At 42.3% G+C, this 72089-nt stretch overlaps 1 protein-coding gene across 1 annotated transcript; it reads right to left on the reverse strand.

Annotated features, from left to right (window-relative positions):
- Positions 1-16366: 16366 nt before the first annotated feature.
- LOC147901005 (cell division protein FtsZ homolog 1, chloroplastic-like) lies at positions 16367-35508 on the reverse strand. Its single transcript, XM_087375676.1, has 6 exons — positions 34809-35508; positions 28941-29040; positions 28579-28808; positions 28164-28331; positions 27823-28056; positions 16367-17099 (listed from the first exon to the last, which is right to left on the reverse strand). The coding sequence occupies exons 1-6, from the start codon at positions 35157-35159 to the stop codon at positions 16869-16871; spliced, it is 1314 nt and encodes a 437-aa protein (XP_087231802.1). The 5' UTR covers positions 35160-35508; the 3' UTR covers positions 16367-16868.
- Positions 35509-72089: the final 36581 nt, after the last annotated feature.

The raw sequence follows: 72089 nt of genomic DNA on the forward strand, positions 1-72089 counted from the left end.
GATATGTTTTACCTTTTCCCACCCCTCAAGTTAGAAACAAGTGTATTTTTTCTTGTGGATGCAAATGTTTTTGCAACATGACATCATCAAATAGCTCCCGCTGCTCCTTATTAAGTGATATTATCTTCTAAAAGTACTCGACGTTGTCCATGAGAACCTACTCTTTGGCGGTGACCATAAATTGGTCACTCTTAATGGCTTTTGATACTGCAAGCATCTCTAATGATATATCATACAAGTTTTCATTTTGGGGTTCATTGTCAAAAGCTAGGCTTCCGTTGTTTTCGTGGACACATGCGCTATCAGTAGGACGACTTTCTACATCGTTATTGTTGTCATAGTACTGATTGTTGTATTTCTCTTTGTTCATGCATATTATATCTTCTCTTGCATAATAGGCTTCTTTTCAAGTCCTGTGACCTCTCAATTATTCTTTCTCATCCTCTCTGAAGGGGCAATACAGAAGAAGCTGCTCGCGGTAGTGATTGTCAAGGTCTTTAAATTTGTTGACTTGACAAACCTCAAGATTTTTTGTTTCTTTCTTTTCTTGGACGTATTGTTATTGTGGTTGTATTCAATAGCGAATGTCGCTAGACGTATGTCATCCATGTGTTTGTTAATGATGCTCTGACAAGAAATGTCTGTGGATTCATTGTCAAGAGCTTGCAATTTGTCTTTACATTTCAGAATGAATGCTCTTTTCCCCTTCTTGTTTGTGTTAATGAACTGGAAGTCTCTATTGCATCTGTGCAAAGGAAGTGACAAAGTGATGAACGCTGCGAGTTGTGAGCTCATTTGTTAAGCATGTAAAAAAGTATTTCCCATTTTCCTTAATCTCTCTTATGTGGGGTTGTTTTCTTGCAAGCATGTCGTCAATGTGTCACGCATTGATTGTGTGAGCATGTTGTCCATTTTTGTGTTGTAGGAAGTGTAGTACGATGCAGTAGCGTATGGGTCCAAGATGAATTGTATGTCCATGTTAGATTGCCAGAGGAAGCTAATCTTTTTGTTGAAAGCATTCATGACGATGTCCTTTGGTTCACGTTTTAGGAATAATGTTGGTTTTGATATTGTAGCCCTTAATGACAGGATGTATGTTTGTAGGTCTATTGCAGAGTGTCCATCCACTGGGGGAACTTAACATCCTCCATTGTTTTGATTCTTTGGATTCCTTTCCGAATTCGAGTGCAGGCAAGTTCTTTGAATTTAATATCCCTTTCCCCATGCTCAAGTGGACCCAGTATCATTGTTGCATGCAACAGGGGATTGGGATAGTGAAATTTGCAAACTTTGTGCTGACCCTTTGTGCATGTCTTCCTATGAGTCTGTATTTCAGTCATTTTTTCACCTAGCAACTTCTTGTCACACGTGATGTGCTCGTCTATGAAGGCTATCACCTCAACATCACTGTCAACTTTGTATTTTGGTGCTTGTTCGACCCACAAAATCCCATGCTCACGCTGGCTACCTCTACTTTGGAACTCTATGACAAAGAAGTAATCAGCTACACCACCTATTATCAAGTCATCCTTGCATAGTAGCCGGACCATATTTTGTAATTTGCATATAATATCGGGCGCATAATGAGGGGTTTTTCCTAATGAGTTGCATGATTTTTGGTTCATGGAGTGTTGTATTTTGTGGGAGTCCCTACACTATACTTTGTTTTGAAAGCACTCACCAAAGGTTCCCACATCCGTTTGGCACATGAGAAAGTAACAAAGACACATGGTGGTCCCAATTGATGCATCATTGCAAACACTTCTTTGCGTAGTCTTTCCTTATGGTTGGGCGAGGTATGAAGGTTCTCAAAGTCCCTATATCATATCCCTAATTTCATTATCCGCTCAATGTTGGTGTTATTTTTGACATGTCTCGCACATAGCAATTTATTTTTTAGCACTCCATTTCTGAAGCACACCATATGGATTGCATTACTTGATGTATTAAAACCTTTATAGCTTTTAAAAAAAGATTTGTAATATTATGAGCAAATTTCAATGACTTGTGCATTATTTCCCATTTTACTATGTCCAAATATGTTAGCTTGTGATTGCGAACCATTCTAGGGAAGCCAAAATATAGCGTTGGGAATTCAACTCCCCGCTATGCTCGTCTTTGAAAACACCTAACGGTTTTTGATTCTCTAAAGGCGCAACATAAATCGCTTGCATTTCAAAATCTATGACTTCCTCTGTGCTAACTAAGTTGTGTATCTATCCATTTCTATCTCATCCTCTTCCATGGTGCTGTCATTATTTGCTTGGTCCTCTTCAAAGGAATTTATTGGGGATGAAATCAGGGAGAGCACATCTTTGTAGCAGTCATTGTTGATAGCAATGTTGTTAGCTCTATACAATGGTGTTGCGACAAGTGTTTTCAATGCTTTCATAAGAGTGTATGGCCTAACCTTGACTATTGCAAATGTCGATTTGTATTGCAATCTCCTTTTAATCCCAAAAATTATAGCATGATCATCATCTACAAAGTGTGGTAGAACTTGTTGTATCTTATTTGTGTCTGCCAATACGGTCTGCCAATACGTTGACAATACTTCCAGTAATTGCCATTTGTCCGTTGTTGAAAGTCGTCTCTCTAATTTGTGCAAAGGCAAGTTTGTGTGCTACTAGGTGCTCCCCGACATCATTTACCATGCACATGTCAGGCAAAGTCATATTTAGTGATATATTCAACGGAGTGAAAAATTTAGGGACGACGTTTCTTTTTATTGCTTTGTTGCAATTATGACAAATTCTGTGGTGATTTTCTATAAATCTAGTGTTCGGATCTATTTTTTATTTTGCCCACTCAAATGTTGTGTTGCTAATGCACTACAGTCTTCATTGCCTCAGCCCAAAAACCACCAGAAAGACTTGCATTGGAAAGCATGCATTGCAACCTTTCTTGAATGGTACGGTTCATCTTTTCTACAACTGGATTTCGCTCTGGAGTACGAGGGGATGTGAGCTCCCTCTTAATCCCATGTGTATCACAGAAATGCTGAAAGTGATGAGAGAGATACTCTCCACCATTTTCAGTCCGTAGGCATTTCAGCGTTCTACCTGATTGATTCTCAACCAAGGCCAGCCATTTCTGAAATACCTGGAACACATCACTCTTCCGAGCTATAGCATAAGCCCACACTTTCCTAGTTGCATCATCAATGAATGTCACATAGTATTCAGCCCCGCCAAATGGCCATGTAGGCATGGGACCACATATGTCTGAATGCACCAAATCAAGCTTTTCAAACTCTTTCTTTCCCCTTCTTTTATGGGCTGATTTAGTCTGCTTCCCATAGAGACAGTGCTCACAAAATTCAAAATCAGAGAAACTCAAATGCGGTACATAACCCAAATAGCATAAGAGTTTCATTTCATTCTGGCTCATGTTTCCCAACCTGCAATGCCACAAAGAAGTGCTTGGCTGCTCGGTTATTGCAACAACATGATCAAATACCCCTGATACATGTAAGGGATACAAAGTCCCACACTTGGCACCCTTGGCCAAAAGCATAGAGCCCTTCTGAATTTTACAACTCTAAAAGCCAAAAGTGGTGTGAAAACCAGCATCATCTAGCTAACCCAATGAAATAAGACTCTAGGCACATGTCTCACATGTTTCAAAATAAATGCAGACCCATTTGCAAAAGAAAACTTTATGTCACCTACTCCCACTATGTCACATGCATAGTCATTTCCAAGATGCACACAACCTGTCTTTCCACTGTCATAAATGGAGAACCATTCCCTATGGGGAGTAACATGGAATGAAGTACCAGAATCCAAAATCCAATCCTGGGAATATGCATCATCTGAAGTAGATATCAAATCTGCAGATAAACTAGACATGAAGAGAATGTCATTGTCACTATCATGTGTAACTGCATTGATCTCCTCGATCTTCACTTTTCCTTTGTCCTCCCTTGGACTCTCTTCCTTTTGATTTGCACCCCAATTTGCATTCTTTTTCTTATCCTTTTGCTCTCTTTTCATCTTGTAGCAATCCTGGCCCTTCTTGCCACAGTGGTAACACTCAATGTTCCATGCCCTGGATTTGCTATGAGACTTCCCTCTTTCTTGGGACTTCCCCCTGAACTGTGATCTGCCCCTTTGCACATTTAAGGCTGCATCCTACTTGTTGCAGTCCATAGACTTCGATCTAATCTCCTCGACCAACAAGCTACCCACAACATCATCAAATTTCAATACTCCACCAAGTGCAGAGTTACTGACAGCTGTACGGAAGGTATCCCATGAGGATGGCAATGAACATCCTTAGTCTCCGCATCAAAATTCATCTTCTGAGCCTGAAGCTGGCTGAAAATAATATTGAATTCATTCAAGTGAGAAGCAATGGAGACCCCTTCCTTCATTTGCAGCTCAAACAAGCTCTTCATGAGGTAAACTTTATTAGAGGCAGTTTCCTTTTCATAAGTGGCACACAGTTTCTTCCACAAATCTTCTGTAGTCTGCTCATTTACTACTGTGAAATAAACTGACTCTGCAAGATGAAGTCTAATAGTAGATTTTGCTAATGCATCCAACTCATTCCAATCATCCTCAGACATATTTGCAGGCTTAGCTTCAATCCCTGCCAAGGGTTTAATCTGCTTCTTTTGAATAAGCACATCACTTATTTGTTCTTTCCACAAAGAAAAGTTTGTCCCATCAAACTTTTTAATGCTAAAAAACTCCTTTTCAGACATGGAAGAGGATGCCATGATGCAAATGAAGCAAAAATCCCAAATGCTAGTGCCTACAAGAGAGAATCACACCAAATACCAGGTGCACCCAAATGTGTATGCCACAATAGAGTGAAATATCACCAAAACTCACGTCTCAAAGCATCTGACTCATATGCATATACTATGCATCCATATGAGCAAATCTGGCCCAAAAGAAAATGCCAACTGCAATGGCAATCCTAAATGCCAATAAGTGCCAAATGACTCAAGCATAAACACCGTCCACTGGCATATGCATTAATAATAGAGGGAGCGAGAGAAACAGAGAGCCACACAAGTTTTGGTGGGTGCAGAACCACCCTAATCTTCTTTTTCATTCATTTATATATGTGTTTGAGTATGGTACATAACCGGGGTAAAGGCACAGTGACCTTTAACCCCCACATATGGGATCCACATTATAAGAGCTTCCAAATATCTTGTACATGAGGTTGTATGTATTTGTCTACTTGTGTCAATTTGCTGCCCACTCCTCAACTTGGCATACTCCAACAGGAAACCCGTCCAGAGGATATGTTTTTCTCATAGTCATGGATGGCTGTGAATGCAGACCCAATCCACCCGTACCTATTTTTTAATTGTTACACATGACATGTAGGCCTCTCTTGACACATATCTTAACTATGAGCATCCATTTATCCTGGGCAAACCATGACTTTCTCATCACACCAACATCGTGGCAATCTTTCCATATTGTTTTCACAATTCAATGAGGATTCTTGTGGACTTCAGGTTGCATTGTGAGGTTCGCTTGGGTTGTGGTGGACTTAAGCCATGAGAAGTTAGCCCCATAAAAGTGACAAAGCTCAAGGCATATGTTCAGGTCAGGCATGCAAGGAGTATTTAGAAGAGGAGAAGATTAGAGAAGAGTAGCTTAGGAAATTCAAAGGAGACAATGAGCCCATGGACCTTGTCGAGGTACCTGTATGGCCTCCACCAAGAGTCAAGAAGCCATAAAGAGTAGGACCAAGAGTAAGATCCCTCAAAGAAATCAGACAACTATAGAAGAGGACTAACAACCTGATCCCGCCTGCTCCTTTCCAATGTGTTGTATGAGAGATTGCACAAGGATACAAGGATGATGTGTGCTTCAATACAGGAGCCATGGAGGCACCCTAAGAGGCTACGAAGCAAGTTACAACAAGATTGTTTGAGATGCAAACTTCTATGCCATCCATGCAAAGTGTGTCATCGTGATGGACAAAGATATGGCTCTGGCAAGGCGGCTATGGATGGGGATCCCAGCCTTAGGCCATAGAATATCATGGAGCCCGATTATCCCCTTGCCCTTGGAGGCACAACTTTGTATCTGATGCCCACACGGCAAACTCTTTTAATAAAATATATTTTGATTTTCTACATTATCACATTATTGAGTACCTTTTCCATGTTTATGATGCATTATGCTTTTCATTTTCAATGTTTAAAGGGTAAATAATGTAATCATTATTTGCACTTTCATTTTTGTCAAATCTAGGTGGAATGTCACCGTGCCGCAGAGATGTTAAAAGGAACCCAAAAACCTGCCATGGCATGAATTTGGGCATCTGGACTGCCTCCAAATGCCCAATTCATGCCATGGTGGGTTTTAGGGTTTCTAGACTCCTTGTGACATTCTAGAGACATTTTTCCTTTTGTGGCATGGTGGAATTCCTCCTAGATTTGAAGCTGATGACTATAGTGCCCAGAATAGTCCAACAGCATAAAATTGGCTTTAATTTTACTTTAGAAAGTGATGAACAAAGAAATGAGATCAAAATTAATCTATAGGATTTGACATGAAAGACCTTGGTATTATGCATTATTTTCTTACATTCTAACAGGTTAAATATGTGATTTCATGATGGAAGTGCAATTTCTATCAAATCCAAGAGGATTTTCACCATGCCGTAGAAGGCAAAGTTGTCCGAGATGTCGCAAGGAGCCCAAAGAGCACAAAACCCACCACAGCATGAAATTTGGCCATTTGGTGAGGCCCCAAATGGCCAAATTCGTGTCATGGCAAGCTTTTTACTTTCTAGGGTCCTTGCAACATGCCAAATAACTTTGCCTTCTGTAGCACAATGAAATTCCTCTTGGCCCAGAACTAGTTAAGAGAATATAAAACTAGCTAGAAATGCAGCCTGATGCAATTTTTCACAATTAATAGGATGGAATAAATATATTAAACCGTGAAAGAATATATCAACAACATCAATGACTTTAAACAAATACAACAATAAAGAAGGAAACAAATGCAACTTTTACACAATTAATTGTATGGAATAAATATGTTGAACCCTAGAGGAATTTATCAAGAATAGCGATGATGACTGAAAACAAATAAGAAAGATATATATCCATCAAAGACATGTATCTATTAAAATAGATGTTTGTATTCAAGAATGTATTACAAGAGACATCATAGGCTCTCTTTCTTCTTATCTACATCTAATACATTGACAATAGGGGCCTTTGAATCCCCGAGTGTACTCCTAGATTTAAACCTAATTGTAACAACACTAAGCTCATCCTCTCCTACTGCCAACGTCATAGTTGTTGTCGTCAATGCCCTATCGTGAATGTTCGATCCAAATGCATTGATGACAGCCAAGTGGTGGACCAAAATGACCTTGTTGACATTTTGAGTGATGTTGGAATACCCGATAGCACATGATAATGTCTTGCATTTCAGCAGCTCCATAGGCTCTCAAGGAGAAAGTTTGGTGTGGAAGACCACGATGTGGTGTGCCACTTCATTGAGGTAATGGGATAAAGAATGATCTTGCCCAAATGCATTGCGAAAATTTCCCCATCAAGGTGAGAACTCGTTGACCTCAAATTCCTCCAACAACAATTTCAATGAAATTAGAACACCAACAAAACAAGCTATACTAGAAGACCATCAAAACACAAAACATTGTTCAAATTTACCACTATAGCATCGTCGTCTTCTATTCCCTCCTCTCTTGCAATGTTGATGGATCCATGTGGTGTATACTATTCCAACTTCCATACTGAGAGTTTCTCTTGTTATATCTTGGAAGTGAAAGCTTATACATCAGAGGGTTGCACATCATATATTGACATGTCTGTATCTCTCAATGTAACCAGTGTTGTCTGTAGAAATTCTTCCATCGTTTGGTCTTCTATACCTAAAATCCTAGGATCTTTGACACGTGTGTCAACATCAAACCCAAATAGGACTCCGAGTGCCTCGCCCTCTCTTAGTCCAAATAGCACCTTGATGTCATGGAGGAACACATGTTCTTCTCCATCAATGAGGATGGGGGATAGTGAACATAAGTCTAATGTTGGGTCAGCAGTCTCCGATGCATATTCTTGCTTTGGAATTGCAAAGGGCTCTTGGAGTAGGCCCAATGCTTCAGCTACTTCCATCTCCTCCCTTGCATGGTCAATACTCTCTCCCAAGTACACGTCAAAGTTTGATCTAGGGATGAGGATATCATCAATTTTGGTAGGGGGGGTGCTTCAGTTGCTTTCATCTCCTCCCTTGCATGGTCAATACTCTCTTCCATATACACATTAGAGTCCGATCTAGGGATGAGGATATCAGTAGTTCTAGTAGAGGGGGTGCTTGATGATGAGGCTTCTTCCTCTAAATTTCCTTCTTGGAGAAGAAAGATGAATGTCATCTCCCATGAAAGGAACCCAATGCTTGTATTTCATGTGATCCTCGCTTCTAGGTGGTCATTCACTTATAGCTCCTAAACCCTTCCTCTGTAAGATTATCACAAAAGCAAGCCAAGTGCTTCACAAACTTAGGTTCATCTAGGAGATACTTGATTTAATCTACCAGAACGCATCTTTTCAAAGACACATCAACTTGATATGCAAAATCAATGAAATTCTCTTGCATGTAGTTCATGAGATCTTTCAAGTCATCCTTGGCTCGCATATATGTGCCTAGGACATCTAGGTGCCTATCAAACACTAAATAAATCTCTTCCTTGCGATCTTCTACAAATGCAGTTTGCGAGATGAAATCATGGAACATAGCTCTTGCTAAATCCATGGAATATGTGCTCAAATAGCAACAACTGAGGGAGTGAGATAGTTTTGAGGGTGGGAGCTTTTACAGCTCTTTAGAAGTGAAAGTAAGAATTTAATGTAAAAATGGCTCTTACCTCTATATATATCAAAACCCTAAAATTTAAAATAAATCATAAAATCCCCAAAAATTTTGGAAAAAAATTAACATGAAATCACAAGAAAAAAACATCAAAAGAAATTACACCTCATTTTTTAATGTCCATTTCTTGAAACAAGAACTAGGACATGGCAAAAAAGTTAATGTTGCACTAGTTAAACACATTGTTAACTATCTTCAAAGTTGCAAGAGGAATGAAATTGGCACTATGCATGCACTTCTCTACACATCGGCCAATCTTTTCACCATTTAAGGTAAAGTTGAAGGACTCTAACATGCCATCCTCCATGACCAATAGGTGTTCTCACACGTCCCTTAGGGTCCATTTGCGATGTGATAGTCACATTCTTGACATCTCCCTGATCAACATAATAGACAAACTTACCCATGTATTGTTTTCATCATTAAGTCAAGGGGAAGCCACCAACCATTTGTTTTCTTCAAGTGCCTATACAAAAAATCTAAGACAACGTTTGGTGTGATACATGGTATCTAATAACCACATTTCCCTTGCATGTTGACATTGAAACACGTCACCCTTTTGTTCACCTAACCTAGTACCCCCAATTCATCCCAAGTAAATCTTCAAGAGAATTTTCATCTACATGCGAGACAACGTAGTTTTTGTTCTATGCATATGTATATTTTGAAAACAAGCAGCAAAAATGTGCAAAGGCATCTGAGAGAGGCATAAACCAAGATAACCTTGCCCATTTGGATCCAAATGTGAACTTCATGGCCATGCCCATATCCTTTGCAATATTGTCCTTGTATGATGGCAATGTTCTTGATCCCACCATCCTGCAATCCATGTCTTGAATTTTTGGTGGTGCAATGCTTTTCAGCCATAGGTTCTAGAGTGATGTATGTTGCATTATACTAATATAGATTCTTCTTTCACAAGGAGGCTCTCCCCAGCATGCATTTTCTTACCTAAATCCTCATGAATTGCAGTGAACTTGCCTATGAATTACTCAATTGGTTCCCACTCCTCGAAGTACAAAGGGAAAACATCTACCATGAATAAGAGCTCATATAAACCAGCACAAATTTTCCAAATGCACTCATTTAACTTACAAGTGAAAAAGGTACATAGATAGAAAGACTAATAGAGTGATGGTATCCTAGATTTATTGAGTAATGGAGGAAGCCACATATATTTTTCCATGTAGACGTGTTACACCTTCGTAAGCCATCCTTTCTTCCCAAACTTGAACTTCAAGATGCAACCTTCCACTCATGCAAGATATCACCTCTCTTTCTCTTGGGAAGGTTATGTGGACCTTTGGCCAATCCTTCATGGTTATCTAGTCATTCAAGCTATAGATGCAAGGGATCCACTCATCTAATGCATTTTTGGTGATGTAGAAATCACAGCAGTCACATCATTGCATGGTCTTGTAGCCCTATTCCTTGCCATACTTGCAATGGTCACAACAGCAAGAATGGGAGTCCTACCTAGGGCAGTGTAGCCCGGAGGGAGAGAGCACCTCCAACAGAGGTAGAGAGAGAGGGGGGGTAGGTAGGAAAGAGGAGCTGCTATATATATTCAAAAAATGGAGAGAGAGAGAGAGAGGAGCTTCTACAGCCAAAATGAGTAGAGGAGGAGGGGCCAAAATGAGTAGAGGAGGAGGGGCCAGAGCAAGAGGAGGCATACAGGGGGCAGTTGCAAGAGAGGAAAACCCAATATTCAAAAAATGGAGGGAGAAACAAGTTGGACTAGAACAATGAAGCAAAGAAAGAGGGACAGACCACCTAGAGAGAGAGGGGGGAATCGAAACTCAACCAAGAGGTCCCACCTCTTCTTGAATGCCATTTGGGGCATTTGGGGAAGGTGCATTCTCATTTTAGTACACCTTAAATCCCTCCCTAATCCCTTGAAATTAGGAAACACTAATTGGAGGCCCTTTTGAGACCCCATTTCTCCCCTAATGATAAAAATGTTTTAATGAAGAGAGGAGGTGAGCATGCAAGAGAGAGTAGGAAATATAGGCATAGACCACATCAAAAAAGAAGTTGCACACTGCTTGACTATTTTGTACACTACCATATATGTTGTGTGAAAACTTGGAGTAAAGAATATACATTTAATTTCATTTAGATTAGGATATGTGCTATGTCCCATGACCCCTTAAATGCCTTTTTATAAATCTCGTATTTCTAATTTTCTATAATCCAAATACTCCATTGGACTTAATCTCCTATAGCAAATTTGGGAGGCCTAACCTCCTCGGAACATCAGTCCAATATGTAGAAATCTCAATGTATCAAACCGTAACTAAGATTAAGTCTTAGGGTGACATCTCACTTATTCATGTGTATGGAAATTTTGGCTTTCTCATAAGTTATAGGACTATAGTTATCTTAACTTAATTGATGCTATATTGAATGAGACACCTTGACATAGAGCTATGCTAACTTGAACACTAGCTACATAAGTGTCTATTATAATCACACCAAAGTAGATAGGCTCGGAATAACATTTGAGCTAGAAGGCAACCATGCTATAACATAGGCTTATAAAAGGAAGAGAGCACAATATGGAAGCTAGTGTTGAGTACCCTTGGAAGCTAGGAGAGCCACTTAGTGAGAAACCAACCAAGAAATGCCAAGCCATGAAACTCTAGAGTGGGGTAGCTATAACAGTCAATTGCACTATTATTTATTATTTCTATATTGTTTTGGTATTTGTATATTTTGGATGCTATCTTTTTTTAATTGTGATGGTATTGTGTTGAGATTTCTTCATTGATAGGACTCTACATGCGCTCAATCTATACCTTTAGTTCGGAGAGCTCTTCCTTTTAAATGCTAGGCTGGCTAGTATAGAGAATAGATATTCCATTAGGGTTGAATTTTTCAAGCTTGAAAATTTACTTTGTTGATAAAATGTGGTTAAACCCAAAAGAACGTGATTACAGTATCTGCACATGGCAAGCAACATTGAATTTTCCCATACATTTTATTTTCATTGATGCAATATGTGTAAATCAAGAAAGACCATGATTAGACTTATTATCTACAACATACAATACTCAAAATGTATAGCTAAAAGGATGGACCGATTACTTTATTTTAAAAGTACTTGGCTCAAATAAGTTGTTAAATGCTTTTGGAAAATTTGATGGAGAAAATTCAAATTAATTTAAGTTTAAAAATCAAACCCAAAAATAGTTGATTTAAAGTTCATGTCACGTTTGTATAGTAAATTTCGCATGTATACTATATTGCCTACATGAGACTAGTTTGGCTTTGTATGCTTTAATAGTTTAATCTATTTTTTACTTTAGTGTGTATACCCATTATATTACTCTATCATGTTTTGAGAAATCTCAAATTTTTATGTTTCATATGGAATATATGGCTTCATCCATAGCTATTTTCCATTTGGCTATCTAATAGCACCTAGAGAGAGAGAGAGAGAGAGGGAGATATATATATATATATATATATTATTTATAAATCATACAAAACTAATGTGGCTCGTATTGTCCACATTGTTCAAATCTCATTTTTTCTTGCTTGGTTCTCAAAAAATTCTGAGTTCCTTGACAGTTTTGAGTATCCTTAAATTTCCTTTGATGGAGTATACCCTTATCTCTTCTATAATCGTTGATGAAGCTCACCTACCAAAATTAATAGTTTATCTTTTCCAATTATGCATACCCACATATATCTGAACATATTAAATCAAAACTCTATAGTGAATTTGGTTTTACTATTGCATAGTTTGCAAAATGATATGCTTCACACAAAGAAACTTTGACTTTTGTAATAACCAATGACCATGTTATTATTCTAGAAAGGTGTGAAGTTAAATATGTCCATATCTTTCATGCCATAGTTTTTAAGGTGGCATAGACTCAAATCATGTAGCCATAACATGCAATTCGATACAAAATGCAAGCAGTTCAAATATTATTCTTAATGCCTTTTCAAATTCTTGATATCCTTTTCACTTGTGTTTGACTAAGCATCAATTGCCATGAAATTGTACTTTCTAGTTCCTCTTTGTCATTTTTCCAATTGATTAAAACCTATGTTCAATTTTGAAACCTAGAAATATCATTCTTGCATTACTCTTACATTTATTTCTTACATGTGTACATATCCATGGGCATAGATTCTCTTACCAAAAATGAGTAAGCGCATGGTAAGCTCCTTGATTAAGAGGGTGGACTATGAGATAAAACGTAAAGGTAGGGGATCCCCAAAAACTCTCAAATGAGTGATACACCTTTGAAAGCTTCTTCTAGAGCTACATTTGTAAAATAAGTGTTGGACTTCTATTCCTTTGTGTGATGTTACATATAGCAATTTACCATTGTCAACCTAGCATGGGGCTTAAATTTCATAGCCTATAACATGACATTTGCAATGTAATTTGAATTGTCTCTTGAATTTTATCTTATTCTTCTTCTTCCATGCTTTCAATGCTGATGTTAATATTTTCCCTATGATTGTTATGCTAGCCTAGTCCTTATTAGCATAATGTTCATGGCCTTACCTCTATAATTTCATCTATTATGTCTTAATTTCCTTAATCATATTGTGTTTCCTTGCAATCTCTTTCATAGGATCCTTACATATCAAAATACTTGCACAAAATATGCAAGGATGATTCTACATTTATCACAACTTCATCCTCCATATGGTTAATTTCTTATGTATACCTACTTTCCTCCATTTTATTGATTTGAATTTTAATGGTTTTAGTAGCATGCATTTACATTTAGTGACCTCCTCTATTTATTTGTCTCCCTAACATGTTAAAAATTCCTATTTATTCATATTGCAGTTTTTCACTTAGGTTGCTCGAGTTGGCAGTTCTTAACTTAGCAATGTTGATTTCAATGCTAGCCTAGCATCTTAATGGAAACACTGCATGCTGAATTCCCATGTCCTTCATCTAAATCTCTTAATATGACTTTGATCCACACAATATATGCATGATAGGCTTCTTTGTTGTATTTAAAATATTTGAACTATTGGAATTTTTAAATGCCAAGATTGAAGTATTTTAGGTTTCGAAAATACATGGTTGCTAACATATCACATGTTTGTTTTAAACAATTCACTGTATTTGCTAACCAGCTATAAAGTCTTACACATTATCTAATCATATGAAATGCATATTTGTCATGTTTATCCCATTTTGCTTGTTCCTCATAATTTGCTACATTGTTTAGAATCTCTCAAGGTTCCCTTCATTGTTCCATGGACACGTCATGGTCTTACATGAAAACTATTTCCATAATATACTTGTAGGGACTTGATTATTATGCTCAATGTGGCTAATAGTTTCAGTTGATTTTGGTTGATGATATAATTGATCTAGTAGTGTCTCTAATTAATATGTTTTAAAGATGCTTGAATTTTTTTTTTAACTGTTTAGAAATCTTACCTTTTAGCATGTTGAAATTTTCATAAAATCAAATCCAAAATGACTTCAAATGCTTGGAACTTTCATTGTAAATTGCGAAAAACTAGTGCTTGAATTGACCTTTGTACTTATTACTCTGAGAAACAGACCCTGAGAGTATGGTGCTTGGAGGACTTCAAGCTGTTCACCCATCATGAGAGGAACAGTTAGAAGACGTTGGTACCTAGAGTGCTCGAGTTCAAAGGTGAGTACGTGACACAAAGGTGGTGCTATTTGGTGCTACCAGAGATGGACCTGTATACCAGGGTGGTGTGCTTATGCGGAACTGAACCTGGTGGAGCAGCAGCCATTGGATGAAAAGGTAGGAAGCGACATCAACACCTAAGTGTTCCACACGCCTACAACATGGGAACTACTGGAGCATATCAACGGGTTGGCATCAGGCCAAGATGTGTCAGTGAGAGGGGGTGTTGGAATAGGGTTGGTCACCTCCCCATCTGTAAGCCACCATGTGAGGAGAGCAAAGTGGGGGTGGACCATAGGGTGATGTGGTTGCCACATGGGCAGCAATTTTGTTGCCATGCTCACAGGAAAACAACAAAAGAAAGGGCTACCACATGGGCAACACTTGGGCTACCAAAGAGTTACCCAACAGTTGGGGGCCACCATGGTGGACAACAACTATACAAAGGTGCCACGTGGCTATTTGCAAGTGGAGAAAGCTTGATTGCACAAGGCCTACATGGCAGATGACGACAACAGCAATACAGGATAGATGTGATGACATCAACAGGTCTACGAAGTTGTACGACAAGCTATACGAAAGGATTCAAAGGCTAGAACCTAGATGAAACAGAGGCGAATCTATAGGAAGATTATGCAAGATAGCGTGTGGGCCTCAATCACGCCTAAATCAAGTCCAGATAGAGGTTGTGGGGCTTGGCCCAATGGTTGCCTACCGTGTGGCCAAGCAAGCCCAACCCTACCTCAGTTTGTGTGCCCCCATCACAAAGGGATCTACAGATTAATAGTTCGGTTTGGGGGGGGGGGCTGTTTGGGTCAACCCAGTTCCCCCTACCAAGTCAATTTTATGGGGGGCATCTAGTCCCTATGAAGGGGCCATTGGGGTGTCACTTCTCATCATTTGTAGTAGCAATCCAAGAGTAGATTGGAGCAAGAGAGGGCCATCCAAAAGGGCTTCCACAAGTCCAAGGGAGGTGGCATAGGACCTACAAATATAGCTGACAAGAAGCTACTCAACTAGGTTGACATCTAGGGCAACAAGGTGAAGAGATCACCGTACGAAGACAGTCTACAAGAGCTCGGTGAGATGCAAGCAAGCTTGAAGATCTAGAGGTGCAAAGGAGTAAGTAGTACGACTTTTGGTAAGATTTAAGTACCATGGCTTAGTGGGACTCTCAATCTCTCTTTTGTAGTGTCTCCATTTGAGGACATAATATCTTTTGTCGGTGTTGTATCTCTATCATTTTCTATTTACTGGCTTGCACACTCATGTTTGTAGAGTACACATAAGGAAAGAAGTATTGGACTTTGTAGTTAGACACTTCCGTGTGTAGTTCCTCTGCTCTATCAATCTACCGTTGCGGGATACCCTCTATCGGGATCATTTCTACCATTGTCCCCAACCTTTTACTACTTTACTATATGCTATAAGGGCAACTTCTTGGTACAATTTTTCCTATAGATGATGTTATGCCTTTGCAAGTTATTGAGACTACATTTCCGAATTTCCCCCTGATTTTTATTTTGTATGCTTCTGCTTCCAAGCTGCATTGTTTTTGGGACTAAAGTTGAAAGATGAAAACGTTAGTTTTGAGGGATCTCGGTTTAAATTTTAATGTGAGCAGTTCATTTGACTTTAAAATTTCAGCTTCAAAGTCAACGTTTTGAGCATACAAAGCCAAGTCAAAATGTTAAGCGCACAATAGAATTCCAACAACTGGATTACAAAATTTGGGACTGAATGTTAGAAATCTCAATTTGTGAAAATATATATATAGAATTTCAGTCTTTAACAGTGTAACCTGAAGACTCCGTGTGCTGATCTAGGGACAAAGGGGTAGCGGGTACATGGGGAGTGGGTACATGGGGGAAGAAATGAAGAAAAGATTGAAAAAGACCTCCACCCGATGGAATTGAAATGCATCTCCATGTTCATTCACTGTACCATAATCTTGAGTGTGTATTTGCAAATCATCGGAAGATTTAAAAATGCACAGATTTCATCCTTCTCAGAAATAGAAGCCGCCATCCCTCTCCTGCTGTTTACAATATTCATATGAGATGGATAAGGCTTCCCAAAAATAAAACGCAGCAGATAAAGTCATTGTGATCCAGCTTTTGAAGCATGCTTATGAAATGAAGCTGCAATATCAATGTTGTTCAGAGAATCATCATAATGGCTCACCATTGGGATAAATTATCAAAAAATTGAACAGCCGCAGAAACCCAAACTTAGTCCAAACAACCTCTATTTCCACAATGGCCATCTAGAAATGAGCATCAAAGAATAAAAGAACCATAAATCTGGATGCAGCTCTGGAAACACTCATCAAGGAGCAGCTCTACTAGAAACCCTTTCTGCCAAGGCCTTGAGTAGATCTTGCTGGGGAATTGGATTCAGCAGGCTTCAGTGCCTCGACATCTTGCCTTGCAGCTTTGGGATCTATTATGCTTTTTTGGAATGTTTGAGAAAACCCTGTTGCAACAATGGTCACGTGGATCTCGCCTGCATATTTATCATCCACGACTGCTCCAAAGATAATATTTGCTGATGGATCTGCCAGACTGCTAACCACCTACAAAGAGAGCACCATAATAATGATGAGTGTCGTTTGAAAAAGTTTGTACAGCCTGAACCCATGGTTTTGTCGGGCCATACGATAACACAGGGGAAATCAGGGTAGCATAAAAGAGACAACTGATGCAATTTTCATCTCTACACCGTGTATAGGAATCACAGCAGCTCTACTAAGTTCGTTGGGCCATATGGTAACAGAGAGAGAAACTAACTCTGGCAGCATAAAAGGAACACAACTGATGCAATCATCATCACCTACACCACATGTAAAAGAATAAAAGAAGCTCTGCGAAGATACCATATCCCTGAACAGGGGGACAGGAAAACACATCCTCCCCATCCTGCCCCCACCACCCTCTCCAAGCATCAAGTTCTCAAAAAATTCCAGTATTGTTATCTACTCAGCAGATACAACAATCAAATTTTGACCAGAAAATGCAAATGAGGGGCAATCAAGGCCTGTGGTACAACAGCAGTATACAGTATTACTCTCCGTCTGAAGAAGACTTATGAAACTCAACATACAAGACTTAACGTTACCAGACATTTCTTAAAGAAACGTGAGATGGGAGGAATGAGTTCAGGAAACTGAAGAAACATAACAGAAATAATACTTTCAGATATTTTATATTGTACTCAGGTGATAAAAGGATGGAATCTGACAGGTTGAGATGGCTTTGGATGGTAGATGAGCTGCAACCTTACAAATATCTCGTTCGCAAGATCCCCAGTCCCTGGATCCTGCACCTCAATCCGGAAGAACCCCCTGTCCCTAGATTCTGTAAGCTGGAGTAACATGTTAACAGAGAAGGCATGACCCCTGTAAGAAATACGGGAGCAAGAAAGCAAGGGAATGAGTACACAAGTGGGAGTGAAGCTCTCACTGCTGGAGTGTGTTGCAATAGAATTAAAAAATGTGCAAGTACAAAGGAAAGATATGCACACAACCCAAAGGATAGGTTTGTGCCTACTAAGCACACCTCTAAGCACAAAGTGCTAACTAGGCTAAAAACAGAGTGCCCCTAGCCTCAGAATGAGGTCACATGGGCTATTATTAGCCTGGGGAAAAAAACCTTCCATAAGGGAAGTAAAAAGTGCCCCGGCCCACCTACCAACCACCAGCACTCCCATAGAAGGTACAAGTATGAAGATAAAAACCCAACAAACCCCCCTGGAGTGATGTGTGGTGTATGTACATATACAGGGATGTAGCCTCAATCACCGAAAGGAAGTAAGTTCAAAAGCTGTCGAAAGCTCTCAAACTTATCACGAGGTAATGCCTTGGTGAAGATGTCTGCTACATTGTCGTGTGTCGACACATGAGACATGCTGATCTCCCCTGCTAAGAGTCTCTCTCTGACATAATGATAATGCACCTCTATATGCTTCGTGCGAGCATGAAAGACGGGATTCTTGGCAACAGCCAAGGCACTCATACTGTCAGTGTAGAGGGATGTGGGAGCATGCTGCGCCATACCCAGATCTGCAAATAATCTCCTGAGCCATACACACTCAAGAGTAGCTGTGAAAGCAGCCCTGTACTCTGCTTCACAACTAGAGGTGGCCACTGTTGGTTGCTTCTTGCTAAGCCATGAAACACATGCATCCCCAATGTAGAAGCAATAACCTGTCGTGGACACCCTGGTGTCATAATCACCTGCCCAGTCTAATTCACTGAAACCATGCAAGCATGATATTCCCCCCCTGGGATAGAACAATCCAAGATGCATAGTACCTTTCAAGTACCTAAACACCCGTTTCACTGCTTGCCAATGCTTTGTTCCTGGGCAGTGCATATATCTGCTTGATAAAGAGACCCCATATTGTATGTCAGGCCTAGTGTTGCACACATAAAGTAATGATCCCACAGCCTGCATGTAAAGAGTGCCATCAAACGGCTCCCCACTATCTTCAAGACTCAACCTTGCACCTAGCTCCACAGGAGTAGCCACGGGCTTGCTGTCCTGAAGGGAAAACCGCTGCAGCAAATTCTGAATATACATACTTTGCTGCAAAAATATGCCCCTCTCTGTCTGCATAAACTGTATCCCAAGATAGTAGTGCAAAGGACCAAGGTCTGACATCTCAAATGTTAGCTGTAATTCAGCCTTAAAGGCTGCAATATGATCCTCTCGAGGTCCAGTAAGCAGCATGTCATCGACATAAAGTACGATGACGAGAAACACCTCAATAGTACTCTTAATGTATAGAGTACTCTCTGCTGAACTGCGTACAAAGCCCTGTGAAAGCAAATGGGAATCAATCTCGGCATACCAAGCTCTAGGTGATTGCTTAAGACCATACAGGGCCTTCTGCAACCTGCACACTTTAGCTTCCTGTCCCTTCACTTTAAAACCTGGGGGCTGAAGTACATAGACCTCCTCTGTAATATCTCCATTGAGAAATGCGGTCTTTATGTCCAGCTGGTGTATAACCCATGCATGATGGCCAGCCAATGCTATCAAACTCCTGACAGTAGTCATCCTGGAAGTGGGGGCAAAGGTTTCATCATAATCAATGCCCTTCTGCTGTGCATACCCTATGGCTACAAGACGAGCCTTGTATCTCTCCACTGAGCCATCTGCATGCCTCTTAATCTTATAAACCCACTTCACACCAATTGCTTTCTTGCCCACTGGCAAGTCTGTCAGAAACCACGTATCATTCTTCATGATTGCATCAAATTCTGATTTCATGGCTGCCATCCAATGCGGATCTTCTTCTGCCTCTTCAAAAGAGACAGGCTCTTCCTCATGACTTGTGCTCTCCAAAGCATACTCAGTACAAAGACCCTGAGCTCTGTGTGCACCCAATCTTGTCCTGCTTGACAAAGGCATATCAAGAGGGCTGTCCTTTAGTGTCTCTGTGAGCCACCTAGGTACCCTTCTGGAAGATTCAGGCACATCAAAATTAGTTGGCTGCAAACCAACTGTAATTTCCTGTTCATTGATTTCCTGCACATTAGTGGGCTGCGTTGTTGTTGTCACAGGCTCCTCCACAGGCACCAAATGTGGGGCTGTGTTTTCCTCCCTTTGAGGCAATAAAAACTCAAAGATGTCACGTGAATAAACTGCAGGCTGCTGCCTAATGGACTGCATTGGCAGGATTGAATCCTCCGCAAATACTACATCTCTGCTCACAATAATCTTCCGTGTACCTGGGTGGTACAGCCGGTAGCCTTTGCTCTCAGAGCTATAGCCAACAAAAATGCATTTTACAGCCTTGTCATCAAGCTTCCCCCGCTTGTGCTCAGGGATAAGTGTATATGCCATGCATCCAAACACCCTCAAATGCTGAACTGAAGGTTTCCTGCCTGTCCATGCCTCATAAGGTGTGATGTTCTGAAGAGCTTTGGTTGGACACCTGTTCAACACATAATTGCTGCAAATGATTGCTTCCAACCAAAAACTTGGGGGCAGGCCCTTAGCCTTGATCATACACCGTGCCATTTCCATCTTAGTACGGTTCTTGCGTTCCGCCTTCCCATTCTGCTGGGGGGTGTATGGCACTGTACATTGATGAATAATCCCCTTTTCTGCCAAAAAACCATGAAAGGCATCTGACATATATTCTCCACCTCTATCGGTACACAAAGTACCCACCCTCTCTGAGGTTTGATTTTCCTGCATGACAATGAAATCCTTAAACCTGTCACACACCTCTGACTTATGCCTCAAAGGATACACCCACGTAAAGCATGTGAAATCATCAATGAAGGTGATAAAATATGAGTAACCACCAAGACTGCGTGTCCTCATGGGACCACACACATCACTGTGTATAAGCTGTAATTTCCGGACAGCCCTTACAGTGGCATCTTTCGGGAATGGAGCCCGATGCATCTTTCCCAATATACACCCCTCACAAACATGTCTACTAGGGGCATGTATATGTGGCATGTCTACCACCATGTCATGTGTATGGAGTCTCTGCAAGCTCTTGAAGTTCAAGTGACCAAACCGTGCATGCCATAATTCAGCATTGGCCCTTTCTTCCGTGCTTACCACTACCATAGCATCATGAGAACCTGCTGCATAATGATCCAGCCTGTACAACCCTCTGCGGAGTGTCCCTGATGCCACTATGGTACCTGCATCCTCAAGATCATGCACTGTGCATTTGGGTCTTGAGAATCTCACATCTAATCCTCCCAAGGCAACTGCAGGGACGGATATTAGATTCTTCCTGATACCTGGCACATACAACACGTGACTCAATGTGAAGGAGCCACCGTGGGCTGAATGCAATACAACCTTGCCAACTCCCTGCACCGGATAGCTGGAGTTATTGGCACATGTGACCATACCTCCCTGTGAGGTAGTCACAAGATCTGAAAATAACTCTCTCTGCGCTGTAACGTGCTTACTAGCACCACTGTCAAAGTACCACTCCTGAGTACTAGCCACAGAGAGACAAACATCATCATGCATGGAAGGATCATAGCTGCAAATTACCATGAATGCCCACTCCTCATCATAGTCATCATGAGTAATGTGAGTATAATTTGCAACTTCTTGCTTCTCACATGCATGTGTATCCATGACTGCAACATTAGCTTCAGATTTAGTGCCCTTTTCCTTCTCCTTTGCAAGCCTCTTGCGACATTCACTGATGTAATGCCCTGGCTTCCTGCAATAGTGACACTTGCCCTTTTTCTTACCCTTTGCATACTCTTTCTCCACACTGGGAGAGGGCTGATTATGTGCTGTTTTGCCCTTTCCAGCCCATTTATTTTCAGCCTTTTCCTTCCCCTTTTGCCCTACATAAAAGGCTTGATCCCCTTCCTTCAAGATACTCCTGTTCTCCCTTGATTGCTCTTCTTGCAACAACACCTGCACCAAGTCATCAAGCTTGAAAGAGTCTGGATTCCCTTTCATGATAAGACGCAGCGTGGACGCAAGGCGTGGACGCAAGAGACTGATAAGAATCAGGAATACCATTAAGGAGAATGGTGACCAAGGAGCCATCTGACATCTCCTCCCCAAGAGAGATCAACTGTTCACGCAAGTCCTTGAACTTGGTGAGAAAATCATCCATAGCATCTCCCTCATGCATAACAAGATGCTCTAGTTGCCTTTTGAGATAGGCAACTTTGGCCTCATTTCGTACCTGGTACAAATTAGCCAAACAATCCCATGCATCCTTTGCCGTCTGGCAAGACCGTATATGTGGAATAATACCAATCTTCACCGACAATGCAATCATCGCATGTGCTTTTGCATCTTTCTCATCCCACTTTTGTTGAGCCTCAGTGGATGGTACCGGTGGTGGAGGAGGTATCCTTCTACCAGATGTGATAGTAGAAGTAGTAGCAGAGTCATCATCCTGTGATGTAGCACGTGTACCAGGTCTAACCTCAGTACCTTCGACAATCTTGCTCAGCCCATTGGCTACAAGTATGTGCTTCATCATGTATGACCACAAAGGGTAGTTGTTACTGCCATCAAGTTTGTTCTCGGCTGAAAGTAAATCAAGCACACCATCTTTCCCCATGGCAATATGTGTCACTGCAAAGATCACCTGCAAGGAAATAAAATAGAGACCTCAAATAAAAATCTCTTCCGAGATGGGCACAACCTCAGTACTTCACCCTTCCACTGCACAAGAGCAATGTCACTGCATTAACTTGCTGTCCCAAATCTGTAAATCCCTTCTCAGTGTCAAAACTGAGATCAAAGCATCCCCTTTTTGTTCCAAATGCACCTCAAAAATTCTGAACTGAATTAGGCATAAAATCCCCCAATTTCGCACTCAATTCCTGAGTGGACGGGCACTTTTCTTGCTGTACCAAGCATAAACCGGGCATACAACAAAGAAAATACAGAAAGCCCCTTGACTGGAAGGCAATGTCTCAACAAATAGAGTGCATGTAAGCTGTCCACACGCTGATTTCTGTTACAGCACCTCACGGGAGTCGACATCCCCAATTTCCAAGCCTGAAATGGACACCTGCAGGTACCCACAAGCTTCGGGAAGGAAGGAAACGACTGAAAAGAGAGTTTGCTGTTACCCACGGGCTGTAGAAGACTAGTGCGCAGCAGTTTTGGGCAGTAGCGACCTCGAACAGGGCTGGAACAGGCCGGCTGCAGCAAGAAAAACAGTGCGCACCAACTTTGGAGCCTCCGGGTGGCTGAAACAGGGCGGGATCTCGCTGTTTTTGCTGCGCACCAGCAATAGAAGGCTGCGCACCAGTTCTAGAAGGCCCCCCGAAGAAGTTTTCGGCGACGGAAGTGCGAGAGCAAGCTCCCGGCCAACTGTTTTGCAGCTGCTGCAGCGAAAAATCAGAACTTCGATGTCGTCTCTGAGTGTTCCTCGCGTGGGGAATGCAGTGGGGGAGCTCACGGGAGTGTGGAGCCTGAGCTCTGATACCAAATGTAAGAAATACGGGAGCAAGAAAGCAAGGGAATGAGTACACAAGTGGGAGTGAAGCTCTCACTGCTGGAGTGTGTTGCAATAGAATTAAAAAATGTGCAAGTACAAAGGAAAGATATGCACACAACCCAAAGGATAGGTTTGTGCCTACTAAGCACACCTCTAAGCACAAAGTGCTAACTAGGCTAAAAACAGAGTGCCCCTAGCCTCAGAATGAGGTCACATGGGCTATTATTAGCCTGGGGAAAAAAACCTTCCATAAGGGAAGTAAAAAGTGCCCCGGCCCACCTACCAAAACCACCAGCACTCCCATAGAAGGTACAAGTATGAAGATAAAAACCCAACAACCCCCCTCCGTCAACAAAGCTTCCATGCCCCAAGTGAAGTCCCATTGCATCGTCTGCGTCCTAGCCACAATCCAGAGGGTCCCCTACCAAATCCTCTGCACTATGGGGCCACTCCACAGATAGTATGGGATCGTTTCAAGGTCGATATCGTGGAACTCCCATCCACATGCATCTACTCTAGCCATGGGCTGATGGGCAATCCCTCATGAGCCACCATCCAAAAGAAATAGTCCACAATCACGACCAAAATCTAAAAATGGCCTCCAAGGACACTTGCTGCTCAATCCAATGTCGCTCTCTCAAAGGGATCCAAGGAACGACCTCAAGCTAAAGACGACAACCAATGGGTTTCATGTACAAAAAGGACACCTCTGTAATCCTCTCCGAGCTACTCTGGGAGGCCAAAACCACTCACCTGAATCCCATAACTTCTCAAAGGAGGCGGCCCTCCCACAACCAAAGCTGCCAACACTCGCTCCTGTCCTAAAATGACTAGTGTTAGGTCGATGCAGCCCCTTGCCCAGACGGCCCACTACTCTGATCCTATGCCACTCAAGCGACTCCAGGGCCCCACCTAGCTCTCGGAATCCCTCTGTCTCTAGCTGAAGAAGACACGCAAGCCCCACTCTGTAATGAATACGACGGAAGAAGGCGATGGATCGGCACATATAATGTATCTCAAGGGCACCCGTCCTAGAAAACTACCCATATCAATGCAGGGGAGCCTATCCCTAGCATCCACGTGCTAGTCCTCCTCACGTAAGAGAGGGCTCTCACACGTGCCTCTGTCTCATGTGAATGACGACTGTAACAGGGAAAAAGCCTAACTCCCTCTCTCTCCTCCTTACTACTACTTGAACTGAGAGTCAAAAACACAAGTGGGACTGTGAAGTGAGTGTGAGAGTTTGAGGGACGAATATAAATGGACCTCTGAAGAGGGAAAATAAAAAACTAAATATATGTCTGCCCAACAGTGCTAAAGGACTAGAGAAGTACTCTATCAAGGGACTAAACCCTCACTGCAAAGGCCTGAAGAAGTCATGCATGGAGGAACGGTGAACTGAAGGAATGAAGGGCTGCTCTGATGCAGACCCTTGCTGTTGCTGGAGCCCGGACTGAACTGGAACCTGTACGTGCCAAGGTTGGGGCAAATCTGCTGCTCCCTGGACCTGGCCTGAACTGATGCTATATGCTGCTGATCCTGCTCTGTTGGCTCAAGGTACACTGCCCTGCAGAAGCCTTGAATAGAGGATGCTATGAATGGCCAAGGGGGCTGTCTTATCTAGACCCCCCTTGGGCATAAAATTGACCAACCGGTGGTGGAATAGACTGACCAGACCTTCACACCTGTCAGATTGGCTCAACCAACCACTGACTGCCATATGGCAGTCTGCCACGTGGCTGATGATGTGGCACTATATGGCGGATGACGTGGTTATTTTGCTAACGTGGCTGTCCTATGCAATGCTGCTTATGTGGCAGATGACATGGCTACCTACATGGCAGCCTACGTGGTTGATGGATGACGTGGCTGCCACCATCATGTCCCTAAGATGATATCCGTTGCCTGAGTAGGTGCAACCCTGAGTGACCGACCGTCTACCACCCTGAGATCTTCAGAGTGGCTGAGGTGACTTCCATGTTGCTCTCCCCTATTATCCTGGAAATGCGCCACTCAAGGCAATGGTATCAGTAGGCAGAAGAGTCAACTGGGCCTACTTGGCAGCTTTGGTGGAAATTATATCCTTGGAACTCCCCGAACCGACTAGGATGAGGACATTCTCACCACCAATCTGGTCATAAATTGAAACATTGTGGGTAGCTTACGAGGATCCCCCTTCTATGATCTTCAAGGGATGACCATTGATGTTGTTCCCGTAAGAGTTGAGGCTGTGAATGAACCGGCTCCTCCTGCTTGAAGCTTTTGGAAGTGCCGGCAATCTTGGTTCTTGTGGCCCTGCAATGACAATGGAAGCATCGGTTCTCTTTGGCATAGGTTGCTCGCATTGCTGCATCCAAGTACCCGCCATAGCCGTTGCTATCCTTCGTCATCCAACACTTCTTCTGCTTCCCATTCCCACCATCACCTAGCGTGGAGTCCTCAGACTTCTTACTGTTGACCTGCTTGAATCCTTGACCCTTGTGCATAAGCTCAAAATTTTGAGCAAGCTTGTATGCGCTCTCATAATCCCGCGGCCTAAAACAACGAACATACCACTGGATGTTTCTATGCATCCAATGGAGAAACTTGCTCAGCATCTAGTTTTCCTCCAATTGCAACTGTATGAACACCTGGCGTAATGATTCACCATCTCTGTGTCCTCCTCGCACAGCTCATAGAATGGAATACTGAGGTGGCAAGAACCGTGTCTTGATATCTTTTATGAATTCCGTCCACCCATAATGAGGTGTCTCTTTGTCTACATCATAGTGGTCCGTTTCCATTTGTGCCACCAGGTGACCGCCTCACCTGTGAGGTGCATCGATGCAAGAATACAACTCTCGTTGTCATTCTTCTGGACAAGCGAGCTAACTCCATTGTGCATAGCAAACATTAGCTACTATGGCATCCCCACCATCATCAACACCGTAGACCATAGTATCAACATATGCCCTCACACATACATATCGACTTGAGCATCCATTTACACAAAGGTCTTCATATTGAGTTTATGTCAACACTGTAGAGGTGAAGGGTAGACTCCACTGTAACAAAGGCTAGCACTAAAGGAGAAGGCTACGCCTACAACTGCAAGTGGAGATATATTTATCCGGTTTGTTCATTTTGCAAGAGTGCTTTGGAGTCCCATTTTCATCTCTTCTGGCAATGTTTGGTGGTGAGGAGGATTTGGTGGGGCATACAGAGTTGGCTACGAAAGGCACAGATCTGTATTGGCCTGAGATGGAAGGTGGTGTTGCAAGGTGACCATGGTAACCTTAATCCCTACCTCTGCGTGTATGGAATTCAGTACGAGCAGTCTCCTTGCAGTATATTTGGAGAATGCGAAATGCCCTCATTTGCGAGGGGTACCCATTAGTGACAATTTTATCAGGGATGTAAAATGTGAAATTTTAGAGGTGTTGTGTTTTCATAGTCCTAGATGGAGGGAGGCGTGTGTGGCTTATAGAGTGCTGTTGCCTCTGTAATTTTTTTCTTTCTTTCTTTTAATATAAATCTCTTTTTAACGCAAAAAAAATATACAACTACTTGTGAAGATTATACAATTTCATTTTAGTCTCTCCAAACTAAAATGCTTAGACAATCTAAATGATAGACTTAAGATAGAAAGAATTTATCGCAATCAGCCAGCCACAACATGGACGAAAACTTCACAAGTGAAATTTGCATGTCCAAACACCTTCCTTGACATTGGAAAGTTTTCTTTTATTGGAAATTGTGACTGAATTCTAGCCTGCTCTTGGAAGCTTCCAATGGACGAAATCAACACCTCTAGCCTCCTCCCACTTGCTCCTGCCCAAATCATCTCCTACATCCTGTCCCCTTGCTGTTGCCAAGCCTTTAACCTAGACATTGCCAAGTTTTATCAGGCCAAGCAATCTCTGCAACTTCCCATTTTTTGCTCTACCTGGACAACTCCTTGATGATTTCATCTGCAACTCCGTGACACAAATTTTCTAGCTTCTAACGATGAAGTTAATGAGATTTGTCTAAATATGAAATCGGATCTCCACAAAGTCCTTAGGCATGGCATCATTATCTTTGCAACCACAAGGGTTACTACTACTGGTCCAAATATCTGAGATTTCAGCCCATTGTAGTCAGCCACTGATACCTTACAAAGCACTGCCAACATTTCCAAACTTTGTATGCTTGCTTGTATTTTATTAAAAACATTCACTAACCCTCAGAACATCCTCCTCAAGAAAATCCCAAAAAGATTCCTGCAACCTTTTGTTAGCATTGAAACTCCTCAAAATTGTAGAAGTGTAATACATGCAGAATTTTACAAAGAGATGAAAAAAGCTGAAGGCCTTCCATACCTGGGAAACTTTGTTGACTTCCTGCAATGTGAGATCTTTGCCTCCAGTGATGTTGTACACCACCCCAGTGGCCCTCTCAATAGATCGCTCTATCAAAGGAGCAGAGGCAGCCTGTTGAGCCGCTTCCTCAGCTCGATTTTTGCCCGTGGACATACCTACTCCCAGCATGGCAGTACCAGAATTTGACATTACAGCCTTCACATCTGCAAAGTCCACATTTACAAGACCTGGGATCTGCACAGTGAAGAAAACAAAATCAGCATCACAGAAGTTCAAGTCTGGCATCATCAACTGAAGACGGAAAACAAATATTCTTCAGAGAGTGAGGTAAGAGTCCACACTGTAATGATATCAGAAATCCCCTGCACGCCTTGACGAAGCACATCATCAGCCAAGAGGAAAGCCTCCTGTAAAAGTGTCTGCTCTTGTGCAATATCAAGCAGCCTGTCATTGGGTATAACAATTAACGTGTCCACTGACTTTTGAAGCCGTTCAATAGCCTCCAGTGCCTACAAAGTGTTGAGAATTGCATAGAAATAGTTGGTCACTTCTCGGAGGTGAGATGAAGCCTTCCTAACAAGCTACCAGGCTGAGGACTGTTCTACCATGTGAGTCAACTATGTTTGTTTATAAAAGGTATGTTACAAGCCTTGGTAAAGAGATAAAGAATGTGACAATTGCTCCCAAAAAACAGCTCCTGGATCACAATTTTAAAACGACAGTGAGTTGCAGTTATTTTGACTGTAAGGAGTGTACCTGGACAGCCCTCCGACGGCCCTCAAAACTAAATGGATAAGTAACAACCCCTACGGTGAGGTGACCCGCTTCCTTCGACATCCGAGCCACTACTGGAGCTGCACCAGATCCTGTTCCCCCTCCCATTCCAGCAGTTATAAACACAAGGTCCGCATTTGCAACAGCATCTTGAATAGCATCTTTAGACTCCTCTGCCGCCTGTTCACCAAGCTCTGGTTTGCCACCAGTACCTGCCCTTCAAAGACCACACAATGTTACCACAATCTGAAAAATTATTAATGGTGATACTGATGAACAGGATTAAAAAGACAACTTGAAATCAAATGCGTTCATTTAAAAAGTTGCAAAGAATGTGAACCTACCCAACCCTCGTGTTATTTGCTCACCAATCTGCAACCGCTGAGTTGCAGCAGATTGCAACAATGCTTGAGCATCAGTGTTAATGGCCCAAAATTCCACACCCTATGGGATCAAAGCCAACAAAGAGACATTAAAATAATAGAGCTATTCATAGACTTCATTATACCAAAAAGGAACCTAGGAGCTTGATGTGACTGCAATCTACGAGGGCCAACTATGTGTCAGGGGGGTACAAGCCGAAACACCAAGACAGACCTGATGCACATTAGATTGAACTTTGAAGTTTTTAATCAGAAGCTATCTACCAAAAAGATACACAACTTTCGTTTCCAGATCATTAAAAACTACTCAAATTTAACAAATTAAACTCTAATCGAGCAAAATGGCAATGTGAGTTACCTTCTAGGTTAGCTTACTACAAACAATGCAGGGCATAACTCATCTAAGGCAGCAGAAAAACCTTAGCAGAAACCGCTCATTTCCCACCCCACATACACACCCCCCCAAAAAAAAGGAAAGAAATTCCTATTATTTACACGGCTGTCTTTTTACATAAATTTACATCATGTCCAATCCCCTTCCTAGACTTCTGAATATTCCAAACTCATCTGCGACACTATTATGGTTCCACAGTACAAAAGCAAACCTGAAGAAAACGGGAAAGAGAATGGACACCAACTAGGACATGAAAGTGTGAAATTTCGTATATGGATATATATGATAGGCACAATATAATGTCAACGACCGAAAGGGAATTTTTGCTAGTCTTACAAGGGGTGTACTCAGAAGACACCAACCAAGTGATGTGACTGTGCAAAGAAAGTGAGTAATCCAAATATCATCCTTGGGAACAATGGCAGTAACCGTTATCGACGAGCTTAACCATAAGTTTCCTTTTTCTATGCTCTCTCTCTTGCTCAGCCCACAAATTTTTGCTGGCGCCCACACTCACACGAACCTTGGGAAGTTCCAGTCACTGCCTGCATTGAGACTACTGCCCTTCTTCCAAGATCCTCCAATGAATTTTTGAATTACATGGCAGGTCCACATCATCATTGGCACTCGATGCTAAAGGAGGATGCACAAGACGCCATGTCTCACTCAGATATTGCTTTGAGAGGACATCCGAAGGCGCACCATTTCAGGCCGTTGAGAATCAAGTCCGTATATGTATAGATCCATCCAAGCTTATGAGTAGCACACGTTGACACTCAACATTCCACAAGAGCCAACCTTGGACCATTCATGGACGTCGAGAGGATCCCTAACACCTTGCTCATTTTGGTAAACAGTCTACACTCACCATTCCAGCCTAGGGACCATTCATGGATAAAGAGGTATCCCTATGGTCTGCTTGTCTCTATAGTAAGGTTCAAACAAAATTTCTGAAAGAGAGCAAAATGTAATTTCATTTACATTGAGAATGAGCCAAATCCATGGTTAACAGACTATCATGTTGGATCCTTTTTGCTTATGATAATTTGTACCTATCCTCCAATTTGCCACCTACATTGCCTTCTAGCAAACTTGAAGACAACACAAACAACCTGCTTCTTCACCTCCCCATAAGAATCCACACCACAATGGAATAAGGAATGGCTAAATATGTTGTTAGACATAGAATCCATTTGTGCAAAAATGTGTCATTTGTAACCCACATCCTTTCGCAAGACAGGACAAGTCTGTATACTTGTGTGTCAATTTCAAGCATACAAAGATACTACATTTAAGAGTCATTCGCCCATATACCTTGGAGTCAATTCCCACTTTCCCCACAAGTGCTTTGAAGTGCGATTACCACCAAATTCAAATTGTAGATTCAGATATACTGAAACACATAGAAAAGAAATACTACACATTTGTTGTGATGCTATTTGGAATGACCAAAGGACAGTAACCGTTTAATCCAATGATGCACCACATATTCAAGCGATGAGTGGTAGACCAATCTTTATTTTCCTTGAAAAAATCCTAGTGTCCAAAATTTCCCCAAAATCTATCTAAGAAGTTATTTATTATCACTAGAACCAAATTGCAAAGATACAAATTAAAAAAGCAAGCTACTCCAAAGCCACCCTCATGTGGTATGAAATGCAAGGGTGTAGGGTAAGGCCATGGACCTTATCTATAATGGTGTGGCAAGCTTCTAGCAACTAGGGTTTGTCTAGAGCAGATGGGCATACCACATTTGTGAGCTCTACTTAACGAGACAATGGTAGTCACTACCATGGATTAGCTTAAAAGATCTGGCCATCTATAGGGCCTTGTGTAGGCAGGGTTATCTTTACTTAGGCAGGGCTTTTCCTCAAGACAAGGCAGTAAATAGTGGCAGGTATGGGTAGATTGCAAGATTGCAAGACAGTAGGGCAGCTTGGAACTGTAGGAATCTGTCAGCACCACTTTGGAGCAAGCTACTATTATGTGAAATTTTTTTTTTTTTACTACTAAGGGTGGTTAGCGGGTTTTAGTGGCACTGTCTAGGAGGCTGTGTCGGGTTGTTTTGTAAGTAGAGCTAGTGTAAAGTTTGCCGAAAAGCTTCAAACTTGGGTCGCGGGAGAGCCTTCATGAATAGGTTTGCTAAGTTATCCTCCGTCGGAACATAGGGCAGCTGTATGCTTGCAGTTGACAGTGGCTCTTGAACGTGAAACACAAGATTACGCGCAATGGCCAAAGCACCCTGGTTGTCACTGTGGATGGTAGTAAAAGATGTCTAGCTGACATCTAGATTTGCGAGTAGCTTACGGAGCCAGACACATCCTCGTAGCTGTAAAGGCTGCCCTATACTCAGCCTCACAACTAGAAGTAGCAACTGTAGGCTGCTTCTTGCTGAACCAAGAACGGAGGGTCAGGAACTTGTGTCCGCTCTCATTTTCATGGCAAGAAAATGCTTGTGGATTTAAAGGGATAAAACCAATTGTGCCCCAAACAAAGGCCACAAAGGAAGAATACCCTGCAAGAGATGCCATCTGCATCACTCTGCATACGAGCAACAGTAGGGGTAGGATCGATGGTGGTTGACCAAGGTGGCTCTGATACCACTGTTAGGAAGCAGTGAGGCTGAAGACCCCAGCATGAACGAAGCGTGCGTAGATTGCAGAACTGAATGAAGTGAAAGTACAAGCCATAATAATGACTAACCTTAGGGTCGGACTAACAGTCCTAAGAGTCATATGTTGACTAACAGGACAAAGTGTCCCAAATGAACTGAAATCTAACTAGAACTAACAGTGGTAGACCCTCATGCCCTTTCCAAACATGTTTGTGAGGGCTACGTGTTGGGCAAAATGCATCAATTCTCCTTCTCCTTTCCCAAGGATGGGACTGTTGGTGCGTCAAAGAAGTTGCACTTGCACATTCTAAACTATGGTCGTCTGGTCAAAATGCATTCTAAGGACATCCTAACAACGCTATACCAGGTCTAGAATCTAACAAATATACGTAGAAGTCGAATGTAAATCACATATGACCTCTATATGCTGAAGGGTGAGCTTGAGAAGCACCCATATGACTAAAGATTTAAAGGTCTTTGGAGACTTGTACCTACTGACATGTGCGAATGATAAAATCTTGTTAGCTTTAAGTAGCCAATTGAAAAGCCATTTTAACATAGAGAGTGAATTCTCTTAACTAAATTTTGTTTATCAATATATGATATGACATCCCTCTTTTGTTATTCACCCATAACGAGGCATTCCCCTTAAAATGCAATTATGGAACCAAACTGTGCACACCAATTCAAAGCTGTCTCAAAAAGCCAAAGTATGCACAAAAATATAGGCGTTACATGGTACATGTGAAGATGAGACATTAACGTTTTGATAGCTCATATAATCAGTCTTTATACCTAGATGAATCCAGGAAACATTCCCAAACTCATCCTCTAAAAACACAACATAGTGCAGTTTCAATCTCATGATAGTCACTCACAAGGTTGAAAACCATAAACTCCATCATGCATAGCAGGGACTAGCTACTATGACATCCCCACTAACGTCATCAGCGCCCAACAGTGGGTGTAGACCATAGTATAAAAATATGCTCTCACACATACAAATCCACACACCCACACATACTTGAGCATCCATTTATACAAAGTCTTCGTACTAAGTTTCTGTCGGCACTCCGGAGGTGAAGGGCAGACTCAGCCATGATGAAGGCTAGCACTAAAGGAGAAGGCTAGTCCAAAATCTCTTCATTCAAGCTACAACTGCTTGTGAAGTCTAAACATTTTCCTTTTAGTCTCTCCCCAACGAGCTCATATAATCAGTCTTCACTAGAGACTTCTCAGAGTCAAAATTTGAATTGGAGTCACATGTAGCTTAATTTGCCACCTTGTTTCTTGTCATTAACACTTCTATAAGATGCATAAGTCACATGCATCACCATCCAAATGCCTATTTTATGGCACAACTTTAATCAGCATGCAGGTGCAATTTCAAATCAGGTGGAAATGACAGGAATGCCATGGAAGTAACATGCAACCATGGAGAATTACCATGCAAAACAAGGTGGCGATACCACTCTAGCCCTGCTTGGAACCTTCGCCTTCATCACTCACCATCTACTACTGTTGCTCCTGCTGCTGTTCTACTGCTTGCTGTGCAAGGCTAAGGGGGTCGGTACTAAGTACTTCCAATAAAGGAAGTTGCTAAAACAAATTTAGCAAGATCTGGGTTAGTTCCTATTTGGGTCAAACATTCCTATTTGGGTCAAACAAATTTAGTAAGATCTGGGTTAGTTCCTATTTGGGTGAAACATTCCTAACTACATCATTAACCTAAGACCTAACCCTAGTCCCCACTAACCCGGTCAACTTGACCGACTACTCACAAACCCCCACTTTTACTAACCCAACCCAAAAAACAGACACTACCCTAAGACCCTTTGGAGGGCCAAAAAGTAGGCCCTACGCACTGACAGTGTGCACATCGTATATTTCATTCAATGCTTGCGTAGCTCAATATCCGATCAAATCTAACGATTGCAGAGAAGGGACACAAGTGCTCTACCTTGCTGGTCTATAAGGAAAGATCTCACTAGCCAAAGCTTAAACTGCTCTACCACACGTTTGTAATCGACATTGAATAGACCTTGTGAAAGAGTCTATCCACAGACTTCACGATTTCCCCCTCTACGTTTTTTGGTTATTGGATAGGGTGTATTAGGGTCCCATCCATCCTGTGCATAAAACAGCTTATTTCCATTCTCAGGTCTCAATCGACTCTGAAATCATCTCGTGCATATTTTCCTGCCAATATATTTTATTTCCATATCATGATGATTAAAACTTTGTTGAACCTTGTTAAGATACACGTAGTATTTGAGGGGGAAGATCAACGACGTTCTACGTGGTCCAAAAAATTAAGAGGGTTCAATTCCAATCGTGAATTGATCTCCTCTGTAACTCTCATCACGTCACCAAAATTTGGCCGTCTCATTCAGAAGGGGTCCTTGCAAAATGCAATTGGTCTACTACGGAGACACCTTTCCTCATGAGCTGGGCAGTATTTATGTACCTGTTGCAGGCTCTCTCATAATAAAAAGTTCCGAGTATGACTACTGTTAGATTTCTCTCTCCTTGCATAGCCACGGCTCCATACGAATGGCCGGTCGTTGACTTAGAACTAGGCTCTTGAGGCAATGTCTCCGCAAAGTGAGTATAGCTTCATTTCAACATCACTTCCCATTACGTTCCCAAAGGGTCAGGTAGGATACAAGTCTACAAAATGTTATCTTTCTTAGTAGAGCAATGAACGGTCAATAAATTTTGCCCCAAGAAAAAGGCACTGCATTTGTCATGGAGAAGGTACGAATCGAACACAAAATACACAATACAGGGGCGAAAAGCCACAGAGGAAAGTACAAGCAACCTGAAGGCCGCTTCCGATCATTCGGTTGACTGCATTGTTGCCGCCGCCGCCCACACCAATCACCTTAATGCGAGCACCCTCCAATGTCTCAAAGGAGGCCGGAAGTGCAACACGAGGGCGCCCAAGCAGGTTCCGTTCCCCATTCCCGCGAGCCCACTGGGCATTCAACGCACTGGATTGGAAACGTGGAAGCTTGGGCGATTGGGAAGATTGTTTAGGGAAGAGCAGGCGAGAAATGGATCGAGGGGGAGGAGACGGAGCGAGGAAGGAGGGAAAGGAGGGAGGAGGGAAGGGGTGGAGATGGTGGTGAGCAAGAGGGTGGTGGAAAGGGATGATTTGTTGGGCAAACATGGTTGGAAGGATGGGGAGGGAAGGTCAGTAGAACAGAGGTTGATTTGTAGGGAAGCCCATAGTTGCTATAAAGAAAATCCACAGCATGAAAACTCCAATTGCAAATCGATTATACTCCTAAATGCAGATATGAGTAGTGAAGAAGAAGAAGGAGGAGCCGGAGAAGAGCTGATTGATAGCACTCTCAGAGCTGCCCACTTCAAGAATAATGCAGAGCAGATTGAGAGCCAAATCAGAGCTGCCCACTTCACAAATGATGATGGTAAAGAAGGAGAAGAGTAGGGTGAGAAGAACAATGGAGGGTGGTGGTGGAGTTGAGAACACCAACACATTAGGAATCAATTGTGCCCTTCTCCTCCTCCCCTGCAAAGCTGATTCCCACTAAAAGCCTGCCATGCAAAGGACAAATCAACTCTAACTTTCCAAAACCGTCAAGGTCGCCGCTTGTCAAGAATACAGGCAAAACCAGCTGAAACGGATTCCTGGTCACTACCACCACAGGCGGAATGGTCACCCTATCACCATCAGCCTACTCGTGTCACCATCAACCTGCTCGCAACTTCCCTTGACAGACGGAAAAGTACCAAGGTCGACTTGCAGGCTCTCGGCTACTACCGTCAGTCATCTGAAGGCCTCCCTAGGTACTTTCCCTAGCAGTTTTTTGGGAAGAAAAATGAGGCCCTTAGCATCGTAGTAGGCAAACTATTGATGTAATCAGTCTTTGCCCCTTCATAGGGCAGACTTTTTTCTCTTTCTATTGTTGTAAATTTTTCTTATAAATACGAGTAATCTATTTCACCCGCCCAAAAAAAAAAAACATCTACGGACCCCCATCTACAAAATACAATGTGTTTGTATCCTACCTAGAGAACATACTTGCTACTATCAATTCAAACATCAACTCACCAATGATATTAATAGGTGACTTCAACATTGACATGTACAATGAAACACCGCAATCAACAAATCTACAAAATATGCTGCATTACATTCACTTCGAAAGAGCCAACAACAGCAACATATGACTCTCATTTGGATCACATATGGAGCAATATTCGTGACCGCGAAAAGGAATCAGGGATATCCTCTGCATGTTGGACTGCGACCACTCGATCGCATACATACAAACATCATGATAAGACCAGAATTATTATTCCGAATGCAAGGCGTTAGTGGTGTTACCACCTTGTTTTCAAAAGTCTCAATAGAGAGCGGTGCCTAAAGGAGAAAATAAAGAATAGGTAGATGGGAGGTATGGATGAACAAACTAATGGGAGGCAAATAGGAGAGCAAGGTACATGGATAGACATGTACAAACTAATGGAGGTATGGATGAGCAAACTCATAGGTTACACCATGAATAATATCTCTCTGTAACTTTTAGGTAATTGGAGTGGCGGTTACTCCAAAAAGTCAACTGTGCAAGCGTCTTAAAATTATTAAACCTCACTTGGTAGGTAGAAGTAAAATTAATGTTATCAGGTATTATGGGAGTTCTCCATCCCCAACGATTATCTCATCATGTTGTTTGTACGATGTCCACAGCTGAATGATAGTTACAACAATGTTGCACTAGAGGCAATTGGTTGTCCTCCCCTTTGCCTTCTCCTTATATTGTGAAATACTACCCTTCAAATATAATTCAAAGAAAACATTAAAGGATGGGATTCTCTCAAATTTAGTGGATGGGTCAAATGCTATGTTGTAGTTGGTTGTCCCTCCGTCACTCCTCGGATTCTTGGCACAAATAGAGAAGTTCGTGACTCAAATGTAATCACCCGCATCAAGGACCCTGACAAAGTTGCTATAGTATGACTCATCAATATGCAATGTGATGCACTTGCGATTTCAACCCTATCAACATTATCTACATTCAAGCACTTCGGGTAGGTGACATTTGACAACATGTAAGTACCATATTTATTCAACACTTTGCCATAAAAAACACAATTTTTTATGGACAAGTCGATTTTAGAGACTTTCAAATCCTTCACTACAGGATTAAGGGCCTCATCCACTATCCAATTATCCACTTTGTGAACAACAGGGAGAGAAGGAAATGTTTCAAAAGACACATTCACTTCGGAGGTTTCTTCCTTCACATTCAACACCCGAGGCTTTTTCTCATCAGACATAGGAGACTCAAACAATGCTCTCTTAGCAGTACACCTAGTAGGAGAAAGTACTTGGGTTAGGAGGTGGGGAGGTAGCCAAGAGAGAAGAAACTCCATCAATAAGAGAGGGGCTAGCAACACGGATGGTTATAAGAGATCTTTCAAAAGGGAGAGCAATCTTGTTCTTTCCATCAGCACTACCAATTTCTATTCATATGTAGGCAATTACAATAAGACTCCGAATTTGACCTACAAATTAAAGGTGTGGCAATATTACTTTTTTTCTTATTTCTTCTAATCAGTTTTTCTTTCTACTTCACATACCATGTAATTATTAACACCATACAAACCTCATTACTGTTTACTATAGTATGATACAAAAATGAAAATTTAATTTAATATATAACTTTCACTGCACACAACTGAATTGCAAACATACAGAAAGTTCCTACACATGCTGCAAAAAGATCCTATCTTAAAAACTCTACAAGACCACACAAAACTAGGAACATTTTTTGAAAATCTAGAACTCATTGTCAATTCAAATTCCATGCAAATTTTATATCACAAAACTACATCATAATTTACTATCTTTTGGATTGTAAATAAGCTAACATTCCTTAGATGTACATGGTAACTTGCTGCCATTATAGTAGTAAATAAATTGTACGCATTTTAATGGTAATTCCATGCAATTTCAATTCCATATGGGACCTCAGTTTTTGAAATTTACATCATAATTTGCTGGCATCAAACTATAACCATTGCTACAATCTCTAAGTATTCACAACCTAATTTTTAAAGACCTAACAAACCTATAATTTATTTCAGAATTAAGTATGCAACCATAGCCTTAAATATGAATATCATGACTTGCTTCCATGTGAGTTTCTAGTTTCTAACAAACCTACAACAAATTTCAGAATCCACTATGCAACCATAATCTCAAATATGCCCATCATAACTTCTTGCCATGTCAAATATGCTCATTACAACTTGCTACCATGTGAACCGATATCATATTTGAACTAGTTTTGTAATGTCCTTCAAAGCACAAAAACTGTGCTTTATGTATTTTGTGTGACATGTGTATCTCATGAAGTAGTTAGGTTCTCTTAGGCACAGAGGATGTGATGCCTACTTTATACTTTAAAGCACATAGTGTAGCACATCCCGTGTGCTTTAAAGCAGAGAGATGTATGTACTGCATGTGCTTTGTAATGAAATCGTGGTTTATCACTTGTAGTCACGTTCGGCAAACATTCAGATTTAGAAAGAGGATGAAAGCCATCTAGTGTGTATCTTCAAGCAGCAATGCTATGGGCACAAACACCATGAAGAAGACCTAGTCCTTGCAAGCATGGCCAAGTTCCACAATGACTTCAGATTGGCCCTCGCGGGAGTCGAATGCCAGGCAAGTTGATGACAAGGATTGGTTCGATGACTGATATGTTCATGATTACCTTCCTTCCTATTGCAACAATATGTAGAATTATAGCCAAGTCTGTATGACAAAATGGAGTTTGCATTCCTTCGGCAAAATCCTAGGTGACGAATACATTCTTGAGACAAATGTTGATGTGAACAAAGACTTGGCTTGTGTGGTTTGAAGTCACCTCGTTTTGTTGCTAGACTCATCTTGGCTGATGTAGGAGCCGTTGTAGAGTAGCTTGGCGTGCAGGTTGGTTGTAAATGTGCCTTTAGTTGCCTATGAAAGTGCTTTAGTGAGGCTTCTTGCTTTGAAGCTTCAGTCTTGTGTAGACTCTTTGTATGCAAAACAGGACTTTCACCAAAACTAGAATGAAAACAAATCTCTCAAATGAAACCTTACAAACAAACTCTCCTTCTCTTAGAATAAGAGAACACTCCCTTTCTTTATCTAGATTTCATTGGGAAAGTAATGAATCTCTTCCACACAAAAAAATCTCTCACACAACTACAAAGCGCTGTGTTCTATTGTCTGCAGTGTACGTGATTCTGTCATGGCATTAATTCAACATGTCACCACAGTGGAGGAGGCATGGACGGTCTTGAAAAATCAGTACGAGACCACGAATCAGACGCGGATTCAGAATCTGGAGACTCAACTCGCGAACGAGAAACTGTTTGAGTCTGAAACGGCAGAGAAGTTCATCACCACGGTGAAGAATCTACGCAATCAGATGATTGCGATTGGCATCACCATCACCAGCGAGAATCTAGCATGAAGGTGCATACGAATTCTCCCACCAAAGTACGACGGTCTTGTTACAACGCTGAATACGCAGAACAGAAATCCGCCCCTCAACTTTGAGGATTTCAGCGCTATGCTTCTGGAGGAGGAGATGCGTCAAAAGATGAGGACAGGAGAAGATTCAGCTTTCTCGGCTGGATCAAAGAAAGGTAAGGGTAAGGACTCTGGTAACCCATTTTCTTCTGATGATAAAAAGAGAAAGAAGAAGATCAAGTGCTTCTATTGCAACAAGGCAGGGCACAAGCAGAATGAGTGTCGGAAAAAGATTGCAAATGAGAAGAACAGAGTAAAGAAAGAGTCCAGCAATAGCGCGCAGGCAGTACCAGTAGAGCTGTTCATAGAGATTTGCACGGAGGCAGTTCATGTACCTGCGGATGAACCTTGGATTATTGATAGTGGTGCATCGCGCCACATGACCAGTCGTAAGGATTGGTATATCTCTCTACATCTGGTAGGGAATGACATCCTAGTAGCAGTCGGCAATGATGCAAAATGTCCAGCAAAAGGAAAAGGTATGATTGCTCTCAAGTCAGATGGAGTTATAAAACAGTTGTCCGATGTTCTTTATGTGCCAGATATCAAGAGGAACTTGTTGTCTGTTTCTGCGATCACAGATCGGGACCTCAAAGTTCACTTCGATAACAATGGTGCAGAGATTTTAGATCTTCAAGGGAAGGTCATTGGTAAAGGTACACGGCGCAACAACATCTACAAACTCTCAGCTTTCAGTGCTCGAGCCGATGTGAGCAACACTAAGCTGTGGCATGAGGTTTTTGGTCATCTAAATCTTAGTTCTTTAAAGGAGATGCATAAAAGTGGAATGATTGCAGACCTACCAGAAATTACAGATCTACCCGATGTATGTGAAGCTTGCATGATGGGCAAGCAGCATCGGCAGCCTTTTCCTAAAGAGGCCAGCAGGGCAAAGGCTCCTCTAGAGCTTGTTCACACGGACCTTTGCGGAAAGATGGAGACGGAAGCTTTGGGTGGTTCCTACTACTTCATGACGCTAATCGACGACTACAGTAGAAGGATATGGATATACTTCCTGAAGACTAAAGATGAGGCTTTTAGTAAGTTCAAAGAATGGCATGTAATGGTCGAGAAAGAAACGGGGAGGAAGGTGAAGAAGTTGAGATCAGACAGAGGTGGAGAGTTCACATCAAGTGAATTCGAAAGTTACTGCAAAAGTCACGGGATTAAGAGGTAGAAACCCCCGCCACATACATCATAGCAAAATGGAGTAGCAAAGCGCAAGATGCCCGTCATCTGTGAAATGGGCAGGAGTATGATGAAAGGGAAAGATTTGCCAAAGACTTTTTGGGCTGAAGCATGTAACACGATAGTTTACATTCTAAATCGTAGCTACATGAAGGCTGTGAATGGGATGACTCCACTGCAGGCCTTTTCTGGTAAGAAACGTTTAGCTGCACATTTCAGAGTTTTTGGATGTGACTATTTTGTGTATGTCCCTGATGCTAATAGGACTGAAGAGCCAGAAGTGTTTTTCTTGGGCTACAGTGAAGAGGCGAAGGGTTACTGTCTCTATAATCCTATTACCAAGAAGGTAATAGTAAGTCACGATGTGATCTTCTCAGAACAGCCACATCAATTGGAGGAGGATGCTTCCTTCCCAGACAACTAGGACTAGGATATCCATCTAGTACAACCACCAATAGCAGACCAAACTCCCCCAATGGTGCTTGGGAGGATTCAAGATAAAGAAGAGGAAGAAGAACCTACATAACCACAATGGCAATGGCTATTCCCGAAGTGGGTAAAGCAGCTTTTGGATGGTAGAGAACCTCCAGCCATTGAGGAGGAACCATCCGAACACCGCCGGTCCAAGAGATTAGAGGAGCAAAGAAGGGCGAACACTTGGTCAACTATGCTTTGATGACAGAGGTGATCCGTGCTGAAGAACCCAAGTGTCTTGAATGAAGAGGCACAGGGTGATGATAGGTGGATGGAGGCTATGCAGTCGGAGTATGGCTCCATAATGAAGAACAACACTTGGGACCTTGTAGATCGACCACCAAAATGCAAGGTAATCGGCACCAAGTGGGTGTACAAGACCAAGTACAAGTCCGACGGCACGTTGGATAAGTACAAGGCTCGGCTCATGGCAAAAGGATTTGCACAGGTACATGGTTTTGATTATCAGGATACTTTTGCTCCCATAGCTCAACTAACCACAATTCGCAATGTTTTGGCTTTAGCAGCGTAGGAAAGTTGGCCTTTGTTTCAGATCGATGTAAAATCCGCCTTTCTGAATGGAGAACTCAAGGAGGAGGTATACGTGGAACAACCACTAGGATTTGTGATCCCCGGTTCAGAAGGTAAAGTCTGTAAACTGAGTCTGTAAACTGAAGAAGGCATTTTACGGGCTAAAACAGGCCCCACGAGCGTGGTACCAATGGATTGATGCCTAGTTTTTGCAAAATAGGTTCAGGAGGAGCCCATCTGATGCAAATTTGTATATCTACAGAGAAGGAGGCAGGTGTATGATCGTGGTCCTTTATGTGGACGACCTTGTCATAATAGGGAATCATGAAGAGAAGATCTAGCAGACAAAGCATTTGCTAGGAAGAGAGTTTGAAATGACAGCAGACCTCGGACTGATGCATTTCTGTTTGGGGATTGAAGTTTGGCAAGAGCCAAAACAGATCTTCATTTCATAGCTGAAGTATGCTGGAGAGATACTAAAGGCATTTGGCATGGCTGAGTGCAAGATAGTTGGCACCCCTATGGAGGTTGACGTGAAGCTCTCAAACGAGGATTCATCACCACTGGTGGACGAAGCGAAGTACAGAAGGCTTGTGGGCAGTTTGATTTACTTGTGCAACACGCGGCCGGACATCAGTTTTGCGACTGGTGTACTAAGCAGGTTTTCCAATAAGCCCCAGGAGAACCATTGGAGGGCAGGGATGTGGGTGCTGAAATACATCAAAGGAACACTTGATTATGGCATCACCTATACCAAGGGCAACATCTTGACCGGATTCTGTGACTCGGATTGGGCAGGAGATGTGGACAGCAAGAGATCAGTGACAGGTTACTGTTTCTCACTTGGATCTGGAGCTGTGTCAAGGGTTAGCAAGAAGCAACCCATAGTTGCTCTTTCTTCTTCCGAGGCTGAGTACAAATCAGCGTGTTTTGCTTCTTGTGAGGCAGTGTGGTTGAGGAGGACTTTAGGGGACATGGGTGCAGTGCAGAACACGCCTACACAGTTATCATGTGACAACCAGAGTTGCATGGCAATTGCAAAGACCTTGTGTTCCACGCTCGCACAAAACACATTGAGATTCAATATCACTTTGTACACAAGCTCAGCATGGATGGAGAGGTCGACTTGGTGTACTGTTCGACTACAGAGAATGCTGCGGACATCTTCACGAAGGCTCTTGGAAGAGATTTGCTGGAGAGGCATCTTCATCGACTTGGCACTGGGCCGAAAAAGTAAGTTCACTAGTGGGTGGACATTGAGGGGGTGTGTTAGATATCAATGCTCCACTCTCGTGTAACTACGCGGGAACTAGCTAACTCTACTTGTAAGCCCCCATATGAGGAGAAGGCATTTGAGTAGCTCGGTTATCTGGTAGGTCCTGGTTTGGACACCAGATGGGAGCCATGTGTGGCCTGATGGCTAGACAGCTTCAGATAGAGTTGGCACACTACCAACTAGGCTACATGCAAGTGCGGGAAGGCATCCCTTGACTGACCGCATTGAGGGTAGACGGAGCAACTAGGCTACATGCAAGTGTGGGAAGGCATCCCTTGACTGATCGCACTAAGGAATCTTTGGTCATCATCATGATTTGGCTATATGGTCAAACCTTCTCTAGGTTCTTGTTTAATGTGGATGCACATCCACAAACGTTTTTGCCAGAAGGCAAAAACTTTGCATTCTAATCCCTTGGAAAGGGATGTGACAAAGATTTGGTTTTGTGGCAAAGGGAAGTACGTTTGACATTAGGATTTTTTTCCTATCAAAGCAAGGTTTTAGCCATCTCAGGATGCTCTCTTGTGTAGCCATTGTGGACATTTAGATCTTGTCAAAATCCTAACAATTCAAGAAGCTTTGGCAATCATGAAGATTTGGCCACAAGGTCAAACATCTTCCATTTTATGAGGGTGCACATCCACCAAAGTTTCTGCCACAATGTAGAAACTTTGCATCCCCATACTTTGGAAACAAGATGTGACAAAGTACACTTTTGAGGGAAGTACACTCATCACGATTTGTTCCTATCATGATAAATTTCAGGATGCTCCATAATCAATATTGTGGACATTTAGACTTGTCAAAATCTTGAGAGCTCAAGAAGTTTTGGCCATCATAAAGATTTGGCCACATGGTCAAATATTTTTCAGGATTAGCTTTACGTGGATGCAGATCTACCAAGGTTTTTGCAACAAGGCAGAAACCTTGAAAACAGGATGTGACAAAGTTTTGGCTCAAGAAGTTTTGGCCATCATAAAGATTTGGCCACATGGTCAAATCTTCTGCAGGATTTTGCTTTAGGTGGATGCACATCCACCAAGGTTTTTGCCACAAGGTAGAAACCTTGAAAACAGAATGTGATAAAGATTTGGCCTTGTGGCATAAACTTTTGACGATAATACACTCGTCTTGATTTTGTTCCTATTAAAGCAAAGTTTTGGCCACCTAGTGAAACCTTCTTCATGCTCTCTTGTCTTGAAATATTTGGACATTTAGACCTTGTCAAAATCTTGACAATTCAAGAAACTTTGGCCATCATGAAGATTTGGACACATGGTCAAACCTCCTTTAGGTTCCTATTGTATGTGTGTGCACATCCACAAAAGTATTTGCCAAAAGGCAAAAACTTTCCATCCCTATCCTTTTGAAAAAAGTATGTGACAAAGTTTTGACCTTGTGGCAAAATCTTTTTAGAGAAGTACACTTGGCAAAACCTTCTTTAGGTTGTTGTCTGGCCATTGTGGACATTTAGACCTCGTCAAAATCCTGATAGTTCAAGAAGCTTTGGCTTCATGAAGATTTGGCAACATGGGCAAACCTTCTCTAGGTTCCATTGAAGTTTTTGCCACAAATCATAAGATTTGCATCCCCATCCTTGGAAAGAAAATGTGACAAAGTTTTGGCCTTGTGGCATAAACTTATGAGGGAAGTACATTCATTAGAATTTTCACATCTTGTTTCCAAAGTGTGGGAATGCCAAGTTTCTACCTTGTGGCAGAAACTTTGATGGATATGTGCACACATAAAATGGAGGAGGTTTGACTGTGTGGCTAAACCATCATGATTGCCAAAGCTTCTTCAATTGACAAGGTCTAAATGCCCACAATGGCTAGACAAGAGAGCATCCTGAGGAAGGTTTCACCACGTGGCCAAAACCTTGCTTTGAGAGGGACAGTGTTGGGATATCTCAAGGTGTATGCCTCAGGCACACCTTGGTTTCTATGTGTGAGTGCTAGAGGCACATTTAGGTGCCCATAAGCACAGTTAGGTGTTGGTAAGCCACATAGGATGATTGAGAGAATCTAGGAGCAGATTGAGGAGATGATTGTGGAGCTCTGAAGTCATCAGTGATGTCAATGAGCATGTAAGAGGTGCCTACATAAGGACCTCACTCTTCTTCATTCTATAAGCAAGTATTCTGAGTTTGTGTTCACTCTATGCTTTCCTTTCAGTTTACCAACATGGTATCAGAGCCCTTTGATCCTCCTTGAGCCCATTTCTGCCACATCATCATCTTCTTCTCCATCTTCTTCTTCACCATTTCTTCCCCTTCTTCCCAAATCTTGCTAAAGCCTGTTCTTCCTCAGTTCTCCGCCATTCTCCAAGCCCTTCCTGCTGGAGATACCTTTCAAAGGGGCAAAACCTTGGCTGCAAGGAATTAATGTATCATCGCCGCTGCTCGACGACATTGCATGAAAATCGGCGACTCTCTTTCCTGCGTTTTCTCTGAGACTGCTTCATATTTCTCTAATCCCTTTCAGAGGGAGCTTCTCCATACCTTGAGCTATCATGTGCTGAAATCTGAGTAGCAATGGCTGCATATTCAAGGTGAAAACAAAGAAAAACCAGTCGAAATTGAAGAGGCAAGCTATGGCGCTCTGACATGGATTTGCACCCCTTCTCCTCAGTAGAACTTCTGTGGTATATGAGCTTTATTTTGCCTTAGAAAGCCCCTTTTTCTTTGCCTTGGACAGTGAGATAAGCTCATTAAAATCCTAAAAATTCAAGAAGCTTTGGCTTCATGAAGATTTGGCAACACGGGCAAACCTTAACCAGGTTCCATTGAAGTTTTTGCCACAAGGCATAAGATTTGCATCCCCATCCTTGGAAAAAGAATGTGACAAAGTTTTGGCCTTGTGGCATAAAATTATGTGGGAAGTACAGTCACTAGAATTTTGTTTTTGCACAAGGTGGAAACTTTGCATCTGCGTCCTTTGGAAACAGGATGTGACAAAGTTTTGGCCTTGTGGTATAAACCTTCTTGGCCATATGGACAAAGTCTTAACTGAGTGAAACCTTCGTCAATTTGCTTATCTAGCCATCAAGAAGATTAGGACATTAAGGAAGCTTTGGCCATTAAGGAAGCGTTGGCACTACTCACTACCGAGTATGCCATATGGCCACAAATTTGGACAGTTGGTCATAACTTCATCATCATAAAGATTATGCCTTGTGGCCAACTCTTTTGTTTAATATTCAAAAGACTAATCATAAAAATTATGCCTTATGCTTTAAAGTAAAAAAATTTTATATTCAAAACCATTGAGTGGTGTCAAAGTATTGAGGTGTGAAATCTTCATCTTAAAGATTAATCCATATAGCCAAAGTTTTGGCCATATGGTCAAATCTTTTGCATAACATAGAGATTATGTAATGTGGTTAAAACTTTGGCTTAAATTACCATGGTAACACTTCCCAAATTCCCTCAAAAGTTTTGGCTAGATGGAGAAAACTTTGGCCATATTGCTCAATCTTTGGCCATATGATTAAAGATTTGGCTAGGGGTTGAGAAATTTGGACATATGGTCAAAATTTTTGATTGCTCTTGCTCCTCTAGACACAACTCAAAAAAATTTGGCCACAGGAACAAATCTTTGTGAGGATGTCCTTGAGGAGATACCTCATGTGCATCTAGTCAAAAAGTTTGACCTTGTGGGAAAAACTTTTGGGGGAGAAACTTTAAATTTAGGCGGGAATTTCACATTTCAAATATAAATTTCAAATCAATTAAGGAGTGGGAATTTTGTATCATTTCACGTTGAATTTGAATTTCAATTGCAGTTTCGTTTCAGTTTGAATGTGTTACTGTGAGCAGGGAGGGAGGGAGGTAGGGAGGGAGGGGGTAAGAGAGAGAGAGAGAGAGAGAGAGAGGGGGAGGGGGGAGAGGGAGAGAGGGAGGGGGGGCGAGAGGGAGAGAGGGAGGGAGAGAGAGAAGAGAGAGGGGGAGAGAGAGAGAGAGAGAGAGAGAGAGAGAGAGAGAGAGAGAGAGAGAGAGAGGGAGGGAGGGAGGCAGGGAGGGAGGGAGGGAGGGAGAGAGAGAGAGAGAGAGAGAGAGAGAGAGAGAGAGAGAGAGAGAGAGGGAGATAGGGAGATAGGGAGGGAGGGAAGGAGGGAGGGAGGGAGAGAGAGAGAGAGAGAGAGAGAGAGAGAGAGAGAGAGAGAGAGAGGGAGTGGGAGCGGGAGGGAGAGAGGGAGAGAGGGAGAGGGAGAGAGGGGGAAAGAGGGGGAGAGAGAGAGAGAGAGTGAGTGAGTGAGTGAGAGAGAGAGAGAGAGAGAGAGAGAGAGAGAGAGAGAGAGAGACCTTAAACTAGGAGCTTAAGGTATAGAGGGTGAGGGAGAGAGAGAGAGAGAGAGAGAGAGAGAGCGCTTCAACGAGCAAGGGGGAGAGAGACGGATTCAATGATGGAGCGAGGGAGAGAGCTTGGAGTTTCTTGCCTGTGCAATGAATCTGAGCTTGTAGGTTTCAGTGATGGACGAGATGGTGATGCAATGAGAGCTTGCATCTTCTTGTTACAGATGTTTGCCTTTGCCTCCTCGTCTCCTCTAAAATTTGTGAGGAATTTCATGGGATACTGGGAAGAGCTTTGACGTAGGAGGGCCTATGGGTACAGACTCCAACTCCTTGATGTGATGCAGGATTTTACGTGGGCTTGAACTCCTTGATGTGATGTGGGATGCGAGCTTTGATGTGATGCTGGCATTGATGTTTTGCCTCCCCATAGTGTTCCTCGCCACTCAACATGCTACTCGTAGGATTTTCCGTCTCCCTGTAGGAGCACTCAACAAGCTACTCGTAGCCTCCAACTCATGTGGTGTGGCTCCAACAGATGTGTGGTGTGGCTTGGGTAGCAGACGGTACGTGCAAAGGGCAAAAGACAGCCACGAGCACAAATGGTGTGAGACAAAGGGTAGTAGATGGTGTGACGGTGCAAGACAAAGGTAGACGTAGGGTAGCTAACAAGTTCTAGGAAAAAAACCGTTTGAAAAGATCTAGGGAAACTCTGATTGAGTTCATCAATTCTACCCCTCAATTGTCGTCAATTTTGTTGCATCATTGTCCGAGAGCCTTTCCTGGATCATGCTCGCTTTGGCAAGTTTCCCAACTCGAAAAGTTATGAGTAGATTCAAGAGAAGGTGATAGTGTAGACAGTGTGAGAGATCCATGACGAAGGGCAACCCAGAGATTCGTGACAGAGGGTATGTTATTTCTTTGCGTATGTATATTATTTCTTTACATTTCTTCTTATTAACTCTTTTGTTTTACTTTTACATATGTTATTTCTTTACATATATGTTATATTATTTCTTTAGAAAAGTAATTATTTTTTCTAATTGTTCTTTATATGCTTATATATATATATATATAAAATAATATATTATTTATTTATATATTCTTATAGAATGTATGTTCTCTATATTATTTCTTTAAAAATATAACTTTAATATATTCTATCTTTTTCTATGTTAGTATTCTTATATATATTGTTTTCTTTATTCATTAAAATGTTTAGATATAAACCAGATAAAAAATGGAGAGTGTGTAAAAAATATGTATATATATACCTTATGTTTATATACGCATAATTTTATATATATGTTTATATTTAAAAATCCTATTGCATTATATATTTTCAAATGTATATGTAAATGGACTTACATGAGTTTCTTTATTTAACTGATAATGTATATCTTAGTGTACATATTGAAATATATATATATATTATATATAAAATTTAGTTGGATACAAAATAGAGTATATACTTAGATATAGAAATTATGTTTATTTATTCATATATGTACTCTTTTACCTATTTATTTAAAATGTATAATTTAAAAAATGTATAAATGTAACTGCTTAGATAATTAGATATAAAATTTAAGACATATCAAAGATACATACACAATACAATGTGTGTAATAAGACAATGAATAAATACATATAACTGCATATACATATTCAATATTTATTTAAAATATCTATTCATACACATCTATATACATTATATTTTAAATCTAAGAAATTATTTTCTTATTTATATATATACTCATTTAGTTATTTATATGCACATTGTTATGGATAAAATTGTCTAAGGAAAAAGGCATTAATATGTATGTGTGTTTGTATATGTGGTAATAGTATAATAAAATATGGTGTGCATAGGGCCCAAGGTTGAGGTGGCAGGGCATGACCATGTGCCACCCTTCCATGTAAGAGGACCCATAAGGTGTGTTGTACATAATCCATGATAGTAATATTATAAAATGTAAGGTGGCATGGCTCCTTCATGTGCCACCCCTCCACCTAGGCTGCATTTAGTGAGATATGGCTCAAAGTCCATGGGAGAAGCAATATAAAATAGGTGGAGATGGATATTATATTGAGTTATTCCCTCCATATGGGATAGGCCCATGTGGGGGAGGTATAGAAGGTCCAAGAGAGCAAGTTAAATAATGGGGAAAGTAGGATGAGGTGGCAAGATTCCTTGTGCCAACCCTCCACTTGTCCTCCTAGAGGTTTGAACATATTATAAAATTGGGAAGAGACCAAGGGAGTATCATAGACTTGAGATATGGGGCTTGACTGTCGCACACAATTGAGAGTGCGTAACCGCCTAGCCGACATGGGAGACTTTTCCACACACACCACGCATGTGGGAGGATACATTAATTGGGAGAGACCCCCTCTTTTGGCTATAAAAGGAGGGGGCTATTCCTTGATGAGAGACGCTCATTCTTGTAAAGCCACCTAGCTAGTATTTTGATATTTCCCTCTCATTTCTTCTTTCAAATAAAGTATGGTTCTCTTCCTTTGATGTCTCCATCTCTACATTCCTCCTCCTATCATGTACATGCTTCTCTTCCCCCTCTCCTTTTCCCCTTGTGTCATAGTCTCCCTCTTCCTTCCCTCCACTTCTAATTCCTTTTCCCCTCCTATGACAATGGTTCGCCCTCACGATCTCCTTTTCTCTATGGCCCTCGAGCGTCGCCATGCTTAGCCTCTAGCCTCTGGTCTCGATTTCTTTTCCGGCTGATAGAATTGGTGTGGCTGCTGGGATACGAATCTCCATGGTGAGTGGCGAATCTTCTACTCGTACCGGTCACATCTGTAAAACTGTACCATCTGTGCTCCTTCTAAGCTATTGCGCGCGCATTCAATTCACGCATCTACTGTGTTTGACCATGCGACAGTTTTCTGGGCTACTGCAACTTCTGGTCGCAGATAGTTTTCTCGCTTAGCACGTCTACTGCGTTCACCCGTGCGACAGTTTCCTAGACTACTGCGGCTTCTGGACGTGGATAGTCCTCTCGCTCTGCATGTCTACTGCCCGCGCGACAGTTTTCTGGACTGTTGCGGCTTCTGGTTGCGGATAGTTTTCTGAGTTCCTGCAAACTGTAACAGTAGATCCCCCGCCCCCTCTCTCTTCTCTTCTTCTTCTCCTTCTCTTCTCCTTCTCCTCTCCTCTCCTCTCTTTTTATTAAAGAGTAGGATTTGAACCCAAGACCTCCGCCTTCACAAAAGGGAGGCTTATCATTGGGCCAACAAGTTGGAAGTGGTAAAAATGTAATGATTTTTGTTCATATATTGAAATCGCGGGAACTGTAACTCTCTAACAGTGGGGAGTTTGCTCTTGCTGTAAAAAGCAAAAATACTTCATTTCATGGCTCTATCCACATCTCCTGCTAGATCGCCGATTCAGAACTTCTCCAAGCTCACTTCACGGATGCACGCCACACGAGGAGGGTGGACATTTATGTCACTTCTCGACGCTTTTAAGGATTTGGTGCCTGGGCCTCCGCACCTTACGGCTACCAATGCACGAGATCTCTTCCTTGATCTTCATGTCGACCTTCAACGGCTGATTGTCCAATGCATTGTTCAAGGAGATGACGGGTGGAATGATACACCGTGGATGATTCATGGTGAAGAACTGCTGATATGCTTGGAGAACTTTGATTTTACTTCTACTCATTGTGCGGTGATCGAACTACTTGCTGCTTCAGAGGTATTTATTAAAATGGTGTCCTTCATTGAGGGGTGGGATGCTCCCCAAGCTTGGGGGGAGATTTGGCACATCTGCTTGTTGATTCCTGTGGATAAGCTCGTCCTAAATGGTTTATTTTCAATCTCACTACAAAGGTTTCTAGGCCTCGGCTATGGTTGGTAATGTTTCGACCAAGGAATCCATTTGTACCTAATCAACCTTTTGTGCCTCATTTCGAGCTTCAAGTTGTAATTCTTTTTGGTCTTAAGATAAACTATCAACAAAGGATTGCAAGTTTATTTGGTGATGAACATTTGGCTCAAGTGTTGAATTCTCCCCACCCTCTCCTCCTACCTATCTTGGACTACCGAGAAACTTGGGATGTCCGAATTTTAGTCTTGGTGTGATGACATCTTGGATCCTTCAATTTGATGGAGCTTACAAACCTTCGACCAAGGCTGCTAGCGTGCGTGTGAAGCTCACTTCACCGGGTGGTGAGGAGTATCATTACAGCAAGTCTGCACCTGCAAGTACTTGCAATCAAGCTGAGTACTCGGCGCTCATTTTTGGGCTACAAAAGGCACAAGAACATCATGCCAAGCAACTTGAAGTGCAAGGAGATTCTCAACTAGTGTGTGAACAAGTTAGTGGAAGGTGGAAGGTGCGGAGCAAAGGCTTGGTTCCATGACATCAACAAGCATTGGAACTTTGCAACCAATTTGAAGAGGTAAAAATTCAACATATCCCTCGAGCTCGAAATCTAGTTGCTGATTTTTTGGCACGTGAAGCTTGTACTTCAATCACGCATGATGCGAGTGGAAGCACCACCCCAACATAGTCGCAAGCCACAAAGGAGGGTGATCATTTGTAAGGAATGCCAAGGTTGTGGTCATCATGAGACTAAGTGTTGGGCATACTTGATACGAGTTCATCGACTTCGAAAGATCATCAGAAAGGTCCTCAAGGACATTGCTCAAAAGAAGGATGCCAGACCGCACACCCCTTGAAGAAATAGCATGGCGACTACAAGAATTGGAAGAAGCTGAAGGTGATGTGCAAGCTCTCCAACTGTTGACATTTGTCATGGCATTCTTGTTTGCCTTGATGAACAACCTCATGCAACGCCATGCCTCTAACGCTCGTTTGTAAAGATGGATGTGATATCATGAGGGTTGGTCCTTTTAAGATTGTCTATGTGCTATTTTATGCTGAAGATTCTTCTCGTGTAGTATTTCACACTACACCAGTCACACCCTACCCTGCCTATGTGTGCTTTGTGGATGTACCTTCACCCGATTTTCAGTTCAAACTTCGTCTTTTTATTGTTTGTCCATAGATAAGCCTTTCTTTTCCATCTTCCAAGCATGGCTGACATTCCCGTGTTTTGTGGATGGGTGGAAGAAAATCCAAATGAGTATCTTGTGGCCTTCAAGCGCCATTGTGTTTCTCTCAACTTTCTTACTGAAGACAGATGGTTGTTGGTTCTTCCCACATTTCTAGAGGGTTTGGCTCAAGTGTGGTATGAGAAGCAGGCCGAAGATGTTTGCCAAAGCTGGCCAAGGTTGACAGCAGCGATGATTGAGTATTTCAGCAAAGAAGAGGAGCCGGAGAATGTGTACCTGCAGGTGGCAAACTTGAAGCAGTGAGAAGGTGAGACGGCATGTTGATATGTGGATCGAGCGGCCGTGCTCCTGGACCGTTTAATTGCCACGCAGGAGGACAATGCCGGATTTTGAGCTGGAATGACTCAGCATGTGCTGGGCTACCTTGTAGCAGGAGCTAGTGATGAATTCCGCCTCAAGCTTAAATGGGAGAATCCAGAAACTATGGCGCTGGCACATGAGATTGCTCAAAAGTTTGATAAAGTTCAATCTGACCCCGCTTCAAAGAAGACGATTGTCCCTCCGCAACCCCCTTAATTCCTGCAACAACAACCTGGGGGGTCTAACTCAGGGCCATACCCCCACCCCTCATCAAGGATGTATCCACCACCTGCACCTCAAATGTATGGTCCTCCCTTAGATGCTTACCCTCAACAAGGTGTATATCCTCACCCTCCGCCTCGAAGATTTTCCCAGACTCACCCACGAGCCCCTCTCCTCTCTACTCCCACGGCTCGACCTGCTAATGTTGTATGCTACGAGTGCCACCAGAAGGGTCATTATCGCACAGAATGCCCCAATATTCCAAGGGTGAATCTTCTAAGTGAGTCGGGCACTGAGGATTCTGATGTAGAGATCCTTGACCTCGGGAAAAGAAGTCGTGCCACCTCGGACCCCTCTCCAAACCATGGACCGGGCAGCCCCAGGAAGAAGGTGTCCTTCTCAGAGCCCTCAGATGCTGAGATGGCAGACCCACCAACAGAGAAGACTAAAAGATCTCGCAGGAGTAAGTGGTCACCCTTAGATTTTCCCATCGGCTCAGGGCAAGAGGACTATTCGGTCGTTCAGGACCTTGCTCATCAGTCTTTGAGCATCACACTCCCTCAACTAATAGCATTAAGCCCTAAGGTGAGACGTGAGCTACAGCAAGGTCTCTCAACAAGGAAGAGCAAGAAAAAGGGAAAGGTACAAGAGGTATCTTCTATCTCTGAAGAAATTGATCGGCACCCACATACAGTAGATGTCATCATAGATAATTGCCGTGTCAAAAATGTGTGTGTTGATGGGGGAGCTGCATGTAATATCATGGTGCCCCGAATCATGAAGAAATTGAATTTGAAATGTACAAGGCATTCCTCCACTCGAATCAAGGTAGCAGATGGTCGATGACTCGCCACCATGGGAGTCATTGAGGATTTGCCCATCACTATCAATGGGTTGACCACCACTATCAAATTCTATGTAGTGGACATTGAAGATATAGGCAGAAGTTACCCAGCCATACTCGGGAGACCATGGTTGAGAAAGAGTGATGCAGTCAGCTATTGGAAGACAGGACACATGTCTTTTGGTGCTTCCAAGGAGAAGATCCCAGTGCAACCCGGTGCCATGGAACGGGAAGAAGAAGAGGAGCAAGACAGTGATACTCTCTCATCCTCGGTGTTTGAATCCATGGAAGAATCAGACGGGGGGGGAATTATCAGAGGAGGAAGTTTACATGATGGGGGTGTCTCCGACCCTGCCACCTGCAGAAAAGATAACAGCTAGTCCTCAACAGCTTGAATCTATGCTTTCCCTAGACCTCACTCCAAGTGAGAAAGATGAGTTCCTCGAAATGTTCAAAGATTTCCCTGACCTCTTTGCAACTAGCTACCACCACCTTCGCCATGTGACTGCCATAGAGCACAAGATAGAGCTGAAGCCTGCTGATGCAAAGCCTGTGGCTCAGAAGTATCGAAGATTAGGGCCGCTGCAGACCGATGCTTTGCACTCAGAGTTGCAGAAGCTTGTAGAGGCTGGGTTTATTGTTCCGATTCACAATACTGAATGGGTTTCACCAGTGGTAGTCACCCCAAAGAAAAACAACAAATGGTAGGTCTGCATCGACTATAAGAAACTCAATGCTGCCACCAAGAGGGATCATCATCCTCTGCCCTTTCAAGACCTCATTCTTGAGAAGGTAAGTGGTCATGAGATGTATACTTTCTGTGATGGTTACTCTGGGTTTTATCAAATCAGAATTGCCGAGGAAGATGTGCTTAAAACCACATTTGCCACACCCTGGGGGACATTTGCATTCAAAGTAATGCCATTTGGCCTCACCAATGCTCCTACTACCTTTCAAAGATTTATGCAGATGGTGTTTGCTCCTTATTTGGGGGATTTCTTGGAGGTGTTTTTAGATGATTTTTGTATATTCTCCTCACGTAAGGAGCACATCATGAAGTTTAGATTGGCCTTCCAAAGGGTCAATGATGCAAATGGCAGTCTCAACCCTGAGAAATGCACCATTGGAGCCACTCAAGGGAGGTTATTGGGACATATTGTCTCATCCGAGGGCGTCAAGCCTGACCCCGAGAAGGTAGAAGCCATCCTCAAGCTCTCCCCGCCTACAAACAAACATCAGGTACGCTCATTTGTCAATCTAGCAGGATACTATCGCCGCTTCATTGATCAATATGCTGCTTTGACATGACCCATGACTATGCTATTAAAAGATGGGGTTGATTTCTCTTGGGATGAGGATTGTGATCATGGGTTTGCACAAATCAAGAATGCTCTGGCTTCAGAACCCATTCTATGCAATCCAGATTGGTCAAAGACTTTTTATATAAATCCTGGGTTTGGTGAGCACACTCTGGCAGGTATTCTTCTCCAGCAAGGGGAGGATCGGTTCATGTATCCTGTTCGATTTGCTTCTCGACAATTGCTCGACACTGAGCTATGCTATTCAGAGGCCGACAAGCATGCCTTGTCTTTGGTGTTTTGCATTGAGAAATTTAAGCATTGTGTGGCTGGAAAGTCCTTCTTTATACTCACTAGCACTGGTCTTGCAAAGCAGGTTCTTCAATCACCAAATCCCATGGGGCGGTTGGCCAAATGGTTGGCAGTTCTACAAGAATATGATTTTTCTTTCAAAATTGTAAAAGGGGGTTGTTCCAACTTGAAAAATGCTTTGATTGATTTAGAGGAGTGCCTTGATGTAACCCTTGTAGTAGCCATAGAAGTTGGGGATCCATGGTATGGTGGTATCTACAAGTTTCTGACTGCTTTCTCCTTTCCTTCAGAAAGTACTATCTATGAGAGAAAGAAGATCCGCAGAGATAGTAGGCGCTACACCCTCCTTGATGGGGTGTTGTACCATCAAGGCATGGATGGGGTACTAAGACAGGCCATTGATGCAGATGAAGTGCCTAAGGTATTGAAGCATTATCATGATGGATTTTGTGGAGGCCACTATGCTAGTGACTATACAGCTAAGAAGATTTTACATGCTGGATACTATTGGCCGACCTTGTTCAAGGATGTCACTTTGTATTGCAAAACCTGTGAACCATGCCAATTCTTTGGTAGGAAGGATTTGCATCCTGGGCAACATCACCCAGTGATGTCCATCCATCCGTTTCAGAAGTGGGGAATAGATTTTGTCGGGCCCTTGCCCATGACTGCCCGCAAAAAGAAGTATCTTTTGGTAGCCACTCAGTATGTCACTAAGTGGGCTGAAGCTATTGCCCTCCCCGCTGCAAATGGTAAGGCAGTTTCAAATTTCATATTTGAATGTATCTGCACAAGGTTTGGGACACCCATGGAGATTGTCTCTGACCATGGGAGTCCATTCTTAAATGAAGCAGTGGAGTTACTCATGGATCGCATGGGTATTGATCATCACACTTCTAGCATCTATTATCTAGCATCCATGGGTCAAACAGAGCAGACCAATGGCCTCCTTTGTAAAACCATGGGAAAAATGGCCACAGGGAACAGGAGCCAATGGGATTAGAAGGTCACTGAAGCCGTGTGGGCTTACAACATCACTCATAAAACATCTTCAGGTCACACTCCTTTTGAGTTGGTGTATGGTACTGAGGCAGTTTTACCACTAGAGATAGAGATTCTGGTCTTGAGATTGGCACAAGAACAGAGGATGACAGAAGATGAACATGTAGAGGCTAGATTGGTACAACTTGAGAAGTTAGATGAAACTCGACGCCTTGCACTACACCAAACAGAGATCCAAAAGAATCGACAAAAGGCCCGCTTGGATGCTAAGATTCGCAAGGGATGGGAAAGACACTTTGCTGAGGGGGATGTTGTGCTATGCTTTGATAACAGATTGGACCACCAAATGGATAAGAAGTTTCTGCCACTATGGGCTGGTCCATACAAAGTCATCAAGGAACGTAGCAATGGGTCTGTACAAGTTCAGGAGCTGCATGAACCATATGGCAAGAAGGTGATCAACAAGCATTACCTCAAGCCTTTCTTTGTGCGTGATGGACCCAGGCATGGAAATGCTGTGCATTCCCTGCTTGGGGGGGGGGAACTATTATGGATAAAATTGTCTAAGGAAAAAGGCATTAATATGTATGTGTGTTTGTATATGTGGCAATAGTATAATAAAATATGGTGTGCATAGGGCCCAACGTTGAGGTGGCAGGGCATGACCATGTGCCACCCTTCCATGTTAGAGGACCCATAAGGTGTGTTGTACATAATCTATGATAGTAATATTATAAAATGTAAGGTGGCATGGCTCCTCCATGTGCCACCCCTCCACCTAGGCTGCATTTAGTGAGATATGGCTCAAAGTCCATGGGAGAAGCAATATAAAATAGGTGGAGATGGATATTATATTGAGTTATTCCCTCCATATGGGATAGGCCCATGTGGGGGAGGTATAGAAGGTCCAAGAGAGCAAGTTAAATAATGGGGAAAGTAGGATGAGGTGGCAAGATTCCTTGTGCCAACCCTCCACTTGTCCTCCTAGAGGTTTGAACATATTATAAAATTGGGAAGAGACCAAGGGAGTATCATAGACTTGAGATATGAGGCTTGATTTATGTGGAAAATTGAGGCAAAGGGTTGTCGCACACAATTGAGAGTGCGTAACTGCCTAGCCCACATGGGAGACTTTTCCACACACACCATGCATGTGGGAGGATACATTAATTGGGAGAGACCCCCTCTTTTGGCTATAAAAGGAGGGGGCTATTCCTTGATGAGAGACGCTCATTCTTGTAAAGCCACCTAGCTAGCATTTTGATATTTCCCTCTCATCCCTTCTTTCAAATAAAGTATGGTTCTCTTCCCTTGATGTCTCCATCTCTACATTCCTCCTTCTATCATGTACATGCTTCTCTTCCCCCTCTCCTTTTCCCCTTGTGTCATAGTCTTCCTCTTCCTTCCCTCCATTTCTAATTCCTTTTCCCCTCTTATGACAATGGTTCGCCCTCATGATCTCCTTTTCTCTATGGCCCTCGAGCATCGCCATGCTTAGCCTCTAGCCTCTGGTCTCGATTTCTTTTCCGGCTGATAACATACAACTATATATATTCATTTATTTGAAATAAATAATAAAATATATAAATATATTATCTGAATAAATGCATGATTATACATAAATGCACACAAAAACATATAAATATAACTAAGTAGTTATTTAGAGAAGACGTATCAAACATATATATACAATGCAATAAGTATATTAAGATAATGAATAAATAAATAAATATTTAAAATATATATTCATATAAAATATATATTCACACATATACATAGAAATATGTATAGATAATATCTCTAAAGCTAAAAATTTTATTTACTTATTTATATGTACACTCATTTAGTTGTTTATAAATATAAATAACTATATATATTCATTCATTCATTTATTTAAAATCAAAAGATTAATTTATATCAAAATTTATTGATGTATTTGTAAAAAAATTCCTCATTGTCCATAGGGTTTTGGCTCATAAGATTTGGCCACAAGGTGAAAACATTTCAATTCTTGTTGGAACACCACTCAAGAACAGGTTTGGACAACTCAGAAAGATTTGGCCATAAGGTTAAAAGTTTTTGAGGGTTTTCAAACTATCCTTGGGGGATGACCTCAAGAACTAGATGTGTAAAAGTTTAGACCTTGTGGCCAAAACTTTCAAGGAACCAAACTCACGAATAGTATCTCACAAGAAAAACTTTTGACTCATGCAAATTTTGCCACAAGGTCAAAGCTCTTCATCATCTTGTTCATAAGATTTGTCCATAAGTTCAAAACTTTTCCACATGCAATCTCTCTCTCTCTCACACACACACACACACACACACACACACACACACACACACACACACACACACACACACACACACACACACACACACACATAGGCACTCGGAAAGATTTTACCACTCAGTCAAAGATTCCAAATGCTTTTTGATTGTGTCAAAAGGAAGTGGACCCTGGATACGGGAGCGGTGGTTAATCCAATGATCAAGTGGGACGTTGCAATCTATGGAGTTAATGCTTTAACTACAGAAGTTGACAAGAAATTGAAGGTGGGAAGAAAGTTGAGTTGTGAAGCCCTCAAAGTACCCTAACGATAAAATAGCGACAACCCTTCTGAAAGAGACAGAGGTTGCCATCCATGAAGTAGAGATAGCAGAGGCAGAGTAGGCCCGAATTAAAAGCGGGTCAACTTGGATTATGGTTGGTGATTGCCCCTCCAAGGTGTTTTTCCACTCTGTCAAAAGGAACCAATAGAGAGAGAAGTAATGGATGCCAGTGGGAGGGTGGTCTCAAAATTCTTGCACATGGCAAAAGTCTTCTTGAATGATCTAGGGGCAATTATAGGGGAAGCAATAGTCCAGGATATAGAGTGAGAGGAGAGCATGGTAGCCACCATAGACAGGTTGGGAGTTCATGTCACAGAATACCAACACAACCAAATTGGCAAACCCTTCCATAAAGAAGAGTTAGAGGAGGCGCTAGCAGAAATGTTAGATGAAAAGTCACCAGGGTGTGATGGCTTCATGGAAGAATTTTACAGTGCATTTTGGGGATTGGTGGGACAAGAGCTGACCACCAACATGGTTAATGTGACATTGGAGGTAGGATCTCTCTCGTAGGATGTAAATGCGAGGCTAGTCAAACTCTTCCCAAAAAATAGACCATGCCAAAAGTGGGTGACTGAAGGGTGATTACCATGTTAAACACATTAAAACAAAATTATTGGCAAAGCTCTAGCTATTCGGATCATGGAGGTCTGTAGGACGGCTGACAACAAGGAGCAAACAGGGTTTGTTAGAGAGGCAGAGTGATTTTCTCTAACATCCTTAATGTGGCCATAGCGATTGATTATGCCAAAACGTTTGATCAAAATCTCCTCCTTTTTGGCATTGATTTGAAGAAGGCCTATGGGTGCACTAGGACTTCATCATTAGAGTCTTAGCCAAGCTGGTGTTCGGGCCCCAACTTCATCAACAAAGTGAATTGTCTCTTTGGGAACGCCTCAGCCGTGCTGTGCCTAAATGGGGGGCCATCAGCCGCTTCGACTTGAGAAGGTTGGTGAAACAGGGCTACTCCCTAGCCCCCCCTGATTTTTTCTCTGGCCACGGTCCCACTTATCTCTTTGATGAAAGCAGCCTCAATAGAAGGGTCTTTCAAAGGTTTATACCTACCTTCATGGGAGCAGCTCACGACTGTGAATAATTTGCAGACGACACCATGGCAATGGTGCAAGAAGACATCTCCAACATCCAAAAACTCCTTCAGATCTTGGAAACCTTCTATACCGCATCGGGCTCCAAATGTAACTGGGCAAACACCGTTCTTTTGAGGACTTCCAATGATCTCGCACTCGACTGGCTCACGGTGCTAGGGTAGATGCCATCCCAAAGGGCAAAGTAATTTGTTACCTGGGTGCCCCGCTGGGCATTGATTTGACTAGGCAGTAAAGGTTTGAGTGGTTTTTGGACCGGATTAATGGGAAGCTACACATGGAGCGGATCACACATTCTAGTGGTCCATCACATCCTTGTCACCTTGATCACCTACACAGCATCCATTTGGCACTTCTCTAAAACTTAATGGCTCTTTCACGATTTTGTCTAGGCAGAGGATCAAGGCACCCAAGCTTCAAGGAGGACTGAATCTTCCAAACTGTCACCTCATGAATGTTGCAATGCTAGGTAAGTGGATGCCGTGTCTTTTTGAGGTGAATGTGCCCTGGGTGTCCATGGTTAAATTTTTCATAACCAAATTCCAAGTCAAGGAGGGTGGGAAATTAGCCAAATCTTGGCTGGTATGACAACCTATGCTCCTCCTTCCCAGTGAATATTAAAGGCTTGGATGTCACCCAAGGCCTGGTGAGAAGCCTGGAAATTAGGCATATAGAGCATGACATGGAAGGGGCAGAAGGGTCTACATGGAGAGGTGAGCCTTAAAGAGAGTATCTAGTGGAGTAGAGCACCCCCAGAGACGGGGATCCCTTCACATTGCATGATATACGCAAAGTGAGGGGGATCCCTTTGTACTGCATGATATACATAGAGCAAGGAGCCTATACAGGAAATGCATCAGGACACCCAAGAAGACTTATGGGATCTAAGGAGGGCCGACTAGCACAGCATGGATCAAATATGCAACTCCTTCATCCTCAATGATGGGGAGGCCAACTTGCTTCAAGCCATGCTTGATCGTATTCCCAACTCTTGGCCTACTAATATAGTTCCCACAATGGACTGGAGATCAAATTAGTGAACAGTGGGCAAGACCCCTCTCCACAAGCTGACAGTTAAAACTCTTTACAAGCATATCGCCTAGATGTAGCCGAGATTTTCATACCTTAATTGCATATGGAACCTTAAATATGGGCTGGCATGGTGGAGGAAAAGATGTAAGTTGATCTAGAGAAGCTCTCTAGTAGGCATTGTCATATTGAATTTGTGGCTGCTGGTTCGGGGGAAGCTGGCAAAGTGCCTCCCAATGAACCAGTTTGTGGTCTTTGCATCGTGGCTCCAGAGTTTATAAGGCACATCTTTTGGAAATGTCCATGACACGAGAAGTATGGAAGAAGGTAGAGGGAATTGTTAGGAGCACCGATATGATGGCACGGTTTAAGGTAGGAGCAAGGTGGAGGGATGCCCTCTTGGGAGATACATACAAACTCCCTTCCACACTGGTGGCATGCTGGCCATTGATTAGGGCAGCAGTTCTCCTTGTGGTGTGGAAGATTAGGAACCACTCCATGTTGCAACACCAAACGTAGAAAGGGCTAAGAGCTTCATGCATAATTTTTGGAGTGGTAGCGTATTTGTCAAAGTTTAGTCTAATAGTAGCAGAGAAGGACCCCCTAGTTAGTGCTATGCTGAAGGATATGAAATCGGCTTTAAGGACAGACTAGTGGCTGTCAACTACATGTAGCATTGGTCTTGGGCAGTTAGCCCAATCCGGCAAACCCGGTTTTGTGTAATCGATCTTTCTTTTTTAGGGCTAACCACCCCCTTTAATATATACGGCAGTTTACTTTTTTTTTGGAAAGTACGACACTAACGGGATATCTTCCTCATTCAAAGATTTGCGAGTGTTTGTCATTGCTTGGGGTTGGATAGATTTACCCTAGGTTCTACAGGTGGAAGTGTTGCCCTAGGAGTAGCAAATATATTCTCCAAATATGCAATAATTGTGTCACCTAATTTTAAGGTATGCATTGCTATAGATTGGGCTAAAAGTGTCACCAGCCATGCAGTAACCTCTCGACTTTAAGAGCAGGTGATTTAATTTGAGGGGTACGTTGAAAGACCTGCCAGTTTTTCATGGAATGCTAAACCTCCACAACACCAACATGTGATCAGAGATGGAGGTATACGTGACATATTCACCACTTGTCAAGGTGCAGATCCACCAACCCTCATTAGACAGATAGAAGTGATCTAAGCATGCTGCCCTGAATTTTGCTCCCTTGTGGTGGCGGATGGGGTCCATGAGAAACCCTTTGGACCTTCTTGGTCCAGCTCTATAGCATCGATGAGGCCGTCTTTCAGACAAACATCATCCCATTCTTATCACTCTGCTCCCACTGGGGAGGCTCCTAAGTGAGTGCAGTCTGCTACCTTCTCTGTGAAGTTCCAATCCCATTGTAAGCCCCAATGGATTCCTACAATTCTCATGCTTAATTGGCTCCATTCCCTCCATTTAGAAGGTAGGTTTGGAGCATACACACTCACCACCCCAAATTCAAAGCCCTTGACAGAAATGCCCACCCTGATCGACCAACCTTGAGGATCTTGAAGCTTTCTTTTGGGGCCAAGGAGCTTTGGACCATGATGGCGGATGACCCCCCTACCATGACTGGGACAATTTACAAAAACGTAATACTGCGATTGCCTAATCATAAACCAAAACTTATCCTTGCACCCACACTTAATTTCTTGAAATAGAACTATTTTCAGCTTTACTCGATAGAGAATCAAAATACTACCTCTTTGTTTGAGCGAGTGGCAGCAACCCCTAACATTCCATGAGAGTATTGACACACTGATATTCTTTCCCTCTCTCGGATTAGTGGGCAAGAGCTTTGTAAGCATCCTTAAAAAATTAAATATGTTCTCTCTGCCTTCTCTAGCCACCTCTTTGATTCTCTTGGAGAGGCTTCGATGCGGAGTTGGAAGCCCTTTTTCCACTTCGCCTATCACCACCTCTTTGGATTTCTCTTCATGCATTCTTTTTTTCTAATTTGCTTTGGGAATTTCTTTCTCATCATGTGCTTCATGTTGCTGAGGCTGGGTTTCGTTGACCTGGGAGGCAAATTCCAACTCCTCCTCCATTCTTGAGTGCATGCCACTGTGGTTGGAATCTCTATCATGAGAATTCAATGACATGTCAACCTGTGTTTGTTGATGTATCCTCCCCTTCTGTCCCACCACGATCCATTGTTTTGATTGGTCTGGGGGTGCGGAACTAGGATGGACATTGTGGCTAGCCACATGATGAACTTCCTATCTAGTGGCATGTGTTGGCATATCTAGTTCTTCTTGGCCTATATCCTTGTGAATTATTTGAGGCTCTACCTCCTCCTTGCCTTTGGCGACTTCCTTCGTCAACTCTACCCCCCTTGCCAGCACTGTGTTGGCGGGTTTGAAGGGACAATTGGGTGTAAAGTGGCCTAGACCGTTGCAAACAAAGCAAGCATTATGAGAAGGGCTAAACTTGACATGCAAGGCTAGAAGGGGTCTTAACGTTGGGGAACTGCACTTGTACGAAATTAGGAGTCCCCTAAAATCCATCCCACAACACCCAAGCTCTCTTTTTGCTGGGTGATGGTGGAATCTATAATACATGACCCAGAGAGGTAGCCACCAATCCAAAGTTCTCTTCCAACCAAGATCGGATAAACGAGAACTCGGCCAAGAGTGTGGGAATTCATGAAGGAGGAACCTATCCATGCTAAAGTCTGCACTCCACAAAAGTGAGAGATCTCAAAAATGGAAGCAAAATGGAAGAAGGTGAGAGAGAGGGAGAGCCAAAAGAGAGAGCCACACAAGTTTTGGTGGGTGCATAACACCCGAATCTTCTATGTCATCCATATATATATGCATTTGAGTATTTTACATAATCGGGGCTAAGGCATAGTGGCCTTTAACCCCACAACCTACCACTTAAAGGCCAATGTGCCTTTAAGGGAGAACAACCGATGATAGACTATTCAATGCCCATTAATACACGATAATACTCAAATTGCTGATTAGGTAGACTCTTCATTGGCATATCTGCAAAATTATCATCTGTATGAACCTTGACAAGATCTATGCACTTGTCCTCAAGTACCTACCTGATGAAATGGCACTTGACCTCAATATTTTTGGTCTTTGCATGAAAGACCAATTTCCGTACTAGCTGAATGGCACTCATGTTAATACACTTGTATGAATCCCCAAATCTCCCACTAGCCAATCAAGCCATATAGCCTCCTTGCAACCCTCTATGACTGCAACATACTTGGCCTCTATGGTAGACAAAGAAATGCACTTTTGTGCGCATCACATCCATGACTCTGCACCACCTGCAAAGGTGAACACATAACCAGAAGTGGATCTCCTACTATCCACATTCCTTGCATAGTTTGAATCTATGTACCCAAGTACACACATCTCTCCTTTGCCAAAGTAGATGTGCATATCCTTGGTACCCTTCATGTATCTCATGATGTACTTAACTTCCTCCCAATGCCACTTTCTTGGATTAGCCATATACTGGCTAACAACTCCCACTGCAAATGCAATGTCTGGTCTAGTAGCTATCATAGCATAAGACTCCCAACCACTGATGCATAAGGAACCTTGGCCATCATCATGTCCCTCTCCTCATTTGATTTGGGACTATCTACCTGACTCAGTTTCACATATGGAGGCAATGGAGTACTTACTTCCTTCCCCCCCTCCATATTGAAATGTTGTAATACTTTTGTAACATACTCCTTCTGTGAAAGCCAAAGGAGTTTCCTACTCTGGTCATGCATGATGCACATACAAATAATATGACCTATAGGTCCCAAATCCTTCATGTCAAAGACCTCATGCAACTTGGACTTCAATGCATCCATCTCATAAGTGTTCTTGCTAGCCAAAATCATATCATCCACATAAAGTGCCAGGAGTATCAGGGTATTATCCTTAGTGCTTTTAGTGTAGATGCAATGATCAATCTCACTTCTTCTAAAACACTGGGCTTGAATGAAAGCATCAAACTTTTGATACCATTCTCTAAGCGCTCTCTTAAGTCCATAGAGACTCTTTTTCAGCTTGCAAACCAAATGCTCTTTGCCCTTTTCTTCAAAACCTTCTGGTTATACCACGTAAATTTCCTCATGCAGATCCCCATGCAAGAAAGCTGTCTTGACATCCATCTGCATAAGATCCATATCCTGTGCTACCACAAGTCTAAGTAGGCATCTAATTGTGGTCATCTTCACAAACAAGAGAGAAGATCTCATCAAAGTCCACACCCTTCTCTTGCTTGAACCCTTTAGCAACCAAATGGGCCTTGTACTTAGGAACATCATGACCTGTGACCTTCATCTTGCAAACCCATTTACATGGCAATGCTTTCTTTCCATGTGGCAAAGAAACCAAGTCCCAAGTCTTATTTTTCATGAGTGAATTCATCCTTGACTACATAGCATACTCCCACTTGCGCTGATCCTCATGCATCATAGCCTCCCTAGAGCAAGAAGGCTCCCTGCAATCAGTAAGCATCACATAGTTTGCCCCTAGAACAAACAAATCTCTCAAGTGGTCTAGATATTCTAGTTGATCTTATCAAGGGCATTTTAGCTTGCTGTCCCGCCTACATATAAGCCACATTTGGCTCATCATTTCCACTAATAGACGATCCATCATCTACCCTTGATTGTGTACCTATGGGAGTACTTGGTGGCACCATTTGTGGCACATACGATGCATGGACAACTTGCTATCTATCAACATATTTGGGTGGATTCACATCTTGGAAAGTGATTCTCCTCATTTCCACATCCCTCATGGGTGTCTTATGCATCTTCTTCTCATTGAAGACCACATCATGGCTTGGTATGATCTTCTTTGCTTCTGGATCCCAAAGACGATAGCCCATCTCTTCACTTTCACCATAACCCAGAAAGATGCATTACCTAGACTTGCACATGTGCATATGCCGCACACCCAAATATATGCAAATGAGAGTAAGAGGGCTTCTTGCCACTCCATGCCTCTTTAGGAATACCACCATCCAAACTCTTACTAGGTGATTTATTGATCAGATGCACTGCAGTCTTCATTGCCTTAGCCCAAAAACCACCAGAAAGACTTGCATTGGAAAGCATACATTGCAACCTTTCCTAAATGGTGTGGTTCATTTATTCTGCAACTGGATTTTTCTCTCGAGTATGAGGGGATGTGAGCCCCCTCTTGATTCCACATGCATCACAAAAATTCTAAAAGTCATGAGAGAGATACTCTCCACCATTGTCAGTCCATAACAGTTTAAGCATTCTATCTGGCTGATTTTTAACCAAAGCCAGCCATTTCTAAAATACCTGGAACACATTGCTCTTCCAAGATATAGCATAAGCCCATACTTTTCTAGTTGCATCATCAATGAATCTCACATAGTATTCAGCCTCACCTAATGACCATGTAGGCATGGGACCACATACATTTGAATGCACTAGATCAAATTTTTCAAGCGCTTTCTTTCTCCTTCTTTTATGGGCTGATTTGGTTTGCTTCCCATAGAGACAATGCTCACAAAATGCAAAGTCACAAAAACTTACATGTGGTACATAACCTAAATGGCATAAAGTTTCATTCCATTCTGGCTCATGTGCCCCAACTAGCACTACCACAAAGAAGTACTTGGCTCCTTCTACTGTTCCACTCTGGTGTGTCAGAAATAGCACTTGTGTTAACCATATAAGAGCACCAAAAAGCACCTCGTGCCTCTAAGGCCAAAGCTATTTGGGGCTCAAACCCCCTAAGGCCTGTAGCAAATTGAGATATCTATGGCAATTTGCACCTTAAGCTTGTAAGCGCTTGGAATATTTGGGGCTCAAACCCCCTGAGACCTGTAACCGCTTGAGTTATTTGTAGTTCAAACCTTGTGAATCTTACACTATACTCCTTCCATGGCTGCAATAGTTGAAGTAAATCATGAAGCCTAATCACTGATTACCCTCCATTATGTGACTGACCCTGGGGATGTTAACATGCCCCCTTCCTATTGTTTGCTGAGCCACCCTCGGATCAGCCACACTGGAGAAGGTGGGTGGAGAGGACCATCTGGAGGACTATGTAGTGGTCCAGTTGGTGAGGAGTGAGCTGAGTCAGATATGAGCAAAACTTCCAAAAATGGGTGGCGTGCATGTCCTTGTACGTGCAAATGTGATGGCCATGGAGATTGTGGATGTGGAGGTATAAGCAGAGGTCTTGAAACTGAGTGGGGCCAATGTCGAGGTTGAAGACAATCTGATTATTTAGATTGTGGAGCCTGTCATCGTCAATCGGCTGCGACTGTGGGTGGGGATTTCACAAAGGAGTAAGGGACTACTACAACAACGGCTGGATCGGGAACAGAGCCATATGTGTCATTGAAGGATTGGAGGAGGAAGCAAAATCCCTCCTATGTCATCTCCTTTGAGAAGTTGTACTTAGGAAAATTGTACAACATGTTGGGGTCCCATTGTTGGAGCTTGTAGAATTTGGCCCAAGTCCATTGACATTCCATGGGCATGTACAAGGGGTGGATCCATTAGTCGACGTGGGGACTCTGGTAGTAAGGCAAAAATTGCTCCGTTTTGAGGAAGGGGACGTGCCATATGCCAGCGAGATTGTAGATTGGCATTGGCATTGATCAGGGAAACTGGAGCATCAGGGGTGAGGTGGTAACCTCCTCGTGCACTTTGGATGCATGCATTGCCAATCATTGAAGGACTGGATGATGAATTGCATAAGGGGGCACACCTCTAGGATTTCATAGAGGTGGAGGTGGGAGCCTTCGAGCTGCTTCTTCTAGTGGTGCATAAGGGCACTGTCCGACAATTCCTGGAAGGATTGCAGGTTGGGTCTCCACTATACATCTTCCAGTAGGGGAGGAGGGAGGAATTTGAGAAACTTCATCATCTTCAATTGGCATTGGTTCCTCCTCCCTTGTCTCCGGTGGGTGTATGTACAAAATTTGCTAACTTAAGCAGCATATTGAGGGCTTCTTTCAGGAGGTCGACGGGAGTAGTAGATGAGATGCCCTTACTATGTGGTGCTGGTGTTAGATGCATTAGACAAGTACTCAGGAAGATTTGTGCAAGGAAGTGGCTGTGAAGAGAGTGGGAGAGAAGGAAGGAGTCTCACTTGCAGCTTTCTCACATATACAATGGGGGAATACACACAAAAGTGGCGACTGAAAACAATTTTCCTCTTCTTAGTTGTGAAAGCCAAAAGAACTCTCCAAGTACAAAAGGTTCTTAGTTGTGAAAGCCAAAAGAACTCTCCAAGTACAAAAGGAATAGGTGAACCCTACATGTGGGTCTCAAACCAAACTCAGCTAACCTAGGTGGCATACTAACTGAGCCACTAACTAGAGTACATAAAGATAGTTGTCATCCAGCTATTATTCATGGACGGTGTACCAACCGCATCTACAGCTAATAGGTCGGTGACATAAATGCACAACAGTCACCTTGGCATATCACGAATGGAGCTCGATATCTCAACACTCCCCCTCGAGCTCAATCCCAATTTCTGCACACCAAGCAGGTCTCTGAACTTGCACAGCTTCTCTGCACCCAATGCCTTTGTGAATATGTCAACTACTTGATCCTTTGTGCTGACATAAACTAGATCAATAAAACCTACTAGAACCTTCTCCTGCACATAGTGATAGTGCACCTCAATGTGCTTTGTTCTAGCATGATAGATTGGGTTATTTGCCAAGTGCCTCAGTATGCATCTAGCCGCATCCAAATGTGGTTTCCTTGGAGCCTGCATAAACTGACCTACCAACCCAACAACATAGCTCAAATCTGGCTTGGTAATAGTCATATAAATCAAACTTCCTACTCTACATTTGTACATTGTAGGGTTTTCTAGAAGCTCACCTGCATCTATGGTCAGCTTCACATTCTGCTCCAAAGGAACTAAAATAGGCTTATAGCCTGTCATCCCATATTTGGATAGCATGTCCCATCCATACTGCCTCTGTAAGAGCCTTATCCCACTTGTGGATCTAATCACCTCAATGCCCAAGAAGTAACGCAGCTCTCCCAAATCCTTCATCTCAAACTTTTGCTTCAATAGCATTTTCACATGAAGGATATCTTCATCACTATCACCTGTGATGATCAAATCATCAACATAAATGACAAGCAGCATAATACCTTTCTCTCTTTTTGTCACATAAAGTGAGAAATCTGCCTTGGAAATCTGAAAGCCAATAGTGACAAGATATTATCCTATCTTGTTAGACCATGCTTTGGGTGCTTGCTTCAAGCCATACAAGGCTTTCTTCAACTTGCAAACAAACTCAGGATGAACAACATGAACATAACCTAGTGGCTGCTCTATATAGACCTCTTCTTGCAAATCACCATGTAAGAAAGCATTCTTTACATCCATCTAATGTAAAGACCATCCCTTTGATGTAGCCATAGTAATGACTGCTCTTATGGTTGCCATCCTTGCAACTGGACTTAATGTTTCTTCATAATAAATGCCATATGTCTGTGCATACCCCTTGACAACTAATCTTGCCTTTATCTATTCATAGAACCATCTGCATTGTGCTTCACCTTATAAACCCACTTGTAGCCAATTGCATTCTTGTCTTTAGGCAAAGGCACCAATTCCTATGTAGCATTTGCTTCCAAGCATCCATTTCTTCATCCATGGCTTTCTCCCATTTTTCTTTTCCCATGGCTTGCTCAAAAGAAGTGGGTTCTGGTTCATGTATCACTTTGACCATATAAGCATAGTGAATGGCTGTAAATCATCATATTTCAGCCTTATCCATAGGATACCTAGCTCTGGTAGACTTGTACAAAATAGGCTCACTACCAGGTGCTCTCAAAACATCCCTTCTCTTCCTTACTCCAGGTGTGACAACAGAAGGAATACCCAACTCATCATCAAGGCTCTGTTTTGAGCCACTGGATTCACCATCCACATAAGAGTGACCTGCATTCACATCAACCATGGGCTTATCTAATTTCTCTTTTCTTTTTCATGATACTTGCATACCACTATCTGCATTGCTTTGAGGAAATTATCCTGATCTCAATCTGCCTGTCCATGGCAAAGTATGTGAACCACTACTAGAGGACACTATAGGTCCACTAATATTTTGTGATTGCTGCTGTGAATTCTGTGCAGCATTACCATTTTGTGCATCTACATCATCAATCACATTTATTGGTTTATACCAGTTGCTCATCTCATAAAAAACAACATCTTTGCTTACTGTAAACTTATGAGTAGAAGGGTTATAGCATCTATACCCTTTCTGCTATAGAGAATAACCAATAAAGATGCACTTCTCAGCTTTTGGATCCAACTTGGATCTCAACTCATCTGGCACATGAACATAGGCAATGCAACAAAAAACTTTCAAATGAGAAATATCTGGTTTCCTACCAGTATACATCTCCTCTGGCGTCATGCCATGTATTGTTGCAGTGGGATTCCTATTCATTATGTAGACTACTGTAGTAATTGCTTCAGCCCAATAATAATTTGGCAGGCCTTTTTCGTTGAGCATGGCATGAGATACCTCTCCAATATGCCTATTTTTCCTTTCTGTAAGTCCATTTTGGTGTGGGTTATGACTGCATGAATATTGCTGCTTTATGCCATGCTCCTATAGAAACCTTGCAAACTCATTTGAGAGGTACTCTTCCCCTCCATCTGACCTTAGGCATTTTATTTGTAGGCCTGTTTCTTTTTCAACCATAGCTTTAAAAGCTTTGAAATGCCCAAACACTTCACTTTTCTTTTTCATAAAATACACCCAAACTTTTCTGTTGTAGTCATTAATAAAAGTGACAAAATAATGACAGCCTCCAATAGATGCAGCTTTAGTAGTCCACACATCAGAGTGGATTAATTCCAATGGCCTCTTACTCTCTTGAACATGTCTAGGAAATGGTTTCCTCGCCTGTTTTCCAAATTGACAGGCTTCACATACCTTATGCATTTTTGCAACCTTGAACTTAGGCAATCCTACAACAACATTTTGGGCCTGCATTAATTTAAGTCACTGTACATTAACATGACCAATGCGTTTATGCCAGATATCAATATTTGCAATTATAGCGGTCCCATGTGCAAACATTGCTGCACTCAATTCAGGCATGTCCGCATCCAATGTAGACATCATGCCCTTGTTCTTCCCTTTTGCTATTAAGCGACCTTTATTTTTCATATCCTCAACAAAGCATTCATGAGGATTAAATCTGACCTGCAAGCCGTGCTTAACCATTTGACTAATAGAAATCAGGTTCTTGGTGATATTCATGTTGAGAGTTCACGCTCAACATCATGTGATCATGTGTGCATAGCACCATCACGTGATCATATGTGCATAGCACTAACCTTATAGAGTGCTATAAAGGAAAGGGTTAGATCCCCTAACCCTAACCCTAAAAGGGTTTGTATATATTCTATTTTTTCAACTAATTCTAGTGTACAGTTAGTCATTTGTGGTGTGCTCTCTAGCTGTGCCCTCTCTCCTCATCTCCACTCTTCTCCTCTCCCCTCTTCATATTTTGTCATGGTATCAAAGCTCCCTTGCCTTCCGCTGAGGCATTGTGATTCTTGAGAGTGTGAGAGAGATTGTGAGATTGAGAGTTCTCTTGAGTGTTCTCCGTGAGAGTCCACTTTCGATGAGAGATCTTCATCTGTCCATTTGAGAGAAAATTTCCGTCATTCCTTAAGAGATTTCCGTTCATTTCTAGAGTTTCCTTGTGAGGATTTCAATTCATTTTGTGAGACAGATCTGTGAGGATTTGTTCTTCTTCTTCTTAGAGCAAGAGATGGTGAATTCTTTGAGTTGAAGAGAGACCAGTTTCTTACTAAGGCTTTGAGAGAGAGAGGCAACCAACTCCGTCCACACAGCTCTGGCTGCTGTGTATCTCCAGCCCATCAACGGCTTCTAGCTTACCTCTCCAAGCCACGACGACTCATAGCTCCCACGGCT

Source organism: Dipteris shenzhenensis, chromosome 6, assembly GCF_047967505.1.
Source record: "Dipteris shenzhenensis isolate YYH24624 ecotype China chromosome 6, Dip_SZ_1.0, whole genome shotgun sequence".
NCBI classification, from domain to species: Eukaryota; Viridiplantae; Streptophyta; class Polypodiopsida; order Gleicheniales; family Dipteridaceae; genus Dipteris; species Dipteris shenzhenensis.

Bases quoted from the DNA above. Each gene is read 5' to 3' on its own strand.
- LOC147901005 (XM_087375676.1), bottom strand. From the start codon at position 35,159: ATGTTTGCCCAACAAATCATCCCTTTCCACCACCCTCTTGCTCACCAC. The intron at 28,057-28,163 runs GTGTGGACTCTT...TTCACTGTGCAG, and splicing joins GGATTTCTGATATCATTACA to ATCCCAGGTCTTGTAAATGT. The intron at 17,100-27,822 runs GTATGGAAGGCC...CTCTCTTTGTAG, and splicing joins AAGTCAACAAAGTTTCCCAG to GTGGTTAGCAGTCTGGCAGA.